The sequence below is a fragment of the Prionailurus bengalensis genome, chromosome B3 (genome assembly GCF_016509475.1).
Source record: "Prionailurus bengalensis isolate Pbe53 chromosome B3, Fcat_Pben_1.1_paternal_pri, whole genome shotgun sequence".
Classification (NCBI taxonomy): Eukaryota; Metazoa; Chordata; class Mammalia; order Carnivora; family Felidae; genus Prionailurus; species Prionailurus bengalensis.
The window spans coordinates 74,033,226-74,094,173 of NC_057355.1; the positions used below are offsets into that span (position 1 = coordinate 74,033,226).

The 60,948-nt window shown below is 46.3% G+C and overlaps 3 protein-coding genes across 5 annotated transcripts; all 3 read right to left on the reverse strand.

Annotated features, from left to right (window-relative positions):
* Positions 1-3,165: 3,165 nt before the first annotated feature.
* AJUBA (ajuba LIM protein) lies at positions 3,166-14,726 on the reverse strand. Its single transcript, XM_043555778.1, has 8 exons — positions 11,889-14,726; positions 8,992-9,093; positions 7,258-7,325; positions 7,068-7,130; positions 6,188-6,318; positions 6,053-6,104; positions 5,227-5,295; positions 3,166-4,723 (listed from the first exon to the last, which is right to left on the reverse strand). The coding sequence occupies exons 1-8, from the start codon at positions 12,922-12,924 to the stop codon at positions 4,598-4,600; spliced, it is 1,647 nt and encodes a 548-aa protein (XP_043411713.1). The 5' UTR covers positions 12,925-14,726; the 3' UTR covers positions 3,166-4,597.
* A 1,636-nt stretch (positions 14,727-16,362) lies between these two features.
* Positions 16,363-37,762, reverse strand: CB3H14orf93 (chromosome B3 C14orf93 homolog). Of its 3 annotated transcripts, XM_043555780.1 has the most exons (8): positions 37,673-37,762; positions 26,136-26,283; positions 25,237-25,997; positions 22,725-23,045; positions 19,279-19,340; positions 18,950-19,053; positions 17,665-17,777; positions 16,363-17,414 (listed from the first exon to the last, which is right to left on the reverse strand). In XM_043555780.1, exons 3-8 carry the CDS (start codon positions 25,834-25,836, stop codon positions 16,995-16,997), a joined length of 1,620 nt encoding a protein of 539 aa, XP_043411715.1. In that variant the 5' UTR covers positions 25,837-25,997; positions 26,136-26,283; positions 37,673-37,762; the 3' UTR covers positions 16,363-16,994. The 3 variants fall into 3 exon arrangements, with proteins under 3 accessions (XP_043411715.1, XP_043411714.1, XP_043411716.1); XM_043555779.1 differs by having other exon boundaries at positions 25,237-26,283; XM_043555781.1 differs by lacking the exon at positions 22,725-23,045 and having other exon boundaries at positions 25,237-26,283.
* Positions 37,763-51,783: 14,021 nt separating this feature from the next.
* On the reverse strand, positions 51,784-58,361 carry PSMB5 (proteasome 20S subunit beta 5). Its single transcript, XM_043555782.1, has 3 exons — positions 58,101-58,361; positions 57,073-57,379; positions 51,784-52,289 (listed from the first exon to the last, which is right to left on the reverse strand). The coding sequence occupies exons 1-3, from the start codon at positions 58,296-58,298 to the stop codon at positions 52,003-52,005; spliced, it is 792 nt and encodes a 263-aa protein (XP_043411717.1). The 5' UTR covers positions 58,299-58,361; the 3' UTR covers positions 51,784-52,002.
* Between the last annotated feature and the right edge of the window lie 2,587 nt (positions 58,362-60,948).

Sequence of the window (60,948 nt, forward strand, 5' to 3'; positions counted from 1 at the left end):
TTACTTTCTCACAGCACTTCCTGTAAACCTCAAGCTACATGTCCTACTTCTCCGGTGGGTGGGGAACAGGTGGACTCTACACTAGGCTGGGTTATGTATTTGCCTCACACCAGAACCGGTCAACTGGCTGGTGATACTAAGACCCATTCCAGGAAATGAGTGATGACAAGACCATAAGCTGGTAGGTTACTTGGCACTGTATCATATATATATGTATATATATATATATATATATATATATATATATGTATATGTATATATATATACATATATATATATATATATATACACACACACACATACTATGTCCAGTTGTCCACCAATCATTTCACTTATAGCTTTCACTCTACTTAATAATTTGGCCCGAATCAATTATTTTATTCGGGTTCACAAAATGCTGTTTTTCCAATTCTATCATTCTTTCTACATTTACTATCTGGCATTTTCCTCTCCTCAGTGAAGGTTCAAAATAATATAAAAAATAACTCCCACTCCCAGTGGCCAAAGAATGCATTTGGGGACAGGATTTGTCTATGGGCCGCCACATTCTGATCTACAATCGAAGTCCAACAAAGTCTCCCCCCTGTCATCTGTACCCTGCAGCATTAGGTCTTTTGTTTGTAACACTCAATTACTTTGCACTTGGTGACATGTTGCTTGTAATCTTCTCAAGGCATTTTATGTGTGTATTTGTCTCCCTGGCTAGACTGTGACCTCCTCAAGGGCAGGGACTCTCCTGCAGTGTATTTCTTTTGCTTCTTCTAATGTGCTTTTAAAGATACTTTGGCTACTGCTAGTTCAAGTTAGCAAAAAAACCAACCAACCAACCAACCAAAAAACAAAAACATTAGTAAGAAGCACAAGTTTTCATTATTGTCTCTTATATTCCCTAGCTTTCCCACTAAAACTTTCCCTAATTATCCATCATAATGAAGGGCTGATCTAATTTACAGTTTACTTGTGCTGTGGGAGTCCCTGCAATGGGGATGAAGGTTCGGGTGGGAGGGAAGAGGGGAAATAAACTCTTTATTAGTCTTCAAAAGTTGGAACCTCATTTTCCAGCTGCATGACCTTAGGTAAGTGCCTTTATCCCTCCACTTCTATTTCTTCATTTGGTAAAACGAGGTCACAGAGTTCCAAAATCACACCCTGCTTGGCTCTAACCCTCCCTCTAGGATACAAGCCTAACCTACACCTTTCAGCAGATGTTTCTTGTAACCTGTGTCTCCCTGCTTGGATCGCTCCTTGGCTCCCTTCACAAGGGGCAGTGCTATCCTTTCTAAGCATAGGTGGACAGAATCTGCCTCTGACTACTCTCCGAACACATTAGACTGCTCTAATCCATATGTCCCAGTGACAGTTTGCTCGTTTCCAAGGTCAAACCTCAGTCCTTCACAACCAGGGCCAAGTGTGGATATTCCAAGGTCTCTACACCAGTAACGGGCAGCAAGGCAGAGGCCGTCTTAGGTTCTGCTTTGCTGTGAGGGAGAAGGGAGAGGACAGAGATTGTCTTTGTTGTGGAACCCTCTAACATTAGGGCTCCAAATGACCTGGCTCGAGTCTGGATCCTTCTAAAACAACAAAATGCTTTTGCTCACTGGTTTTTCCAATCCTTTTGTCTCAATCCTATCAGTCTCCTTTCTCTCTCATTATCCCTCTTGTTATATGTACAATCTCAAGGACCTTATCCAGCTGGCTTTATGTGCCTAGAAATAGCTTTCTCTACTTCCTCAACTGAGGACAGTCTCCGGCCTGATTGCAAATGGAATCTTACCAATTCCCTGGCCTAGGAAAGGGGGAAGGGAGAAACAGGTCTTGAAGGAGTGAGGCAGAGGGAGAACCACCACCAACCATATTCTTCATAAACCAAACCACATTCAGGCCTGTAGTGAACGGAGCTTACCAGAGCAAACAGCCAGTCTGCTGTGAAAGCCTGACCCCCGTACTGTGACTCTCATCTAGAGACACCAAAAAGATCCAAGACTCTCCCATTTCCCCCTTGTCCCATCTCAGGCCTAGTGGCTATTGATGAAAACCAGGCAGTAAGCTGGCCAAACAAGGTCTACCTGTTGCTGGGTCCTTTGCAGCACCCCACGAATCTATTAGCTGTAAATATTAAATAGAATGGGTCAGGTAGAGCTGTCTCCTGGGAAACAGGAAGAAGGGGTCTTGCAATGCAGGGAACACTTGGGAGCCTGCCAGTGACAACGTGAAGTGGCTGGGGCTGATCTTCTGCCACAGCCTGCCTTCCCTGGGCCTGTCCTCATCAGCTGTTAGCACTTGTCTTTTCTCAGGATGGAGGAAGGGAGTAGCCCCAGTGGCAAGAACAGAGTCCTGGGGAGCCTTGGGGCTGGCACAGAGGAGCACAGACCCAGAAAGGAATCAGCCAGTAAGATGGAGGCTGAAATCAGAGTAAGAAACCAAAGGTCAGAGTGGACACGACCTCCAAGAGTCAAAGAAGGGATGGGTGTAAAGGTATACATACTTGTCTGGATTTCCCAGGCCTGGAGCAGCCTGGTGAGAAAATTGCCCAGTCAGCGTCATTGTATTCACTTATTTAATAATAATAATTCAGAAGAAGCAATCCCAGCTGTAGATCAAGTAATCTATCAGAAAATTTATCCCTCCAAAAAAAGTGCATCCCCTCTGCAGTCAGGGGTATGAATGTGAGCTCTTACTCCCCCTCACACCCTCATGCACAGGCCTCTCCTCTGCAACCCCAGCTTGGCTGGCACGGTCACCTTAGAATAACCCCTAAACGCGGAATTTCTGTTCTTAGGAGTAACCATTTCTAGTATGAAACTCTAAGTGACAGGGAATGAAGACTAAGGATTAAAGATTATCAGATTAATTTGCCGAAAACCAATTCACCTACAGACAATTAGTCTAAAATAAATATTTATCAAATCTGCAGCATTTCAAAAGGATTTAGCAGATTTACCCTTTCACTTTTTACTGTTGTTGTCCACATAACCTTTAATTGTTAGTCAACTGAACATGCCACATGCCTGCTCATTTGTTTAGAATATATTGGCATTTTTAACAGCAGGAATGTAGAAATTAGGCCAAAGCATCAAAATCATATTGAGCTCTATTACATTTTCCAAGGCATCTAATTTGTAAAGGAATATTGAATTAAGAAACACAAAAAAATGATACACAAAATGTCCATACCAATTATATTTATTGCTAGAAACTTTAAACTTTTTAGAAAAGTGTTTGAAAAGTAGATAACATAGGAAAATGTCCATAAAGGTAGGAAGCAATCTCAACATTACAAAGTGCTGCAAATTTGATAAATTTATGTTGTTGACAATAATTCAGAAGTACTGTTGGATGAATAGATGTAAATCTTGAAAACACCCAAAACATAACAACGAAACACCTAAATGGCTATAAAAATACCCCAAAGGGACTGAGCTTTTGGCAAACTGGTCATTAAGTAAACTTTGGCAGCTCTTTCTGCCCATGGGTCCTATTCCCGTGCTTTCAATAAAACCACCTTTTTTGCACCCTCCCTGCCCCCCCCCAAAACAAGTAAACTTTAAGCATACAAGTCTCCCACGAATTGGCTTTAAGGGAATCTAGCTTAGGTAAACCGATTTCAGCCAAACGACTAGAACCAGATCAAAGTGTGTTGCCCCTCTGGCTCCCCAGAACCTCAGAGTTTGGGAGTTGTAGTGGTTATAATCCTAGATTCCTCTGAGAGGTGGCAGGTCTGGAGTGGTGAGTGACTATTAGGGAACTGGATAAGAGTGACCTGAGAAGAAGGGAGTGAGACAGTGTGTCTATGAATGTGCCTATGTGTGTCTACATTGGGCTGGGGGTCTCAGTGCACCTATACCTGGGCATGTGCACGGAGCGCGGTTGGCCTGACACTTCTTACATGTCTCACCTGGCACCTCCACCCCCAAGGACCCACTCATTACTTCCCCAACTGAGGAGAAGAGGAACCAAGTATGGGCACCCACCTAGCCTTCCCAGGCCCACGTGAGTCCCTGAGAAATAGGCAATACAGGCAACAGGCCCACTGAGAGCTGTCCCCCTTCCCAGCAGAGGGGTGAGCAGTGCTCCTAGTCTATAGGGAGAAGGTGGCCAAGAAAAAAACTCATTAATAAGGTCTAGTGTCCATCTCTTCATCCAGATACAAAGACACTGTAGTAAGAACCTGCTGACCCCATACCTGACCCACATGAGGGGTACAAAAGAGTGAGGAGTGCTCATGATGTCCTCTCTTCCTATAATCCAAAGCTGGAACATCACTTGACTTATGCATAATCAGACACTGGAGATACAGACCAGAATCAGAGCTTTAGAAAGTACTGGAACTCGCCTGTAGTGTGTGCCTGAGTACACGCTACAGCACAGGCTACACACATGGAAAGAAAGCCAGTCACCCCACCATGGCAATTGGAAGGTTCCTTCTCCACAATCCATTTGGAATGTCATATCTTTGGGTCTCTGGCCCTTGGGGCCTTCCCCAGAGGGCTCTTCTTCCCGGCCTGGGAGTGCGTTCCTTGCCTCGGCTGGCCTCAGAGGGGCCCTCTGGCCAGAGGAATTTGTCAATGGTGGCGAAGGCAGCAGTAGTGACTGCAGTTCAGATATAGTTGGCAGGGGGCTGTCGGGCATTAAGCCGCTGCATGTGACAGCCGTGGCAGAGCAAGTGCCCATCCAGAGGGAAGCAGCAGCAGCCTTCCTCATCACTCAGCTGCATCCGGCAGTCCTAGGGAAGAAGGACATCTAGTTTACCTCAGCCTAGGCACCTCAGACATCTTGGGAGTCTGCCTTGCTCCACACCAGACTCCTAATGACTGGAAGAAAAGAGGTGGGGTTGGAAGGGATAGACTCCCAGAGAAGAAACCTGAGAAAATACCTCAGCGGGACAGCAGGTGTCGCTGCTACAGCAGAAATAATGAGTCAGACTCTCATTTCCAGCAGTTACCAGGAGTCCCTAGTTTAGTCTTGCCTCTGGGGAAGCCAGATTCAGAAAGGACTAAACAACCAAGACCAGAGAGGGTGGCTGGAGGATGAGAGAGAGAGAGAGACAGACAGACAGACACACACACACACACACACACACACACACACACACACACACTGGAGATAGGCCAGAGCACCTTCCTGGTTTCCATGCCTTAGACCTCTCCTGCAGGCAGTTTAGGGACAAGCCTCACCCCCCAGCCCCATTCCCATTCTCCTCCAGAAGCCCTGGCTCCCAACACTCACCTCACAGTGGTAGCACTCAAAGTGATAATCCCGGTCCATGGATATCACCCTCACAATGTCCTCACAGCCCTGAAATGATGCAGACCCCCATGGGATAAGCTTAGGATGAGCACAGCATGACAACCCCAACTTTACCTTCCCTACTACGGGCCCCTCCCACACCAATGGGAAGATCATACAAAGGCCTCCAGAGAGAGCTCTCTGCAATCATCTGTGGCTTTGAGATGGTTTTTGCAGATCCTACCAGAACTTTCCCCCCACCCTTTCTTAGGGTTGCCTCCAGGAAGCATGTCCTCTCATTGTCTTCCCTCTGTCCAGCAGCTCTGGCCTTACCTACTTCTCCCAGCTTTGAGGGAAGCAGAGGGAGGGAAAGGGGGCAGGCAGCATAAGTAAAGTAAACTAAGCTGGGGACAAGGAGATCCAACAGGGTCTGATATCTCATTGGCTTTTGGCTTCTCTCCCCAGGCAAATGCTTCGCACACACAGCATAAATCATTGCTGACATCTTCCTACCAGCCCTAAGGATTCTTCCCACCTTTTTTCCAGCCCCTACCTCTGGAATCTGGTGACCCTGACCTCGAAGAAAGTCTCCTCCTCTGGACTGGGAGAGACCAGATGAAGCCTGGGCCCAGTGAGGCTGTCAGACATGTCCAGGCCCGGATGTTAGGGTCAGGGTGGTGACCCTGAGAGCAGAGTCACACGGGAATCTTCGCAGAGTACATTCCTCAGCGCCACCGCCTCCCTCGGGAAGCCAGGCCTTATGTCCCATCCCCTTCCCAGGGGCAGCGGCACTGGCTGCCCCGCAGGAGAACCCAAACATACTGACCTCTGAGGGGAGGATGGGTTGGCCGCAGGCCGCACACTTAGGAGCATAATTTCTGAAAAAGAGAGACAGAGATGAATTAAGGTTGGAGAATCCCTGAGCCCAGTTCCACACCATACCCCAAGGGGGTAGACTCACTTGTGGTAGTCAGTGACGCAGTACACCTGGTTGGAGAAGTCCACTGTGAAGGGGATGCCATCCAGGCACTTGTTGCAAACGATGCATCGGAAGCAGCCTGGGTGATAGGACTTTCCCATGGCCTGTAGGATCTGGCTCATGGAGTGGGAGGAAAATCAGTCTCCCTCCGATCTTGACTCTCCCGTTACCCAGCTACCCATGGCCCTTCCTGCTGCCCCCCAACCCCATCCAACCCCCTGCTATCCTCCCAGAACAATGCTACGTAATCTGAGGGAAGCCAGGACTCTTAAAACAGAGGCAGAAACCTTGAACAAGTTCTTAGCATCCAGGCCAGTGGTTCTCATCCGGGGCTACATATCAGGATCACCCAGGGATCTTAAAATACCCATCAATGCCTGGGTCCTACCCCAAAAGTATCCATCACAGTCTCTGATGAAGACCCAGGCACTGGTATTTTCTTTACTTCTTCCCAGGTGATCTGCTAGGCTGCTAGAGTTGAGGACCTCTGATCTAATCCTATCCCTCCTTCCTAAATTAAAAAAGAACAACTCAGTTCTAACTGATCCCAGTCAGTAGCAGGAAGGACATTAAGACCCAGCATGCCACACCCCTTGCTCAGGTGGAGGGCCTGGCTGTGCCTGCAGAATTAGGTAAAGACTAGGTTACAGAAGCCTGGGATGGCAGGATTAGGGGTCCAGACTTGACCCCACAGGCAGAGGGACGCCACTGTAAACAGTTGCTCTGGGGAAGAATGAGATGAAAGTGATTCATGTGGTGATATGGTTCCTCCCTCCACCTTTCTCAGTACCACCTATCCCCTGGCTCTACCCCTCGGCCCCTCAGGCTCATAGAGAGTCTCAGATGAAGACACCTTGCTTACCTTCTCCAAAATCAAGTGACCACAGACACAGCACTTCTCAGCTGCCTCCTGAAACCCTGAAAACTACAGAGAAGACCAAGGTAGGGTGTTACAAGTAGAGAATGACCTGATGGGTGGAACCCCAATGGACCACCAAGAAGGGAATCCCACTGTGGGAGCCAAGTCCAGGCCCAGGGGACCTCTCACTCACCAGATAATCTTCCTCACAGTACACGGAGCCATTGACGCTATAGAAAGCTTTGCAGCGCAAAGTTCGCCCTAAAAGCAGAAGACAAAGGACTGGAGGCCATCCCGGGGTCCAGGTACAGGGTTTCCCTGCCCCAGGATCACTCCTCTCCAATGTCGCATGATGTGTTTAAGTCTGGACTTTAGTGCCTATGCTCCTAACTGCTGTTTGTCCTCCCTCCCTACACGAAAGTCCCATCTGATGCAATTCCAATTTGCTTTGGTCTCATTCCTGCCAGCTTCCCCTCTCCTCTGCTCACTGCTTCTCCACTTCCTGCCTCCTCAACAGTTTTCTAGTTTCCTGGCCTCCCTAAACAAGTACATTCCCCACCAGTGCATGGGGAGCCACCAGGGAAAGCAAAGACAACTACAGGCTGGGGCACAAGGTAAAGGAACTCTGAACAAGGTGCTGGACGATGCCCACAGAGGTGGTCACACTGTCACAGGCCTCGCCCTCTGAGACTTTTCAACCTGGGGGCCTCTTTGTGGACAGCCATCTTGCTCTCCCAGCCCTGTCTTTTTCCAGGGACAGGCTGGGCAGGTCAGGACATACTGGCATTACTGCTGGGGACAAAGTGCTTCGCTTGGGACCAAAGTCAGTTCCCTTTCCCGCTGTACTGAACTGCTACCCCAAGCTTAGAGGAACCCAGGGAATCCAGGATCTTCTGTGAGCAGACAAAGCATGTGATCAATACTTAGGAACTGCTCCAGGGTGTCTAACTTGTCAGAGAGGGGGTAGGAGTGAGACCCAGGATGGAGAATGGGCAAGTTGGCCACTTCCTCTGCCCTCTTTTGATCACAATCTCCACTTCCACCTCTGTCCAGTGTTTTAGAAAAGCTGACTTAGAAACTCATGAGAGACACCAGGGGTAGAAAGAAGGAAAGAGACATACCCAGGAGAGGCCCTATAAACAGGACAGACAGATAGATGAACCTAAGAGAACCAGGCAGAGGTGGGGGGGGGGAGGATTGGGGTGGAGGGAGAGAAAAGCTGAGTGCTGGAGTCAGACAGGCAGAGATAGGAGATTAAAGGTTTAGCAAAGGAATCAAGAGTGGGCAAGCAGTGGGGAGGGGTAAAGAGGGAGGTGAGGGAAGGGCCGGGGAGTTAAGGCCACTGGGAGCACCCCCCCCCCTCCCAGGCGGGCCTCCTGAGCTAACAGCAGCGGGCATTCCTGGAGCGTGATGTCATCAGCTTGGCATGGCCCTGTGGCCTGCACTCCAGCGAGGTGGCTGAACTCTGACCAGCCAAGAGAAAACCCCTCTCTCCGCCCCCCATGGCTCCCAACTCCCCCAGCCCACCCCCACCCTTCCCACATTCCAGTCTTTCACTGTCGCCCCAGGCAACTCAGACTGCCCAGGACCAAACCCCACCAAGGAGAGGCTGAGGCCGGGCTGGAGTCCAGGCTGGGCAAGCAAGAAAGAGGGAGGAACACAGGGGAGGAAAGAGGCTGAATGGAGGAAGGGAGGACTCACTCCAGAAAGCAGACCCAACATGGGGACTAGAGAGTCAGGTAAAGCACAGAGAAGGAAAGGCGGGGCAGCAATGGACACCCAGACATATGGTGGGCACCTGACAGCTGCTGTGTGAGTAAGTGAAGAGGCAAAAGCTCTGCTTTCCCTAGGCACTTGTGAGTGTGGATGCATGTGGGGAGTGCTTGAGGCCCCAGCCCCTGCGGGAAGGCCTAGGGGATACACTCACCACAGGAGCAGCAGACAAAGCACTGGGTGTGGTAGAGGCTGTCCAGGGCCTGGCAGGCATTGCTCTGCCCATAGATGCCTTTGTTGCACTTGATACAGGTGCCTGAGGGGAGAGAAGAGGTTGTCAGCATCACACCCTATGCCCTCAGCTCAAAACCAGAGATTCAGGATCTTTCCTCACTATTCTTTCCTAATTGTGTCAGAGGACCAGGGGTCTCAGCCTCCCTTTGATGGGCTCCCTCCTGGGAAGAGAGGATAATGAGAAATGGGATGCAAAAAGGTCTTGGCTGAGCAGACCCATTCTTGTTTACGTGATTAAATCAACAGATATTTTCTGAGCATCTAGTTTGTGCCTACCAAAAATATCGTGTCCAAAACTGTGGAAGATTGGAAAAGGTCAAAGATATGGTCCTTGGCCTTCAACTAAATGCTTGCGTTCTGTCAGGAATAAAAGACTAATAGGCTAGGATATGACCCCTGTTGCACTGTGTGGGACAAGGAGTCAGATATGTCAGTCCATAATGTCCCAGCAGTGCACTCCTAGAGAAAGTAGGCCAGGTCCAGAAAGCCTCTCTGGGACCTCAGTTTCCCCATCTGTAAAATGAGCTGCTATTCAGCTACAGAATGACTTCTTACTGCTCCACACCTCCAGGCTTTCAAGGATGAAAAGAAGGATATGGCTCAGCAGAGGGCCCTGTGCAGAGGGGACCATGTGAGCATGACTCCTGTGGGGAGGTGGCTGCTAAGAATGTAGGGTGTGTTCCAGGGACTGGAAGTTGCATAGGAAGGTGGGGGAAGGGTGACAGAATTCCTAATGTCTCCCAGACATCGATCTTGGGAGGAATAGAGCTAAACTGCTCTTCTCTGACACCCCTCCCCCTAAAACACATACACCTGGCTCTGGCACCCACCTTTCCTGGGTGTGTTCTTCCCTCCCTCCACTCCCCAATTCCAGGCCCATGAGTGAGGGCTAGGGCCTGTCTTTGGGGAGCAGATCCCAACGGGCCCGCCTCACCCCGCCCCACCTCTCCCCCTCGGCACACTGCCATACTCCTTGCCTGTTGGGGCCCATCCCAGTCTTTGCCCAGGGGCTTGGGAGCCCGTGCAGCAGCTGCAGCAATTGATGGGCCCAGGCCTGTCCTGCTCCCACCCTCTGGCAGCTGGGCAAGGCTGTAGCCAAGGAAGAGGGCCCCTAACTAGGGGCCAGAGTAGGAGGGTACAGTCAGGCTGGGGATTCTGTCAGAGGAGGCAACCTGACTCTCAGGGAGAAGAGGCCCCTACCTCTAGGGTCGAAATGCCCATAAGAGTGAACATCTGCTCCAAGATTGCCATGCCAGGGGGGCCCGTCAGAACCATTTCTTTGGGAAGCCTTGAACATTATGGGAAGACTGGCACAAACTGCTCAGGCATGTCCGCCTCACCTCCTCCAACCCAGTATATCCACACTTAGGTTCTTCCTGCCATTTTATTGCACTCTGTCCAAGCTCCTTTCTTCCTTTTAACTCTGATGGCTTAGCCAAAGAGACTTCTTTCCACTCAACAGCCACTTCTCACAGGCCCCCAAAGGAAACTGCTAAAAGGATCCTGTCGCTTTGTCTCCGTTGACCAAACCATTGTCTAATCTACAGCTTTCCTCTCTCAGGATGGGAACACTGAGGGTTGAACCAGGCAGGGCCCTTCCAGACTGCAGCCCTGCTACCTCAACCTCCTCCTCAACCTTCCCTCCTTGGCTGGGTTCCTCTCCCCGGCCGCATTTCTAACCATAGAGATCTAGAGATCTAGAGCATGGGGTCCAGCGCAGGAACATGGATGGTGAGAAAGGTGAGAAGAGGCCCACAGCCCTCCATTTCTGCTCTTCCTACCATATCAGCATTTCTTCCTGCAGCGAAGTGGTGGTTGTGGGTCTTAGCTAAAAAGATCCTTTAAGACCCCAATATCCCCCGGTAGCTGTGACATATAATCAATTAAAACTTCTTAAAGGTGACCGCGTGGGGGAGAGAAACAGCGACCAGGTTTCCTTAACAGCAGCAGGAAAGAACGTGCTACTTCCAGCCTGAATTCTGAGGAGGTTGTGCCCCAAACTGAAGGCCAGGTTATTTCTGGCAGTTAACACAGGGTCGTTAACCAGCTAGGGATGCTGGTGTACGGGTGGTCATGGCTTTTGCCCTCACTTCCGGAAGATAGGGAAAATAGAAGCGGACACCACCAGATCTCCGCTTAAATGCCCACGCACGCAGGCAAGCCAGCAGGACTGGGACGAGCCAGTAGCAGGGTCCCCGCTTTTCCGTCCCGGAACGCTTCACACTCTCTCCGGGTTCCATTTGCCCGACCGCGGCCGCGGCTGCGCGCGTGTTAGCAAGCAGCACCCCCGCCCCCCACCGCACTCCACCCTCTGCCCCGCGCCGCGCCGTGCCGCGCGGCCAGCCCCGCCCGCGGGCACCTGGAGCGCCCGGGCAGGAGCCGGCACGCACGCGGCCCGCCCGCCCCGCCCCCCACCCGCGCATTCCCCGAATTCCTGCGGGCGGAGCTTGGGCCGGGGTGGGGGCGCGGCGCGCGGAAGCCTGCAGGGGCACCGCCGCCTAGGGGGGAGCAAGATGGGGGATGCTCTCACTCCCCACTTGGTCCCCTCCCTACGAGGCCTCCTACAGCGAAAAACCAAGGCTCTAAAGCTTGAAGAACTGGGACTCACGAGATCATAATCAGGGGGTTGAATGTAGCATGAATAAGGAGCCCCTGGTCCATTTGAGACCTGGTGGAAAGGGGAAGTCCCTCTTGCCTCTTCTAGCTCCGCGTCTCCGCCTCCGACTTCCCGGCGCCGGCAACTGGGGCCGTCGGGGCAGTGGGTAACCGAATGCTGTGACGGGTCCCGTCCCATCCCTAACCACTTGTCTCACTCACCGAAGTAGTCTTCTCTGGCCTCTGGTTCCCGCATCCGGGCCCGGGAGGCCTCTGGAACGAACGGACCCGGCGGCTCCTCGACACCCGACGGCTCAATCCCCGAGGGTTCCCCGCGGGTGCCGGCTTCTCGCCCACCCGTGCCCACCGTCAGGCGCAGCAATGCTGTTAGCTCATCCTGGTATCGGGCGCCCGCGGCGCAGTCCCCGTATCCGGTCACCGAGTGTCGTCCGGGTTGCGCCCCGCGTCTCTCCAAAGGCCCTGCCGCTCCCACTCCGGCCCCGGCTAGAGCCCCGGGGCTGCCTAGGGCCGGGGGATACGAGTGGCGGCTTTCCTGGCAGCCGAATCCCGACGGCCGGTGAGCGCACAGTCGGTCCAGGGCAGCGTGGAGCTCCGGGTAGGCGGACGGCACCCCTCCAGGGGAATAGCCCGCCGGAGCCCCAGCCAGGGGTGGGCCAAACAGACATGGCCCGGCGGGCAGGGGGCTGCCGTGGCGCTGGTCGTAGCCCATGCTGATGCCGCTGGTACGATTGCTGCAGGGTCGGCTACCTCCGGCTCCACCGGCCCCCGCCCCGTCCAACAGCAGGCTGCCCCGGGGACTGGACGGCTTGCTGGCATCGCTGGCTGAGCTACTGGCGAAACTGGAGCGGGGGCTTAGAGCTGGGGCCGTGGTCTCCAGCCGAAAGTCGGGGGGCAATGACTGAGGTAGAGGCAAGGCCCGGGTGGGAGGCGGCCCCCCAGGAAAGGAGCCTTCGTAGCGCTGCGCCTCAAAGGAGCCGCGCGGGTTCCGCTCAGCGTCCAGGGGGCCCTGCTCCCGGGCTGGCTCCAACGGCTCATCCCCAGGTCCCCCAGTAGCTCCACGGGGCCCTGATTTCCTAGGTCCCCCCAACCCACTCAGACGCCCCTTGCCCGCCCCGGGGGTCCCATCAGATCCAGACCGGCTAGATTCACCCTTTCTGCGGCCGAACTTGGCGCTGCCGGAGTCCGAGAGTCTTAACTTCTCCAGCAGGCGACTGGCTTTCTCCCCTAACCGCTCCATGCCCTCGGGCCTGGGGCCTCCAGCCCCCTCCCCGCCCGGCACCCTGCAGCGTCTCTGCGGCCGCTTCTCTTTCCCAGCGGCCGGACTCCGGTTCCCCGGGGGCACGGGGTAGGCACACGGGTTTAGCGGGCGGCCCGGATGCCCGGCACCGGGAATCCCGCAGCATCCCCCAGCGAGAGGGGCTGCTTCCCCCCGCGCATCAGGGGTTAAGCGGGGCTAGAAGGGCCTACGGCCGCGGCTGTCCCGTCCGCAGGTCTGTCTGTTCACGCGTCCACTCGCCCTGCCGCCCCACTCTCCTCGGCCCCCGCCCCCCTCACTCTCACACTCAGCACAGACCGAACTTCTCTCCCAAACTTTTGTCTGCCTGGCCGGATCTACTTTCCGGGAGGGGCGGAGCGCTGTGTGCAGGAGGAACGGGGGTGTCTGCGCAGGGATCTCTGGTGCGCTGAAGGGGGAGGGTGGTGCTGGTGGTAACTGTCCCGAAGGTGGAGACCCGCCGACTGGAGGCGAGAGGCGGCCGTGGGGCAGTTTGGGCAGCGCCGCTACATCTCTCAGGAATTGGGACGGGGAAAAGTGGAGGAGGGGGAGGGGAACTCTTTGTTTGCAGTTGGAATGCGCGGAGGGGCACGGTGGAATGTGACGGTCCCGGACGGGGCGACGCGAGGCATGTTCTGCGCAAACATCGTGACTTTGTTCCTACTGTGGGGACTGTGGGAGAGACGGAGAGAGACTGGCACAGAAGTAGTGAGACAGGGAGAGTTCCATAAAGAGGGGGACAGGGAAAAAGAAAGGTGGATACACAAAGAGGCTCAGAGACGCGTATGTGAAGAACCCAGAAGGGCGATGAAACCCATGTAGAGAGGTGGAAGACAGGTAGCGAAAGAAAGGGCGAGCCGGAGCAAAGGGGATCGTGGGTGGTACGGAGACCGAAAGATGAACAGACTAAGAAAAAGAAAAATTTATGCATGTCTGGACAGAATGAGAGACCTACGATAATCTGCAATAAAAAGACACCACTTTCTGAACCCAAAGCTCTGCGACGGTAGGGAGAGAAGGACCTTTAGAGGCTACGTGAAAGGAGTGGGGAAAAGGGTTGGGGCTAATCTCTACCTTCAGGGTGGGACAGATACAGGAATAGAGACACCCCCTGGTGTTGGGAAATGAGATTTTTAGCAACTATTTCAGGTGACTATGGGGATAGAAGGACTGGTTTTAGGGCTAGCGAATGCCTCCCCCTTGGTTGGCCCACAGGAGATTGGTGATAAAGAGTAAGTATTAACTTAGGAAGAAGAAGAGAAATGTCCTTTAGACGAGCTAGCAAGTGAAAATGATCAGGGTGGAAAAGGGAAAGAGGCTTCTAATATGGGCCACACTGGAAGGATCAAGAACAAGGAAAGAAGGAAAGGGGGGGCTGAAACTGAACATACCTAATTAAATACCAGTCAACTGATTTTGCCCTGACTAGCACATCAGGCGCAAGGGGTGGAGGAGGTAGAATGGAGAAGGAAAATGATTCTTTTATATTTAGATAGTAAATGAGTATGAAAATTATATGCAAACAAATCATGCATATTATTTTCATTTCAACATTTTGAACACCTTTCATAATCTTAGTGTAGCCTTAGGGAATGGTGAAGCAAAGGAGGTTAATATCTTTGGGGAAATTAATTTGGCACAAACTATTTGGCTTCTTTGTCCTAGCTGCATTGTCTCCCTGACCTCATCTCTCGGGAGAATCAGCCTCTCTGTTTCCCTATCAGGCCTACAGCTCTTCTCTGATCCAGAGGAGAGTTCACTATCAGACCAGAAGCAGGGAACACTGAAAGCGTTAGTAACAGAGGGGAGCTATCAGGTTGCATCCAAAACCTGCTGTGAGCAACATCTTCAGAATTAACCATAAGGCTCTCCCTCCTTTCTTGTCTCCATATGGAGAAGGAAAACCTGGATTCTTCCTTCCTATTACAACCAGAATATCCACAGAACCTCTCATATTTGGAAGCTTTCCCCATTTATAGTGAGGATGGGAGACTGAATCTCTTATGAAAAGTTGAGGAGCCTTTGGTGGTGGCAGCAGTGGGCACAGTTGGGATCAAGCACCTGTATTTTCAGGGGATAACAGGAAACAGAGACAAGTGAAGGGGGAGAGGGATGCACTGAGGGCATACTCCAGTAGTGCTCATGACCTCAGGGTAATCACTCTTTTGGAGCCAGGAGCTCCACCAGCCCTGTTCTCCCTTCTCAAGACTTTAATTATGAACTATGTACACAGATGGCTCCCAAATCCCTATCTGTAGCCCAGACATTTTTTTTTTTAAGGTAAGCTCTACGCCCAACATGGTGCTTGAACTCATGACTCTGAGATCAAGAATCCCATGCTCCACTGATTAAGTCAGCCAGGTGCCCCTTAGCCCAGACTATCAGACTTAAAAACTCAGCTGACTACTATCATCTCCACGTGGTTGTCTCAAAGGCATACAACCCCCTCAACTGACTTCACCTTCTCTGCCTCCTGAAATTGGCCCCTCCAGCATCCCAAGTAAACGGCGCCATTAACCACTTAGATGCTTATGCCAGAAACCTGAACGTCAACCTTATGTCCTCCTCCCTCAGCCTTAAGTCCAAGCCCTGTCAATCACCAAGTCCTTTCAGTTCGGCTTCCTAAATCTCTTTCAAATCCCCTCACCATCACTTTCTGTCTAGCCACCATCTCTTCTCTCCTGAACCACTGCAGGACATCCCCCCCTGCCCCCGCCCCGCAAGGCTTTCTCCCTGCAATCCATCTTATCCCCAGGGCAAGTGATTCTTATCACAGAACTGACCATCTCATTTCCCTGCTTACCACCTTTGAAGGATTTCTCATGGCCTTTGAACTAAAGTCTATACTCTTCAAGATACTTGACAAGGTCTCTGGGTCTCTCCAGCTTTCCTCTGCACCAACTCCTCCCCATCTTTCAGGTATTACTTTAAACACCACTCTCTAAGAAGCGTTTCCCCACCACCAGAGTAGGTGAGCCAACCCTGCTGTCTGCTGCCGCTACACCTTCTGCTCCCCCATCACCACCCTTATCACAGTTCATTTCACTGTCTACTTAACTACCTGGCTTCCTGATTAGATAATAAAACCTAATCGGCATCTAACCTGATCCACAGTGTAACCACAGCACCCAACACAGTACCTGACACCCAGTAAGCAATCAGTATTTGTTACATACTGACTGAACAGAAAGCCATTTTTACTTCACAATCCATTCGTAATGCACAAAGTTTGGGTGTGGGTGTGTACGTGTGGGTGTGCGCGTGCGCACGCACACACGCACGCACACACACACACACACACCCCTTCCTCAAAATACAGTTTGGTTGACAGGACTAATAGCTACAAAGCCTCATATACTGCTTGGTCACACAGTGGGAGAGCAGCTGCTAGTGACACATGGGAACTCTTTAAGCTTTAATTTCTTCATGTGTAAGATGGGAATAATAAAATCTGCCTTACATAATTCAATAAACAATAGCTATTATATCTGTATCCCAATTCCCAAATAGAGACACAGCCGTGTTCTGCTCAGAAGCATCAAGCCCATGGCTGAGACTGCCCACCAGGTGGCAGTATTATCCTGGACTGGTTCTGTGCGGCTTCCACTGCAGAGCCAGACCAACAGTCATGGGGAAGCAGAAGGTACAACCAGGGCTGCTTCCCCAGAGCTTTGAGTGAAACCAGAAAAAAAACCAACTCAGAGACTGGGGCAGATGTCAAGAAGGCTTCATGTTTCTTAGACCCATCCTTCTCCTTTTTTTCAGCTCAGGCTCCCCGAGGCACTATTTATGCTTAGAAATAAGCATTTTCTGGCTTGCCATTCACAGTGGGGGGCGGTTTTCCCCCTTCTAGATAAGTCTTTATCCCAGCACAGCTGCTGGCTTCCACTTCCATTGGGGACTGTGTTAAGAAGAGAGACAGATTTGCTTTCTCAGACTGCAGAGGACATCTTGTTATTCTGGGAAGCCCCGTGGCCATCCATTTCTGGGACATGGGGAGTGGCAGAAGCCAGAGTTATTCTTGGTTATAGATTTCATTCATCCTTTTCCACTTTGATTTCAATGAAGGAGTTCAAGTCAGGACAACAGGTTTTGTGGGGTTGGTCAAAAGATGGGGAGACAGGTCCATTCTCATCACCTCCCTCATCTTCCTCTTCTTGGAAATTAGGATTATAAAGTTCTGGTGGAAGGAGCTGGGCCTCAGCAGAAGGTAATCGGTCTGAGGGAGGTCCATACACACGGTTGGCTTTTGTGCCATGCTTAGAGTTGGCATCCAGGTGGTAGCAGAGTTCCGTGAGGCGCTGGGCCCGGAAACGGGGAGGCCGGGCCACCCAGACACCTGGCTCATTAAGACTGTCCTCTTCGTCTGACATCAGCTCTTCTGTCACATCTTTCCATAGGCGTTGGTCCTCAGGTCCAAAATGCCTCATGATGCTGGATCGGTTGGCAAAAAGCTAAGGTAGGAGCCCAGGATAGAGATTAGGAAGAGAGACAGACTAAGGATTAGATTTGGGGAGAGGGGTTAGGGTAGGAAAGCTGTGTAAAATCTGTGCCTGAGAGAACCTAGCCCCCTCCCTCCTCCTCTACCTGCTAACATTCCTGGCTTTCAACCCTATTCTCAGATGCCAGGTCCTCTGGCCCTTCCCACTGCAGCTCAGTAGGGTTTAGCATTTAGCATCTTGAAAGGAAGGCCTAGAAACCTACCCGGTATCTGCGACTTCGAAGCTTCTTCTCCTCTTTTTCCTTCAGGCCTTTAAAGGGGTTCAGGGAATTGCGGTACTCACGCCTCTTAGTAAGGAAGTAGGCTACACAGGCTCCTGGGAGGAGGGAGAAGGGAGGGGGCAGAGAGCAGGGTCCTCTGAACCAGGTCCTCAGCCCTTTTTTCTGCCCTAACACTGTTGGCTGGGAAGGTGAGGGTCCCTCTAGATGGTGGGCTTTCTCACAGACCCATCAGCAGGTATTTACTCCTCTTTGGTTTAGCTCTCTCTGCTCACCTCCATGTCCAGCACTGACTCCACCCATATCTCCCCCTGGGAACACAAGTCCAAGCTTCTGTAACTCCCTCCCTGGCCCTTGACTCAATTAAACCCACTCCCATTCTACTCTGCTGGTAGTAGATTCAAGTGCTTTTTCAACAGCAGCTTTCTAAATGCTTCAGGGTTAGCTACAAGCAAAAAACAGAAGAGTAAGGAAAGTAGAAAACCCAGGACATAATATTTAGGGACAAAAGGGCAGGCCTGGGGTGCCTAGGTGGCTTAGTCGGTTGAGCGTCAGACTCTTGATCTCAGCTCAGGTCATGATCTCAAGGTTCTGTCGGTGAGTTCAAGCCCTTTGTTGGGCTCTGCACTAACACGTGGAGCCTGCTTGGGATTCTCTCTCTCCCTCTCTCTCTGCCCCTCCCTCACTTGAGTGAGCGCGCACATCTTAAACTAAATAAATAAACTTAAAAAAACAGAAAGCGCAGGCCTGGATTCTGACTTCCTTTTCTTTCTTTTTTTTTAACTTTTTTTTTAACGTTTATTTATTTTTGAGACAGAGAGAGACAGAGCATGAATGGGGGAGGGTCAGAGAGAGGGAGACACAAAATCTGAAACAGGCTCCAGGCTCTGAGCTGTCAGCACAGAGCCCGACCCGGGGCTCGAACTCACGGACCACGAGATCATGACCTGAGCTGAAGTCGGCTGCCTAACCGACTGAGCCACCCAGGCGCCCCCTGACTTCCTTTTCATAACACCCTAGATTCAGGCCCTGCAGAAACATCATGCACGCTGGTTTCAGTCCTTTCCTTTTCCCATTTTCAGTTCAAGCAGGGCAGGGGAATAAAAAAGCAATTAGAAACAATTCTGTGAAGATGTGAGAATAGCCCAAAAATTTTATTTTAAGTCCACTCTTTTGAAAACCACCCAAATCATCTCCATTATGCCTCTACTCTGAACAAGAACAGTGAGTGGAAAAAGATGAGATGGGAGTTAATTCAGTTTTTTCTCACCTTTCAGCTCCTTATCAGTGTAATTGTGGGGACTGGTCACCAGCTCCTGCTTGAGCTTTTCCAGAAGGAACTTCACTACTGAAATATTCCAAGAAGACTTGATGCTGCCACAAAGATCATGAACAAGGCAGTCAGCATTTTGAAAGCCAGAAAAACAGAGATTCCTGGCATGAATCAACTGTGTGGTAAATGCCCTCACGGCCAAGGGCAGGATGCAAGGGGCAATGGTGAGAGCAAAGCCTTAGCCTCATTGTTACACTGGAACAGCCCTCTAGTTCCCTCTCCTTGGCAGAGTACCTTATGATTGTTTTCCCTCAAGGGGATCGTACCTTTCAGACCCATTGAATCTCTTGTCGTTGGTGATGTGGTTATGCACATTGTGGACCAATTTCTAGGCGAAAAAACAAACACAGATTCAAGCTGAGAGTGTATATGATGGAACCCTCCTCTGTTCCCTAGGCATTGTCTCTATGGGGTTCTCTGCCCGAATCCTTCCCATAGTCTGGGCACCATTTCTGATGATACTCTTTCTTAGCCAGAGAGCCTATCCAAGTCAGTACTTCTAATGTCCCCCCTTTTTTGGTCCTTTTCATTTAATTTGTATGGAGGCTCTAGGATCATCCCTGGTCTTACTTTTCTGTTCCTGGGGAATATGATCAGTAGAGCAAAAGGTCTCAGACATTTTCACAAACATACTCCTTACAAATAGCCAGGAGAGAGCAAACATACACCAAGACTACTGCAAGTGGACATTTCTTGAGGCCACCTATTCTTGCAAATTTTAAAGTTTTCTTTACAATATATCTGTATTTTTTTTAATCTAAAAATGTCTTCCAATCTTTTAGTACAATTGATGACCCAGGAAAATGCCCTAGGTGTATATATCCTTTTGCACATTACCACAAGTCCCAGGGGTATACACACCATGGTCTGAAAAATACAAACCTAAAATAACAGAAATGTGAAATGCAAAGGACCTTGGAGACTCTACCACCCAACCTCCCTTTCACATCATCGAACAGGCTTTCAGCTTTGCTTACACACCTTTAATAATGGGTTCTCACTAGTTTTTTGGGCCAGCTTATTTTACTGTTGAACATCTCTAATTGTTAAAAAGTTTTGCCTTAGACTCCAAAATCTGACCAGTTTTGCCTATAACGGCACCTAACATCTTTGAAGACAGGTCTCATGTACTCCCCACATCTTCTCCTATTCAGTCTAAATATCCCCAAGTCCTTCAGCCATTCCTCATGACAGTTTCCAAACATACTCTTCATGAAACCGTCAGGCTCTCTGGCTTGCCAGTGTCCCTTGGACAACATGGCACTGGGAACTGAATCTAATCCATCAGCTGGGACCTGGCCAAAGGGAGCATTACTTCCCTGAATGGAACTCTACATTTCTAGGAATGAAACCCAAGATGGTGTTACCTTTCTTAGCAACCCCACCCCTATTCCCAATGTCACAGGGTTCATTCACTGTGAGCTGTCAACTCAAGTCTACTTTTCACATGGATTCCTATCTCTGCCATTCTACAACTGCTTTGCTTTTTTAACTTTGATGCAGAATTTTACATTTCTTCCTATTAAATTTAGTTTTGCTGTTTCTGATTATATTTTTTATCTCAAGCTCCTTCAGTCAGTGGAAATTCCCAGTCCCAAACCGATGGACCCATATACTGATCTCAAGACTTCAGTTTCAATTAAGAAATCCCCATTTACCCTTCTGCTTCTATGACTGACTAACCATATCAATTTAGGAAATTTTTATGGTTAGGGTCTCTACTCTATAAAAAAGGCCTGTAATTAAACTAGCTTCTCATATTTTATATATTTTACCTCTTAGAAGTCCCAACTTAAGGAATCACAAGAGGTGGGCAAATGCTTCAAAAAAATTTGAAAGTGTTGCAAAAAAAGGAAAAAAGGGGAGTTGCACAGCTTCCAATTCAAGTGGCTTGGAAGAGATCAGCTGATAAAAATCAAACCAGGCTTGAAGTGGAAAGGGAAAATACTCCGAGACAATAATAAGTGTTAAGACTATAAAGGCAGCTGGCTCACCTACCTCCTGAGTGAGCTAAAAATAAATATATTCCCCAATGGGTAGCTGGGATTTGCAGCATTCCAAGAAGTCAGTGGTTCCGGTTTGGTCCTTTTGGATCCCTAGCAGTGACCCACAGCAGCCTGAGTGGATTGGAGAGATGCCTCCTTGATTCCTTCCCAGAGCTAAAGGCTGGAAGACTGAAGGCCTGCGGCTAGCCCTCTCCCTCTAAACCACATTTTAAACCTTCCTCTGTGATGGGCAGCAAAATTCCCTGACCGGTCCTCCAGGGCCTTTTCAAGTAATGTAACAGAGAGCATGGGGAGTGAGCGTACCCTCCTCCAAGGTCCTCAGTTTCACCAGGCTCTCCAAAGGGCAGGTGGGAGCCAGCCCTCCACACCGACCTCTCGCTGGAGGCAGTAGGCTGGAGAGGAATGGAAGTGGTCGGAAACCCTAATTTTATGCAAATTGTAATTATCATACATTTATTCATGATTTAAACACTATGCTTGAAATGCATTTCTAGATATATATGCCTCCATTTCTATCACTGGAAGCAAGAGATTCATGACAGAAAAACTAAACCCTATTCGTGATAAGTGAGATATCCCTGAACATAACCAAAATTTTAAATGAAGTCTGGAAAAAAAGATAATAAAATAAAATAAAACGAAGGTTAGAAACCAGTTGATTCGGATTATGAACGGTGTCTTCCTTCCCAGGGATGAAAAGAATCCCTCGGTGTAAAAACAAATCAAGTGAAAGGGAGAGTAAGAGTCAGGAGCCCTTAGGAAAGGGAAAAAGAAGAAAGAAGTAATGCAGATGAAGAAGGTGTGCGCGTAACCGGCTGTCTTCACCTTTACTAAGACTGTGACAGGAGGAAAGGGGCTATGCCGTGAGATTTCTTCGGATGGGTGTGAATGATGAGCTCCCCTCCTAATCAGGACTCTCCAGTTACTCTATCAGCGATAAGCCAGAGAAAGGAAATGGCTTATAGTCCATATGAACACGATCTAGCTAAGGAACACCCCCGTGGTTATCAGAAAGATGTTCTGGGGCACAGAGTTGATCCACAGGACAATGGTTACCTTAGAACAGGGTTTCTCAACCTTGGCACTATGGACATTTTAGGTCGAATAATTTTCGGGGGCTGCCCTGTGCACTGCAGGATGCTTAGTGATGTTCCTAAGGCTCCAAGCCACTCCAAGTTTCAGGCAAAACTGGTTCAACCCGGTACCTTCCCTGCCAAGATCCCCTTGGATCACTAGACTGTCCAAACCTTCATAACTGAGCTGAGTGTCTAGTGGTCCTCTGCATCCTTGGGGTTTGGGACCACCTCAGGATACCTTGGCCTTTCTGCCAATGGGTCCCTTGCTGCTTACCCTGAACACTGGTAAATGGCAGGCTGTTTCCAGTGCTAGCATTCAGTGGTCGGTCTGCTCAATCCCTTAAAGATCTTCCCACCAGGATTATTAGATCATTGGGAGGAGGTGTGATATAATTCCCTTCTCTTTAAACAGAAGATTTCAATCTATTTGGCAAAGCCTTAAAAAATTCCATGATTAGCAGGGGGACTGCCTGTCCCTAGGGCTATGGACCAGTCTGTCTCCTTCTTGCCCCTCCCTCTCCAATATGATACAGGACACCACTCAATCAATATGGGAAGTTTAAAATCAACCCACACTTCATTCTTATCTCTCCAGACTGAAGAAAAATTTATAGAATTGAGCTCACTCACGGAGAGTACCAGATCCCGCTTGCGCCTGGAGTTCTTCTGCCCACTCCCTCTGGTCCTGCATGGGGAAGCAGTAAACCCTAGAGAGTGTCTCAGCTCCCCTGTTCCCCCAGGGCCTGACTCTTCCAAGGCACCGTCCAGCGCAGCTGCAGCACTGAGCATGTCCTCAGGGCGGGGCGGTGGCAGCTTGGTTCCATTTTCTGGCCCTGTCTCTGAGGTTGCCCGCTGGATAGCCAGTTGTGTGGCTGGTGAGAGTTGCTTGGCATAAGCAGGGACCAGCACCCGCTGTACTGCACCCTCAGAGGCCACATAATCATCCACCAGCTAAGAACATAAAAAAGAATAGCCTATTAGCCATCCAGGCTTAGGGGAACCCGGTCACCCATCATTCTTTGGCCAAGGATAATGAGAGAGTGGAAAGCAGGGGGAATCCAGGACAGTCTTTAATGGCCAATAGCTTGTTTCTCTGGTACTCCTATGGGGGTGTTGGCAAATATTTCTGGGGTACCCAGGGCCTCTCATGTTGAATCGTTACCATAGGACTGATTACAAGGACAAGGCTTGTTTCTGACACTCTATTTGTGAGGAATCCTCTATGATTTGCTCTTGGGTATAAGAACCGTAGCCAGGCAAGTATTTTGTCTAAAAGGCACTGGGGGAGGAAGTGATGACAAGAAAGGAACACCGAGCAAGAAAAGAAACAAGAAAATAAAATGATAACAACAAAAGGGAGAAATAGGAGAAAATGGGAGCAAAGACGGGAGCTATAAAGTCAGAAATTTCTAGAGAGGCTGGCACCAACTGTCCCCCACCTCCCACCCCATTCCCTTTGCACCACCTGTCTGTGCCCTCACTTGATCCTGCCCTGGCTGCATCCAACCGTCGCTGCCCTGACATCTACTTGCTGCCTGTGCCCTCACTCAAGGACACACAGGGCAGGGAAAGGAAGGAAGGAGGAAGGAGACTGAGGGAAGAAAGGAGGGGGGATTTCTGCAGCCAAGAAAACAAAACAGTGAAAGTGGGGGGGGGGGTGGGAAACACAGAAAGAAGCGGGGGAGGAGGCTGAGATTTATAGACCTGTGAGCTGCTTTCTGCGCTGTGAAATCTAATTCCGTCCTGTCGGCTTGGAAGCCTTCCCTGCCTGACAGAACCACAGCTCAGGGCATCGCCTGGCCTGGTACCTGGTGCCTCCTGCCTCCTCCCACCTCCCTGCAGCCCCAAACCCCCCTTGAGTTCTGGCTGGGCAGAGGGAGGCATGAGGCAGTGACCACCACCCACCCGCATGGCTAAGCCTTCAGGGAGCAGTGACCAGCTGTAGCGTGACACTGGAGGGGGACATGGGGCTTCTACATTCGTTTCTCAGATCCAGCAGATGGGCTGGGAGTTTCCTCCCTCCCATCTCCCCTGTGTGCTCTGATCCTTTTCTCTTTCCTGGGTGTCAGGGCCTTGTCATGTGCTGGAGGAGGAAAGAGAGGGCAGGGCGGGAGCATGAGGGAGGAGGGTTGCCAGACCTCCCACTGTCTCTCAAGTGGCGACACATCTGTTACTTTCCCATCTCTATGATCTCTGTAGTTGCTCCATCTCCTTTTCATACTTCCGTGTGCCACGCTCCGCAGTTTTTACTCTACTCAGCCAGGGTTTGCCTGCTCAGATGGCCCTGAGCAGTAAAGAAACTGAAATAGCACAAGGTGCTTCTGTGTCTTTTCCTGCGCACAAAATAGGTGCGCTTGCTCCCCTCGTTCTCCCTACATGCCATTCTCTTCCGAGGAGCTCTCGACAACGACTGTCTGTCCGCTTCTTGTCCTCCTGTTACTCCCTCCCCTCTGCCTCCCTCCCACCTTCCCTCACATTCTGTGGCACGCATATATTCTCTTTCCATTTAGATACACCTTTCCTCTCTGCTTGGTTCACTTTTTCTCCTTCCTCAACCCTTCATTTCCACCTGCCTCCTTCCCTCCCTACACCTGTCTTGTGTCCTTTGTCCTCTCCGTCTCTCCTTCCTTCCCTCTCCTCCCTCTCTGTCCCCCTCTGTCCCTCTCCTCTCCAGCTCTCCCTTCCTCTCCACCTCTGCATCTCCCCCCTCCACATTCCCATCTCTCTCTGTACTGAATTCCTCTTGGCAAGCAGAGGGCCCATGATAAAATATGAATGAGCCGTCTGTGCACGGCAGGCCTTCTCGCCAGGAGAGGCAGAGCCCCTGGAGCAGCTGAGCCAGCTGTGGAGGAGAAGGTGGCACACAGAGCTCCTGAGAGGGAGGGAAGGGCACGACCATCACCACGCACACCAGCAATGACCTGCCGAAGAGGTTGAGGCTCAGAAGAAAACAGATGAGTGCCGACTATCCCTGCCGGCTAAGGAGACTTGGTGCTGTCCTGTTTTTAGCACAAGTAAAACCAAAAGAAAGGCTTACGGCTGGAAAGAAACTAGAGGGAGGGGGAAGGAGGAGAGAAAGGCCAGGAGAAGCAGTCAGGAGCTACCACACGACACTAGCGTCCTGCTCTGAGGCCATACTCACGGGATTGAGCATCGGGGCCGCCTCGCTGGCAGCCAGGGTGCATCCGGAGAGCCGCGTGTCTCTCTGGCCGGCCGGGAAGCCCAAAGGCCCGGGACCCACAGCCGACGCGGCTCCCACCTGCCACAGCTCCTCAATCACCACCTGCATGCCGCTGCCCACGCTGTCACACTCCTCCTCTGCAGCAGATGCGGCCTTGCAGGCTTCCCCGGGGCTCTCTTTGAGAGGCCCAGCCTCCTCGGGTGGGGAGCCCTGGGCCCTGCCGTCCCCATCTTCCTCAGGGGCGGAGGCTTTCCCCTGCCTCAGCTCACCCACCTCCTCCTGGAGACATTTTAGTAATTCGTTGTTGGCCCTGGCGAGCCCCAGAGCAGCCTCAGCCAGGCCCACTGCCTTCTCCACGCGCTGGTAGATAATGTGAAGGAGCTGCTCTGAACTCTGAACCGCCAGGCCATGTCCGGTCACTGTGATAGGGGTGCTGGGAGGAGGGTTCCCGCCCTGAGAGCTTGTGCTGCCCCCACTAGTCTCGCTCTTACAGGCGCAGCAGCAACATCTGGCCTCACTGCCACCAGGAGGGGAGAAGAGAATGGTGGCACTGAAGGACATGGTTGACCGCAGTGGGAACAACTTCGGTCACACTGCCGGACTGCTCCAAAAGGCGTCCCCAGTCACTGGACTCCAGTCGGTAGGAAGCTCTGGCCTCTTTGCATTCACTTTCCTTTGTCATGGAGGGTGACCAGAGGAGCCTGGGCACCAGGCGGTGGATTCTGTGAAGGAGGAGCAGGCAAGCCGTGAGGGAGCACACAGTCCATGGCTACCTGTCCTTGGCCTGGGGAGGAGAGATGCCTTCTTCTACCTGCAGATCCTGTGCTCTCCTAGCACAACTCGCTGGGTGTCCCACTCACCCGTGGCCAAAAGCGTGGTGCCTACACAGGCCTTCCTGATGAACAGAGTTTCATGGAGTAGAAGGCATTCTTCCTGCACCCAAGCATGGAACCCGCCACCACTCCGACCTAAGGAACAGAGCAGGGACTCAAAAGGACCCACAAGATTCTGGAAAGATTAGAAGATTAAGGAAGAAAATGCAGATCTGTCTTCTCCTCACTATCTTTGCCCTAATAACAGTCATTGCATTTTGTCTCCTTGACATCATTCCTGAAGGAGTTCAGAACACTCCTTGCAGGTTATCTCATTCACACAGCAGCTCTAGGAAACACATATTACCCCAGGTCCACAGAAGAGACATGTAGAGAAGTGATATATCTTTTCAAGGTCATAGGGAGACAGCAGAATCCAGTTATTGCTACTTTCAATCTAGCATTTATTTTTTTTTAACTGAGACCACTTTCTGTTGACATAAAGAATCATGATTCTACCCTCTCTATAATTTTCTTACAGATGCATTCAGAGTAAGACTCCTAAATAAGGAATATGCCGATCACTGCAGCCCTCAACATGTCACCAACCCCACACTATTATATCCCTGATGCTTTGGGGATGGGGCAGGGAAAGGAAGGGAAAAGCTGGATCAGAGAATCAAGCTGTGGTGACCTGGGGCTGCACAGCCCCCTTGCTCTCACGCTTGTGCATCTGGGCCTCCAGCCCCTGAAAAGAAGTCCAGCTGTTCTGAATCCTACAGCTGGTAGCCCAGAGAAATCACCTCCTGGGCCCCTTACCTCCACTTCTCAAGCTCCTTGAGGGAGCGGCAAAGCTCAACAGGCACAAAGCTCAACAGGCACGTTTACATAGCTAAGCCACTTTGCCCACATGACCAGCCCCATTAAAGAAGAAACCAGAGGGGCACCTGGGTGGCTCAGTCGGTTAGGCGTCTGACTTCAGCTCAGGTCATGATCTCACGGTCCGTGAGTTCAAGCCCCACGTCAGGCTCTGGGCTGATGGCTCAGAGCCTGGAGCCTGCTTCCGATTCTGTGTCTCCCTCTCTCTCTGCCCCTCCCCTGTTCATGCTGTGTCTCTCTGTCTCAAAAATAAATAAAACGTTAAAAATAAAAAAAAAAAAAAGAAGAAACCAGAAAACCAATGATAAGCCAAACTGCCTTACTTTTGAATCACCCTAGTTAAGCAACTAAACCATTCGAGAAGAAAAAGAAGAAAAGGTGTGGGAGGGTTGGATTGTACCACCGAGAACACTTCAAGGAACTTCAAATTGTCTTTTCTAAATACTTGATTATAGAAAAAAGAATCCTTCTTCCTGAAGCTCCCTAAGTGACAAAGTCTTGAGTATGTTTATAATTTGCACAAGAGATACATTTCCATCTTACCCTTTAAATTATATCATAACATCACAATTAAAAAAAGAGGCGGTTAAGAAAATTTTCTATATATTGAGATTTGGGGGCTTTTTTCTGCATCAGCAATCTCATTTCAGAAACAGGTAATATCAGTGCCTCTGAGGTACTAAAATGTAAATCTCACAATGCATTTTAATTACATTTGGTTATTAAAGAATAGTCTTTAATTTGCTCTTTCCACCTTATATATCGAAAAAACGGTTTCCGTGCCAGGTATTCGCTTTTTGTAAGAACTGAACTCAAATCCATTTGCAGCTTCTCTGTCATTAGAGTCACCGGAAGGCACAGCTAAATCTAAAACTAAAGGTTAGAGGAAAGCACTAAGCAATTCTTATGTCAACTTATGGATGTGTCATTTATGTATCCTTTCTCTTCTTAAATAAGGGACTTCACTGTTCTCGCAGGGTCTTTAACCAACATTATGCAAGGAGTTTAATGTGAAACGTGGCTGTTGTGAGAAAAAGACAGTTATGTAGAGGATAACATACAGATAGTGGCCAGTTGGGTTCAGCATTTGTGAAATCAGAAACTAAGATGCATCAGGTTGGGATACTGGGTAGGTACCCCTTCTGGTACCAAATTGACAACAACCACATTCTTACCCAGAACACTTACTCTTTCTTGCAAGAGGCCTTTACCCCTGACACTGTTGTGCCTGCCTTGAGCCCTTCCCTCCACCTCGACTGGTCTTCTACTCCAAACAGCACAGAACTGGAAGTAAAAAAAATATATATTTGGGGTTCTCATCCTGCTGCACTACTTAGCAGCTGTGTGAAATTGGGCAAATTATTCCCTTTTTTGAGCCCCAGTGTTCTCATCTCTGCCTACTTTGAGAGTTTTTGTGATGACTATACATAATGTATGTAAGGCACCTACAGAGTGCTGGCATATGGTCAGTGCTCCACAAATAGCAGCTGAATGATATTATGATTGTTCCTGAAATATTTTGTGTTCCCATCCTGGACCCCCATCCTGATTTTCCAATCTCAAAAAAAAAAAAAATGCTGTGGCTTGGAATGGAACTTGGATGATTTTTCCCCTACATTTCCCCCCCCTAAATTTAATAACAAATTTCTAAGAAACAATAAATTCAAGTCTACAAAGATGCATGTAAACATACTAAAGCTTCTATGATGTACATTAGAAAGGTAATTAAGAAAACAGAGTATTTGCAATTTACTTACTCTCATGAGCTGGCTTTAGACTAAGGGTAATATTCAATTCTGCCAGCTTTTAATGATAAATATTATTTTCATATTTGTGTTGACATAAAAAAATCATGATTCTACCCTCTCTATAATTTTGTTCCTCAACTTATTTCTGCTTTTCTCCTTTGTGTATTACCTAACTATGTCCGCTTTAGAATGTCACATTCAGAGCAACAAATAGGTATTTTTTTAAATTAACCTGTCTATATAAACCTGGTACAGTGCAGTGCAGCACAATGGGTATTCAAATACAGTAAAACCTTGTATTGTGAGTAACTTGTTCTGCGAGTGATCTTCAAGATGAGCAAACATTTCTAATAAATTTTAACTTGATAAAGGAGTGATGTCTTGCAATACGAGTAGTATGTGACACTAAAAGTCACATAATTACAGCTGAGCCAGTGGTTCTTGAAATTCCCTTTAATATAGAAGTGCTTTGGATTATAAGCATGTTTCCAGAATGAATTATGCTCACAAACCAAGGTTTTATTTTACCTCTTTTTTAGTTTCTATGGACATTCCTGCTGACTTCATTTCCGTGGCTCCCCTAGCCACTTAAGCTCAAAGACAGTGAAATGAAAAGGATAAGGAAAGAGGGGCATCTGGGTGGCTCAGTCAGTTAAGCATCCAAATCTTGATTTCAGCTCAGGTCATGATCTCATGGTTCATGAGTTCGAGCTCATGTTGGGCTCTGTGCTGATGGTGCCTCCTTCTCTCCCTGCCCCTCCCCTACTTGTGCGCTCTCTCTCTCTCTCAAAATAAATAAATAAAACTTAAAAAAAAAAAAAGGACAAGGAAAGAAATAAGGGCCATCAGGTAATAAAAGAATCTTTCACATTATAATATTTACTAACCAGATAACAACTTAAATGTTGGATAAGTTGGATTAAAAGCAAAACAAACACTAATTCGTTAGTTACATATACCCCCATTAGAGAAAAAGAACACGTTAGAAAAAAAAAAAAAAGTTGTTTCTAAAAACTCTCAGTATGCAAGGCCATGCTGAAGGATGAGTCACCAAAATGGATTGCCACCTCTAAGTACTCAAATGAAGGGAAGACAAAGTCCTTACATGCAAGGAGATTACAGCATATGTGAGAATGAAATGTTCAAATGACAAAACAAAATACATACAAGTGCCTAAAAATATGGTGCAGACAAAAATTCTTAATTAGTTAGTTCAAAATAATGGAAAGATGAACAGAATGAAATCATGAGGAAGGGGTCTTACAGAGGAAAAACCTCCAACAGGGCAATGTATAGAATGAACAGGGAGGGTGGGAAGACGATATGAGAGATGAGAGAAAAAACAAACATTACAGGAATTAACAGGGTACATGTGTGAGGTCAGAGTAAAGGGGCTTATATAGAAAGGTACGGAACACTGATCCAGGATTTTGAAAACCAAGTTAAGGAAATTCTTAGAGTAGGGGTCAGCAAAACTTTTTCTGTAAAGGACCAGACAGTAAGTAATATTGGCTTTGCAAGTCATGTGGTTGCTATCACAACTACTCAACTCTGCCACTGTAGCACAAAGCAGCCACAGGAAATACATAAACAATGAGCACAACTATGTTCCAATAAAACTTTATTTATGGACAAAGAAATGTCATAAAATATTATATTTAATTAAAAAATGTAAAAGCCATTCTTAGCTCATGGGCCATACAAAAACAGATGGTAGGCCAGAAATGTCCTATGTATGGGCTGTAGTTTGCTGAACCCTGTCTTAGACACCTAAAGTGGAAGAGTTAGAGATTAGGAGACTGTTTAATCCTGAAGTGAGGTGAGAATGAGGATTGTGGATATGAAGGTTCAACATCCTGGAGGAAGATCTGATAATATTTCTTTATTAGACAACTTCAAGATTATCAATCTGAGAGTCAGAAGATGGTACATTGACAGATGATAGAAATGAGGATGCTGAGAGGAGGCACCATCATGTTAAAGAAGACGTGTATTTTTATTGATTGATTGATTGATTGATTGTTTTTTAGGGAGCTCTACACCCAACTTGGGTCTGGAACTCATGAGTCAAGAGTCACATAATCTACCAACTGAGCCAGCCAGGCACCCCAGATGAGTGTTTACTTAACAAGTTAAATTTCAAACTGATAGCAACATCTTTATTTTTTTAATATTTATTTATTTTTGAGAGAGACAGAGCATGGACAGGGGAGGAGCAGAGAGATAGGAAGACAGAATCAGAAGCAGGTTCCAGGCCCCGAGCTACCAGCACAGAGCCCGATGTGGGGCTCAAACCCACAAGTCACGAGATCGTGACCTGAGCTGAAGTTGGACGCTCAACCGACAGAGCCACCCAGGCGCCCCAGCAACATTTTTAAATGTATGTCCTGATAGCAACTGACTAGGACTGGAAAACAAAACAAAACAAAACAAAACAAAACAAAACAAAACAACAAGAGGAAGGTCAGAGCTGGGATGCAGATTTAGAATCTTTGCAGGAGGGAAGTAGCTAAACCTGAGAAAGTGCATGCACTCTCCAAGAAGTAAAGATGAAGTGTGAAATGCAAAGGCCAAGGACAGCGCTTCAAGCCAATTTGTGGAAGAGGCTTCATTAAAAGAGAAGTATGGTCAGTGAGGTGGGAGAAAAAGAGTGTTATGAAAGCCAAAGTAGAAAGAATGTCAAGAAAGTGGATCTAATCCACTGTGACAGGTGCAGCAGAATGGCTAAAAAAGATGAAAATTAGGGAGATATATTTTATTTGTCTGTGATGGTCACTGGTGATGACCAGAAAGGTAAATCCTGTAATGAAAGTAAAACTATGCAATAGATTAAAGAGGAATGATGGAGAGAAAATGGAAGCAAGACATGAAATCAAGTCTTCTAGAATTTAGTTATGAAAGGAAGGAAGGAAATGTGAAGTCAGAAGGGGCCCTAGAGCTTTGGTATATTTACAAAGCAGAAAGAAAAAGGCCAGTGATTTTTCTGACATTAGCCATAGCAACATTTTTCTAGACATGTCTCCTGAGGCAGCGGAAACAAAAGCAAAAATAAACCATTGGGACTGCATCAAAACAAAGACTCTTGATTTTGGCTCAGGTCATGATCTCACAGTTTGTGTCTTTGAATCCCGCATTGGGGTCTGTGCTGACAGCCCGGGGCCTGCTTGGGATTCTTTCCTTCTCTCTCTCTCTCTTTCTCTCTCTCTCTCTCCCCCTCTCTCCCTGCCCCTCCCCAGCTTGTTCTTTCTCTCTCCTTTTCTCTCTCTCTCTCTCTCAAAATAAAGACAAACTTAAAAAATAAAAGAAAGAAAAAGAAAGAAAATTTTTAAAAAAGGGTGGTTGTGGTTCCTGGCTGGCTCAGTCGATAGAGTATGTGACTTGATCTCAGGGGTCGTGATTTCAAGTCCCAGGTTGGGTGTGGAGCCTACTTAAAAAAAAAAAAAAAAGACTTAAAAGAAAGTAAAAGCCCATGAAAAAGTAAAGGATGAAGCTATTAGAAAATAATTTAATTTTCTTTTGGGAAGGCTCTTCCCAATGTAAGAAAGAAGGAAGGGTAACTGTTGCCTGAGACTGCAGAGAAGAAAAAACGGATACAGAGCAAAGATTCGTTGAGGTGGAGAGAGGAAGACAAAGATACACTACTGAGACTCTCTTTTTTACTTAGAGGCAGATTTTTCTTGGCATGAATAATTCAAATTGATAACAGAACTTTATTATAAACAGTGCTATATTATCTGTTGTTACAACCTGTTAAATCCTTTTCTAACACTCCCAGACTAACATAATTAATTATTCTTGCTTTTTTCCAACACTGACTTATGGTTCTAGAGCCCATTTAACTCTGCCAACACTATTAAGGAACAAAAAATTTATTCTGATATCTTTATTATATTTCTCAAAATGTATAACTGTTTAATTCAATAACCCATGAAGCAATCCATGAAGTGCTTGGCAAAGCAATGGTTAACTGTAGTAAATTATCTGGGCAGTGTCGGTACCATCATTATTAAACATTTTAATACTGTCAGCTTTTGCAATTTCAGATTGCTAATTTACTTTATCATTTTTGCAATGTTTATTTATTTTGAGTGAAAGAGAGCACACGTGCATGGCAGGAATGGGCAGAGAGAGAATTCCAAAGAGGCTGTTCGCTGTCAGCAAGGAGCTGGACTAGGGGTTTGAGGTCAGGAACCATGAGACCATGACCTGAGCTGAAATCAAAAGTCAGACCCTTAACCAACTGAGCCACCCAGGCACACCTCAGATTGCTAATTTATCTTAAAGCCAAGAATTCATATTTTTGTTCAAGAGAGGAAAAAAAGGAATAAACTAAGGTTGACCACCACAGAAAAACATACAGACCTTTTACCAAATGCTATCAACTTTTAGAGCTGAGTGTTAAGAAAAAGATTTTTAAGGGAACCTGGCTGGCTCAGTCCATAGAGCACGCAACTCTTGATTTAGGGGTTGTAGGTTTGGGCCCCCATAGTGGGTATAGAACTTACTTTAAAAAGATAAAAGTTAAAAAAGAAAGAAAGAAAAAGATCTATAATCTTTTGATGAGTTGCCAACACAAAGTAACAACAGTTGTCAAACTTAAGTTTGCATAAAATATGTTTGAGGTTCATTCCGTATTTGTCTAATTTTAATACATGTGAAAGGAGCCCAGAAAGTGCATTTTTCAATAATTCTGATATTTTCTTCATAAATATTTAGATAAAAAAGAAAGAAAAGTCATCTTCTTCAGACAGATGAGATTGTCTGAGGCTGTCTCAGGGTGAGACTGTCCATAATCTTAACTACCCCTTTCCTCCCAAGTCACACGTATTTTTGTTAGAACTAAATATATCATACTCTTGGCAGCTCCCTTGCTTGCTTTCAACCCATTCTGAGCTTGAATTTTCTGCATGACTGAATTCGCCTCCAAACTATGAAAAATAAAAGTTTCCTCACTTTTAATAGATGTCTATGATATGGTATCACTCTAATGATATATGTCTTTATAATGGGCCCTTGACTCATTCAGGGTCACGCTAGCAACGGAACTCCTTAAATGTGATTACGGAAAGCACAGCAATGCATACCATAATTTTCATTTTAAGAAATAAAAAAAGGAAAACGGCCACTTAAAGCTCCTGCTGTGCTGGTCAGCCCTGCTCCTCCACTTGGATGTGCAATATGGCTCACCTGTTGGAAGGTACTCTCAGAACCTATTTCTTTCTTTTCTTTTAATGTTTACTTATTTTTGAGAGAGAGTGAGTGTGGGAGAGGGGCATAGAGAGAGGGGGAAAGAGGATCTGAAGCAGGCTCTGTGCTGACAGCAGCCAGCCAGATGGAGGGGGGTGGGGGGGACTGGAACACAGGAACCATGAGGTCATGACCTGAGCCAAAGTCTGACACTTACAACTGACTGAGCCACCCAGGCGACCCTCAGAACTTATTTCTATCAAAAAAGAGCTCTTTTATCACACAAGAGCAGAGAAACAAATACCACAAAATATTACTTTCCTATGTTTTGAAAGACTGACCCATCTCACGATCTGCAGACTATCTAAAACCTCATTTTCAGGGTTTAAAAAAACAAGAGATGTAGACCTAGGGGGAGAATGAGATCCTAAGAAAAGGATTCCATTCGCCTGAAATTTTCATGTACACTTGTATGGTGGTACAAGGGTTTTTAGCCTAGTGTAGCGGTCTTTTTCATTTACATTTGTTAAAATGTAACTTGGTAAGATTAAAATCCTGGTTTAAGATTTTCCGAGAAATGTGCCTGACATAAAGGGCAAGTCCTGCATTGCTGGATCAAGTGAAAAATGAACCACCAGCTCCTAAAGCTATATCATGTGCCCTGTGAGCCCTCGATAAATGTTAGTTGATTAAATATTAGTCAGAGATGACAAGGTGGGCACCAGAGACAGAAGAACCATTTCCGAAGGAGCGTGGTTCAGCTACAAGCAGGACGACCGGCAGCGACGCAGGAGGAACAGAGCTCGAGCACAGCCCTCGAGGCCGCAGGGGTCATGGCGACTCGCCACTGAGCCCAACCTCAGAGAATACCCAGGGGGTTCCGGGGAATGGGGTGTAGCGGCAAATAACCGAGAGGCCCAAGGCGCTGGGATCTCGCCGCCTCACCGTGGGTACACTACGTGGCTACAAAAGCTCTGAGGACTCGGTCTGGGAACAGCCCGGAAGTTCCTGCGGCGGTCCTGCTCTGGCAGCCCTACAGGTGTTCCATCACGGGTGTTCCACCGCGTGTGCCGCGCGCCACCGCGGCCAGCTGACTCAGCTACAACTACACGAGCTCGCGGGCTGGGGAGAGAGACCGCGGCGCCGGCCCGTGTACCCGGCCAGCGCGCGCACGCGGCGAGGCACCGCCCCGCCTGTCCTCTGGCTCCCGGTGATTGGCGATTGAACGACGAAGGGAGCAGGGCCAGGGACGTTATTGGTTGCATTCCACAATCACTCAACGAGCCAGGGAGGGGAGGGGCCTCTTCAGGGCGGGACACGACTGCTAGGCTCTTTCAGGGCCGTTAGGCGCCATCTTTAGCTTGTTTTGTTTTGTTTACTCGGTTCTGTCTTCTGCTGCTTACAAGGCTGCGTGTACACGATTATAAACTCAGTGGCCACAAAAAGGTCTCATACATTTGGTGGTGGAAAGCTTTTAATTCCTGTCGGCCTTGGTTACAGACCTTTCAGATCCCACTAGCAAGGGGGCAGTTCCCCTTAGTTCAAAGTTTTCATCTCTACGAACCCCAAAGTCAACTGAGTTCAGCTGTGCTTTGGTGGGAAGGCCAAGCCAACGATATATTCGTGGGACTCAACGCAGGGACCTTGGACATGAACCTAGGTTCCTAGTAAAAATCAAATGGCTTAGCAAGTGTACTGCTCTACAAGAGCTCTCTCACGAGAAGTTAAAAAGTGATGCCCTGCAGTGATGTGAGAAAGAATTAGAAAGAGCAAACTCCATTAAAATTCCCAGCACCGCGGCCATCACAAAATCACCGTAATCTGACTAGATTTCAGAGATATGCATGCAGGTCTAAACTTGTGAAATGATCCGTATTTGAGGCAGTATTTATTAAGTACTGATCTGACTTGCATTGTTGTTAGTTAATAAAAATACACCCAGTACAGGTAAGTAACCTAGAGTGCCCACAGAGGGCGACTTTCATCATGAATTTCAAGACTGTACAAATAATTTTAAAGCTGTTGTTGAGGCGTCCCAAATGCTACTTGACACTGAGTAGGACGTTAACTGAGGAATAGAACTGTGTTACCATCACCACACAGAGGCTCTGTTGTAATGAAATTTGAACTCTACAGTAGATCCTTTTATATCCCGGTTGCTACTTCACTGGTGACATTCCAGTTTCTCCCTCATCACCCCATATACTTCCTATGCTTTCACTCCAATCTGCGAATGCAGATTTTAATATATTTTCCGTATAACTCCTAATAGAAGACACTGGTTCTGTAACAGAATGAAGGGAGAATATGGCTCATATAACAGGAGGTCCTGCTCTAAGCTTGTTTTGTCCTCATGCTTATCCTTTTCTGTGACTCTTCCACACGGGGAGAAGGCTTCCCATTCCAAAAATGCAACATGATAACCAAAATGCATTTCTTATCCCTCCTTTGTATTATTTGCCTTTGCCCCCTCTGGCCCCTCCCCCATCACAACCATCATGAACAGTTTTTGAGAATTGGACTTGACTGGATTATTTTCCTGACACTTTGCCAGCTGTGGAGCTTTTCAAACAAATCCCAACCTATAAACGACCATTTTTGTCAAAAAGCCAAGGGAGACCTTCCCTTCAGAACACACCAACGAAACCACACATAAAGGCCAAAATATACACAGCTGTACATTTATGAACGTGAGACAATAAAAAGCAAAACCACTTAGGCAAAACAATCACTAAAGAAGGCTTTGAACCACAGATTCAATAAATTGCCTACCCTCGTTTGCCACATGGACTATATACTCCCTGGCAATTATTTAATTATTCACTGATACTTTAGAAGAGTAGTAGAAAAATACAGTAAATGCACATAAAATGAAAGTGCCTAAGTATGCTAAGAACAGGATTTCTTCTAAACTCTAATTTGCACACGAAATCCTGTTTTTAATCACTTTTGGGAACACAACAGAAAAAAAAATCACATCCTAAGGGCTACTTTGCACACATAAAACCAAAGGTAATCTTTTTTTGAAAACAAAATCTGATATGGCACATATACACACACTGTACGTATACACAAAGCACAAAACCCCAAGATAAATCTTTATGATATCATTTGCTCACACACACACACACACACACACATACACTGTCTTCATGAAAATGTAAGACACATTTGTAAGAAGGGCTTTGCCCACCTCCCCAGGGAAATGAGTGTCTCAATTATAATATCCAAACATTTTTAACCTATTGGCCTTGGACAATTGCCACATTCAAGCCACTTGGTTTTGATTCTGGGGGAGGGTGTGTAAAACGCACGCAAACAGCTTTGTGAGAGTCTCAAATCTCCGCTTCTTTCGACGTTGCCCTTGACGTTGCCCGTGGCAGAAATTTACATTATCCCTTCAGCCCGCCTAAAAAGAAGAAGACGAAGAAGAAAGAAAGAAATCTATACTTCCCAAGCGTCTAATTTTTTTTAAATCCCTCGACCATAAAAATTTACCAGTTTTCTTTTATGATAACAAAAAGAAAAAGAATCTCTACAAATTTGGCTGTTAACAGTTGTACACGGCCATCCTGCTTCTCAACTTCTTGGTATATTTAAAACCTTGACCAGGAAAAAGAAAGAGGAAGAGAGACAGAAAAAGAAATGGGGGAAAGCGCAAATTCCCCTTAGCAACAGTTTCCTCACCCCAGCACTGCCACAGATCTCTATTTTTAAAAATTTTGAAAACACACACAAGATTAAGGAGGAAAAAAAATGGAAAAAGGATACCCGAAGGTCGTATGGCTCTTTGTATTCGTGTGTGTGCAAAAAGGAGGACTCGCGGCGCCCGAGCCGGTAAGCTCCGCCCCTCCCCGGACGCCCTCCCGGATTGGTCGCCGCCGGCGGCGGGGCGCCCCGCCCGCGAGCACACGCGCCGCACCCCGGGCCGGGTCCCCAGGGGGCCCCTGAGGGCAGCCCGACCCCCGACCCAGACCCCCTGCCATCTGGACCCTAGCGGTTGGCTGGCATCTATCCTTTTCCCCGCCTCTGTCCCTTTCCTTTCACTTTCTCACCCTCCTCACCCTTTCCCACCGTCTTTTCTCAGCGAAACGAGGCCCTCGGCATCAATATGAGTAACAGTCCAGTGAGCGAGCTCCTTCGGACATTGCTAAACTTGGTTAGCTACTCAGTGAAATTCTAGACTTGGATTAAGCATCAAGGACTTGGTGCGTGGGCCTGAGCTCGTGACTTCCAGGTAGAACGTCTCTGGGTCGTGGCTGTTGCTTGACACTCCCACCTTTACGTGAACGAACATTTCAAGCAAGTATGTGACATCCCTCAGGTGAAAGACAAATAGTCTTGGACTTTCGGCGATGCTTTTGCTCAGCCTGAGTCTCCAGTTTTTCTCTACCCGGCTAAGATAATATTCTCAATAACCGAAAATGGCTCCCCTTTACCTCCTGCATGAGGACCTAGTTGCTTGTACTTCAGAGTTAGACCACACATAATCCGGTCCCACGCTATTGTTTGTTCTTAGTTCCCACTGCCCTCACCTTTTTAACCCGAATTATTCCTTTGCTCAAGTGCTCTCCTCTGCCTGGAATAATGCCTGTTTCCTTTTCTCTGACTAGTCAGTTTTTATCCATTCTTCAGCTATTTCAGTCAACACAGACCACTTCCTTCTCTCCTATCAGAATGAACTTCATGCTTTCTCAGGTTAGCAGCACTTAACTCTACCTTGATTGTTTCACCTATTTTAGTGATTTCACACTAGTAAGCTGTTTGAGATCACAGATCATGTCTTAAACTTATTTTTCCATTCAGGAACCCCCCCCCCCTTTTTTTAATTCTGACTTCAGCAGCTGGCATAATTGTAGACAACAGTAAGCACTGGAAAAAACATCATTTATAATTAAGTGAGTGGATTTTTTTTCTACAAAATTTGAAACTCCCACAAGAATGTGCCTTCTATAGTAACAGTTCATGAGCACTTACTGTGCAGGGACTGTTCTGAAAACTTCACGAATATTACATGTATTTAATCTCCACAGTAATGAAGAGGTACCATGATTATCCCCATTTTATATTAGAGATTCGAGTACAGAGGTACACAGATCTATCTCAACTTACAGTGGGGTTACCTCCTGATGAACCTATCCTAAGTTGAAAATGTTAAGTTGGAAGTATATTTTATATACCTAACCTACTGAACCTCATAGTTTAGTCTAGCCTACTTTAAAAGTGCCTAGAACATTTACATTAGCCTACATTTGGGCAAAATCATCTAACACAAGCCTATTTTATAATAAGGAGTTGACTATCACATGTAATTTATTGAATGCCGTACCATAAGTGAAAAACCAAATGGTTATAAATGTATTGGTTTATCCTTGTGATGGTGTGGCTGCCTGTGAGTTGCGGCTCACTGCTTCTGCCCAGCATCATGAGAAAGTATCCTACTGCATATCACTAACCCCGGAAAGAGCAAAATTCAAAATTCCAAGTATGGTTTCTACTAAGTGTGTATCACTTTCACTCCATTGTAAAAAAAAAAAAAAAAAAAATCCTAAGTCAGGGACCATCTATAATAATGTGACTAAGTTTATATATATAATAAAAGATAGACCTGGGATTTGAACCCAGAAAATCTAGCTCCAGAGTCATAGTTCCTAACCATATGCCTCACAAGCTCCACAGTGCAGCTTTTAAAAACATTGTTATCTAATTGGAAAAAATTAGATACACAACATTCCACAAAATAAATGGCCTGAAAGCTTTCAAAATATCATGTCTTGAAGCCACACACAAAGGTAGGAGGACTGTTCTGAATTAAAGGACAATATAGAGACATAACAACTAAATGCAAAATATGACCCTTAATTGGATCTGAATCAGAAAAAAATGAGTTACAATGGACATTACTAGAAAACAACTGGGGAAAATTGAATATGATAAATGGAATTAAATACTATGGGTCAGTATTAAACTGGCAGGTTACTGGCATCCCCATTTTACAAGAAATCAAGTATCAGAGCTTACTACAAAGTCTCATAGCTAACAGGTGGCAGACCTGAACCCCCAAGCCAACTGTTCTATTTACAGCCCCGCACTCCCCGTACACCCCTGTTTCAGTGATTTCCTGGCTGGCAGTCAAACCTTCTCCATACAATTGTTGGTTCTCAAAGCCCAGGACGTTCTTGGTAGAATCTGGTTCTCAGCAGAAAGGCCTGTTGCCTCCAGCATCGTTTTCATCCAGACAGCACCCTTGCTTCTGTGGCAACCCAGCTTTGCCTTTTATCTGAAAATGAGATGGCAGTGTTTATATTCTTGAGGGTTATAGATTTTCTATTTATTTTCCCACAATTTTTTCATTAAAAATTTTTTAAACATTTTTTTTGTTTAATTTTTTTAATGTTTATTCAGTTTTGAGAGATGGAGAGCAAGCAGGGGTGGAGCAGAGGGAGAGGGAGACACAGAATCTGAAGCAGGCTCCAGGCTCTGAGCTGTCAGCACAGAGACAGACGTGGGGCTCGAACTCACAAACTGCGAGATCATGATCTGAGCTGAAGTCAAACACCTAACTGACTGAGCCACCCAGGCGCCCCTCCATTAAAAAAAAATTTAATAATACAAGCAAGCCAGGAAATCACTAGGAAAACATGGATTTTGGATAGGAATATACTACGACATTTCATATCCTCAAACGTACAGGTGGTCGTTTTCAAAATGTTAGGATGAAGGAAAAATAGAATTGTTAACAACGATTATTATAATTGAAATTTATTGGGGTGCCTGGGTGGCTCAGTCGGTTGAGGATCTGACTTGATTTCAGCTCAGGTCATGATTCTAGGGTTGGGGGATCAAGCGTTGTGTTGGGCTCTGCTTCAGATTCTCTCCCTCTCTCCCTCTGCCCCTCTCCCCAACTTGTGCTCTAAAAAAAAAATATATATATATTTTTATATACATATATAAATATATGTATATATTTTATATATGTATATATTTACATATGTATATAAATATATATATATAATATATATATTACATATATTTATATATATGTATATATGTATATGTATATATGTATATATGTATATATATATGTAATATAATATATATTACATATATATTACATATATTTATATATACATATATATGTATATAAAATAAATATATATTTATTATATATATGTATATATTTGACATCCATTGAGGGTCTCCTTGGGCCAGGTACTCTTCCATTTAATCAATCTATAAGTACTATTATACTGTCTCTTTATTTTATTTTTTCATAATGTAATTTTATTTATTTTTTGAAGTTTATTTATTTTTGAGAGAGAGAGCATGAGCAGGGGAGGAAGAGTGTCAGAGAGAGGGAGACAGAGAATCTCAAGCAGGCTCCTCCACACTGTCAGCGAAGAGCCCGATGCAGGGCTCGAATTCATGAACTATGAGATCGTGACCTAAGCCAAAATCAAGAGTCAGACACTTAACCCACAGAGCCACCCAATGCCCCTACTGTTTCTTTTACTGATGAGAAAACAGACTCAGAGAGGGAAGGTAAATCTCAAAGTCACCGAGCTCATTAAATGGTGGAGTCAGAACTTGAATTCAGGCCTCCAGACTTCAGAACCTGTGCTCTTGACCAATCATGAGTCTCTGACTAAATTGACAACATGCTCTCAGCCTTGCTGTGTTACCCTCTTTTGGTCTCTTACTTGGAGTCTATGAAAAATAAGCTGTCTTCCCTCTGAGAATCAACAGAATGTTCATGCCTGCCCCTCACCCACCCACCAATGTCTCCTGGGATATATTTTAAATTATGAGTCCATTTCTACAAATGTCAGAGTTAAGTTGGAAAAGCCATTTCTTTTTAAGTTTCTTTTTCCCCCCTGTGGTTATAAAGGAATCTTTGGTAGAAAGTTTGAGTAAAGCATTTTTGTGCTATTAGGTAATGAGAATAGAAAGAAAATGCACCTTTTTCACCTAAAAAAAAATCACAATTTTAAACTCTAAAGCATTTGAGATTTCAAATGTTAAACTTTACAGATGACTTGTCGATTGAAGAAAAGCTGCTCATTTGGCTTTGACTCAAGCAGATCTCTTTATTTTAAGCTGTTTCTGTTCAGTGAGATCCCATGGGAGCCCCCACATACAGTGAAATCTGACCTGCCCTGGAGTGAGGCTGGGGAGCTGATTCTGACAGTCATTCATTAACACACCCGAGAACATTTTAGAACAGTAGTGGAAGGAAATCCCAGAGCCAGCTGGGAGGGTGTCCTTAGAGGCACTGGAGAGGGAAGTGTGAGTTGTCTGAGAGAGTTGAAGTTTGGAGACATGAAAGAGGTTATAGAAAGGTGGAAGGTAATGCAAAGGAAAAGAGAAAGGAAGACAGACAGGCAGCCGAGAACAGTACTCAATGAATAGTAAGCAAAAGAGTTTATGTTGTAGCAGGAGTGAAGGCAGATTAGATTTTAAGATAAAAATTTCTGAATCAGACAGATTATTAAATGCAAAGGAAATTGTGTAAATAGCTGGGAAGTCTTTCTTAAAGACCAGTAAAAAATAAATACCAAAAAAAGTTAAAGTGCCAAGAAAATTAAATACAGATAAATGTGAAAAACGAGGAGGATGAGGAAGAGGAGAAGAAGAAGAAAGATAAATGCCAGCTAATGTATTTGCAAGAAATGACAGCAATCGAAAAAATAATGTTTGCCAACCACCAAAGCAAAAATTATTTCAGGAAGGATAATCAGTAGTTGCTAAATCCACTGGGTGCAAGACTGCAGGAGAACAGGATATTCACATGATCTCAAATAATCACTCTACCTATTATTAGTTTACTAAGTAATTACAAAGGGCAAACATGTCTTTACAATGGAGAAATCTAGCAGACAAACTTCACATCACCAATAACGTAACAAACTGACATGTGTCTCCATATGCAGTACAATGGAAAATACACAATACCACCTAGGTAATATTCTTGCTACCAATGTTTAACCCGAGTCTAATCAGGAGGAAACAATCAGACAAATCCAGTTTGCTCGTGGCAAATGATGGCCTGGACTCTTTAAAGTACAAATGTCATGGGGCGCCTGGGTGGCTCAGTCGGTTAAGTGTCCAACTTTGGCTCAGGTCATGATCTCATGGTTTGTGGGTTTGAGCCCTGCATTGGGCTCTGTGCTGACAGCTCAGAGCCTGGAGCCTGCTTCCAATTCTGTCTCCTCTCTCTGCCCCTCCGCTGCTCATGCTCTCTCTCTCAAAAATTAATAAATGTTAAAAAAATTTTTTTAAGTACAAATGTCATAAAAGACACATAGACAAATATGGGAGCCTTTTTTAAATTAAAGGAAACTAAAAAGATATGACAATTAAATGTGATATGTGAGCCTGGGGCTGCCTGGGTGGCTCAGTCGGTTGAGAGACCGACTTCAGCTCAGGTCATGATCTCACACTCCATGAGTTCGAGCCCCGCGTCAGGCTCTGTGCTGACAGCTCAGAGCCTGGGTCCTGCTTCTGATTCTGTGTCTCCCTCTGCCCCTCCCCCATTCATGCTCTGTCTCTCTCTGTCTCAGAAATAAGTAAACATTAAAAAAAAATTTTTTTAATGTGATGTGTGAGCCTTGATTGACTTCTGGATCAAGAAAAGAGAAAACATTATGGACGTAATTTGGACAAATGAGGAATTTGAATATGGACTAGATATCAGATAATATAATTATATCAATGCTACATTTCTTGGTGTGGTAATACAGTTTTATAGGAGAATACCTTAGTTCTTGGGAGACATATTTAGGGATAAAATGCCATGAATCCTTAACCTACTTTCAAATGATTAAGTCAAATACATACTAACAAATAGATATATACTTAGAGATAAAACAAATGTGGCAAATTTGTTATCAAATTTGATATCAATTAGTGGACCTATAGGAAGGGTATATGGGTATTTGTTGTACTATTCTTTCAACTTTTCTGGTCTTGAAACATTTCAAAAAATTTTTAAAAAGTAGATAATGTTTTTGCTTTAGATATTTAGATTCAGCCTTTACTTGAGACAAGGAAATAGTCCCATGGACTCTGGAATTCTCTGATTTATTTTAGGACTCTGTTACAATGCTTCAGAAAATGCCAAAGTGTGTGTTAATCTAGAATGTCAAAGAATGTGTTTTTGTTTTAATTTTTAAAAAGGTATTTATTTTGAGGGGCACCTGAGTGGCTCAGTCAGTTAAGCATTTGACTTGGTTTCTGCTCAGGTCATGATCTCATGGTTCATGAAATCAAGCCCCGAATGGGGCTCTCTGCTGATGGTGCTGAGCCTGCTTGGGATTCTCTCTCTCTCTCTCTCTCTCTCTCTCTCTCTCTCTCTCCCCCTCCTGTGTCTCTTTCTCAAAATAAATAAATAAATTGGCATGCCCAGGTGGCTCAGTCCATTAAACGTCTGACTCTTAGATTCAGCTTAGGACATGATCTCATGGCTCAGGAATTCTAGCCCTGCATCAGGCTCCTGCTGACAGTGAGGAGCCTGCTTGAGATTCTCTCTCTCTCTCCCTCTCTGTCTACCTCTCTCCCACTCTCTCTCTCAAAATAAATAAACTTAAAAATATTATAAATAAACAAACTTTTAAAAAAGTCATTAAAATTTATTTGTTTTTTTTTTAATTTTTTTTTAACATTTTATTTATTTTTGAGACAGAGAGACACAGAGTATGAACGGGGGAGGGGCAGAGAGAGAGGGAGACACAGAATCGGAAGCAGGCTCCAGGCTCTGAGCCATCAGCCCAGAGCCTGACGCGGGGCTCGAACTCACGGACCGCGAGATCGTGACCTGGCTGAAGTCGGACACTTAACCGACTGAGCCACCCAGACGCCCCAAAATTTATTTGTTTTGATAGAGAGAGAGAGAGAGAGCACACAGGGGAGAAGCAGAGAGAGAGAGAGAGAGAATCCCAAGCAGGCCCCTCACTGTCAGCACAGAGGTGGATGCAGGGTTCAGTCCCAAAAATCAGGAGATCATGCCCTGAGCTGAAACCGAGAACTGGATGCTTAACCAACTGAGCCACCCAGACCCCCACAAAGAATGTTTTTAAACAGGTAGAAGAAGAACAAGTGGCAACAATTCTAGATTGTGGAAAAAAAAAAAAAAAAAAAACAACCCAATGAAAAATGGCTTTTGTTTTTAAGGTGTGGGGGTTGGTGATGCATGAACCTCATTTTCACCATCGATTAGTCCTTCCCTTGTAAAGAGCAACTCACTCACGCACCTGACATCCAGGGACCAGTCTTGAGTATTGGCTAAGCCCCTACCCATCGATCTAACAGAAAACAAAACAAAACAGCACAATAAGACAGACACTCTACAGAGCTACCTTGAAACTCAATTCTTCAGGGCCTGACCATATTGTGTGTGAGACTAATCCTATCATTTGGAGAGAAAGATTACAGAACTGCAGAATCTGGGCAAGGTGGGATGGCAGGACTGCTCCTTAAAACTGCTTTTTATGGGGTGTCTGGCTGGCTCAGTCTGTGGAACATGCGACTCTTGATCTTGGGGTTTTGAGTTTGAGCCCCAGGTTGGGTGTAGGGATTACTTCAAAATAAAATCTTAGGGGCTCCTGGCTGGCTCAGTCGGTGGTGCTTGCAACTCTTGATCTTGGGGCTGTGGGTTCGAGCCCCATATTGGGTGCAGAGGTTGCTTAAAAATAAAATCTTAGGGGCGCCTGGGTGGCTCAGTCGGTTGGGCGTTCGACTCTTGATTTCGGCTCAGGTTGTGATCTCGCAGTTCCGTGGGTTCGAGCCCTGCGTCAAGCTCTGTGTGCTGGCCTCCAGGAGCCTGCTTGGGATTCTCTGTCTCCTTCTCTCTCTCTGCCCCTCTCCTGGTCACACTCTGTCTATCTCTCTCAAAATAAATTAAAAAATAAAATAAAATTGTAATAAAATAAAATAATGTAAAATAAAATCTTAAAAAATAATAAAATAAAAAAACTTACTTTTTATTACACCTAGCTGTCTTCATTTATAAGTAGGGGATGGCATAACACTTTAAAAATATGCTCAAAGCAAGTAATTTTTTCTTAATTAAAAAAATTAATATACGCTTCAGAGTATGCTTAAGAGCAGCAAACAGCATCTTAAAATTCAACAATTATAGGGAGTCACAGTTCTGAGAAGGGTAAGAAAGAATCACTGGCATAAGGGCACATAGAAGTCCTTCATTCATTCATTTATTCATTAAGATACATGTATTATATAATCTCTACTGAGTAGCCTACACTATGCTAGTCACAAGGGGACAAAGAGTAAGTATAGTAAGTGTTTGACTGAAAAGGATGACAGACATATCACAAAATAATCAGAGACCCTACAGAGATGTTCTTCAAAGTGGCACATGCCTCGGATGGTTTAAAATATTTAAGTTACTTTACTTATTTTGAGAGAGCGAGTGTGCAGGAGGGGCAGAGAGAGAAAGAGATGGGATCCCAAGCAGGCTCTGCACTGTCAGTGCAGAGCCCAACGCCGGGCTTGAACTCACGAACCATGAGATCATGACCTGAGCTGAAATCAAAGATGCTTAACTGAGCCACCCGGATGCCCTGCCTAAAACTATTTAAATGAGACAGGGGAACACTGCTACCCCTAGCCAAGAACCGCATTCAGTCTCTATTGACTCAAGGCTGAGCTTCCCTTATGCACATTTTGCTTCTTTGGGAGGTACCATGAGACTGTGCTTAATCTGTTGCTCTGGTTTAAAATGCTCCACTGTTTTCTTTTCTAGAGATTAAGCTGGGGGTACAGCCCCAAGATTCAAGAGACACAGGGTGAGTATGACCCCTCCCCCAGAACCCTGGTACTTGGTGGATTCCCTCTGATCAGGTGACATTGCACAGCACCCCTGGAGAAGAGCTACCATGAAAGAAGAGCCTGTGTATTCTATGAAACTCTGTATGCATGGGGAAGCTTAGAATATATGTCCCTGGGCCAACAATGGTATGTATTGAGGCTAAGCTGGGTAAAAGGCTGCAGTAGTTGCAAAAATATCCCCTTGACCTTGGTCCCTTCTGATCTGCACACATTCCTACTTAGAGCTACTTATTTCCTTCCCACTGGAAGCACCTGCTATTCTGGTCTTCCTGGGAGTTTGTGGCCTTCCTGGGAGTCTCCCCAGCCTTGGCCCTGACCTGTGGGCATTACAGAAAAACAGGGATGAGTTATGCATATGTGAGGTATGTGGCCAGGGGGTATGAAGCAGAAGGAAGAAGGGATCTCTTCACGAACCTAAAAGTAAAAATGTAAAAGGTACTGAATCTGTGATCCTGCCTCACTTACCCTGTTCCTCTTATGAGACAGATTTCTACTTTTCTGTCTTTGGCCTGGCTGAGGTGGTTCTGAGCACTCAAAGCTTTTTCCCAACCTTGCACAAGCAGGGTAGTCATGGAGAGTTTCTTGCGGAATGTAAGTGACTGTGACAGTACAGGGGCAACACACAGGGAGGCACGTGTTCATTATGTATGGCTGGAGAAATTATCTGTCTCCAGGGGGACATGTTTCATTGTGCATTAGCTTCTAGCCGCTTCCTTCCTCCTGGTTTCTCTGCCCACTCTGTCGATCACTGTCCTTCGGAGTCTCCTTCCCACCCCCCACCTGTCCCTCTTCCACAGCGCCGCTCTGCCCATCACTGTCTCCTGCCACATCCACGTCTCGCTCTCCACTTTGCTCACTCTCTCCCTTGCTGCCCAGGACTTTGCTTTTCCATTTCTGTCATTTGTCTCTTGTTTTCCCTAGCTCGCATTCTCTCATTCCATCTGTGTTTCTCTCTGCAGTACCAGCATTTTGGGTACCCCGAAGCTAGTGATAACCTTTTCTTGTTACATTAAAGTCCATAGCAGCACTTGGTTTATTGATTGATTGGTTTTTATTTTAATTCTGTGGAGGAAAGAAAAGGGAATTCTTACAAAGTGAGAGAACAGAGAGAAAGCATGAAATCAAGCAGAGGGAGAATAGAGAGACAGGGCAGCCTGAGAGGATGGGGTCAGGGCCAGAGAGGAAGGCATCAGAAGAGGTGGAATCCATGGTGTCTAATTTCCCTTCAAATAAACTAGGTCAGATATTCATGGCTGATGACAGCTGAATCTGGATTATAAAGGGTTAAGTATTAAGTTAGGCTTGGCACCTAACTCAGAGGGAAAAGCTTCAGGGAGAAATGAGTTGGGTTAAATAAACCCAAGAAGCTGATGTGGGTAGAATTTCTTCTGCCTGACCCACTAACAACTGCGAACAGGACATTTTGGAAATGGTTTTTATTGAAATGCTTCAGTGGGGCATAGCCCCTGGAAGCAAGAACTTGGCTCAGAGGCCAGGCCTGGGGAGCACTGCAGGAATGTGGACAGTCAGTTGACCGGAGGGAGGGGGTGGGGAAGGAGGGGCGGCCAGGGTCAGGCAGGAGGTGGCAGCAGCTGCTGATCAGGGCAGTTCTGATGCTGTGTGTGCTCCCTCCTCTTGCCTGCTATAATTAAAGCTTTCCCAATATGATTCTGGCCTCCTGAAGGGAAACTAGAATTTTGAAAACAAACAAGAAACAAACAAAAAAACCAGCAGAGATGCTTGGTTGCAATATATGCATATTTTAATCAGAAAGCACTTAATCATGTCCCGAGGTCACTGCCGCTGGTCAGTTTCACAGTACCTCATCTCCTGCTATAGCCCTGGCAGGAGGGGCTCTTCTAGGAAAACAAACAAAAATACCAACATGAAAAACCCTAACTGTACGCACAGGATTAGATATGCTCATGTAAATCCTTCACTGACCCCATCCTCTTCCTTCCGTTCTGACACAAGGGAAATGCTGCCCCCAGAGTGTTCCTCCACACTTTTTTACCTTACTCCCTTTTCCTCCCACCTCTTGTTCCTCTCCCACAACGGACCACACAGAATCCATGGACCAGAATAAATCCGTTGTTTTATTTTCCCTCAAAGGATGTAACCTTCCACTCCCCAAATGGCTTTGACAGTTTTCTCATTTGCTAGCTGAGGAGGATATCAAGAGACATTGACCTTCTGGTTTTGCCTAAAGAGGGAACACTCAAGAACTATTATGCTCCTGTCCCTGATTTCCTTTCATTGTGCCCTTCCTCCCCCTCCCCCATGTCCTTGCCTACCTTTTCCCTTTCCCTCCTGAACATTCTGCTCTCCCCACAGCCCTCCCTCGCCTGGTGTGGAGATGCTATGGGGCTCGTCTGCCTTCAATCCCACAGCATTCCCTGCTACCAAGAGAAAGCACAGGGCCTCGAGGAGTGCTTGCTCCCTATTTAATCAGATTAGTCCCATTACCTACCCTGAGGAGTCAGATTCTGGTGTCACTGAGCTATCTCTGGAAGGAGGAGAAATTGTCAGACATCACTTAAAGAGCCCTGTCCTGTGGACGCCTGGGAACTGCCGAGAGAAATTAATCTTCCAGCTATTTAAGGCAATTTCTTTTCCATCATCCTTTGTCAAGAGGACTGCACTGGGAAATGAATCTGATGGGAGTCCCTGAACTGGTCCACTCCACTCAACAGAATCTCTCCAGCACTGTGCGGCATCCATCATCCCCACACAAGCGGAGACATACAACATCACTGCAAAGCCAGCTCCCCACCAGCACTTGGCAGCAAGAAGTCACAATTGCACAGGGTGGGCCTGACTGGGCCTAGTCACTTGCAATTTTCCTCTACCTCTGCTCTACTTTCTCTCCAGAAAACCTACCAAAAATCGATCTCTTCCATTAATCGAATCTTTCTTTTATCTAAGATCCAGGAAGGCAGCGAAAGGGACATCTGCAGAACAGAACATGGGACTGATGGTTGTGCATTTTCTTGCCTGAACATAAGGATCCAGTCAGTGCCGGGGTGCCTGGCTGACTCAGCTGGTTCAGCGTCCAACTTTGGCTCAGGTCATAATCTCACGGGTCCATGGGTTTGAGCCCTGCTTCGGGCTCTCTGCTGTCAGCGCAGAGTCTGCTTCCGATCCTCCACCCCACCCCCTGCCCCTTCCCGGCTCGCTTTCACTCTCTTAAAGATAAACAATTATTAGGAAAAAAAAAAAAAAAAGATTCAGTGTAGAATAGGTGCTTACATTAAACAGCTAGACCACTACCAAAGCCAGGTGTGAAACAGAAACAGGGCAAGGGTAGCATTGCTTCAAGACCATCTCTTCTCTCCAGACTATTTTCTTTCATGGGCTAGGGGGGGCCTATGTTCATGTAAAAAAATTCCAATCTTCAACTCTCTTTCCACCCTCTCAAGGTTATTCCCCAGGGCGGCAATTTTCAAACTGTGTTCCTTGGGGTTCCAAGAAGTGCCGGGGAGTATGTGTCTATAAGGGTGTGTTGGTAGGGAGGTGATGTTGTGGACAGTGGCTCCATGGAGGAGGAAGCTCAGTGGTTAAGGCTCTGGACCCCTCAACTCTATCTCAACCTGAGTTGATTTCTTTCAGGTGTTAGAATTTCTCCTAAGAGGTTGTTTTTAGGTTTTAATTTTTATTTTTTTAAGTAAGCTCTACACCCAATGTGGGGCTCAAACTCATGACCCCAAGATCAAGAGTTGCATGCTCTACTCACTAAGCCAGCCAGGTACCCCTAAGGTTCTAATTTTGAACAAAGATCTCCAAACTAGTGTCCTGAGACGTCGATGACTGTACCTGTGTCTCTCATTCAGCTGACCATGGGCTGATGGCCTCAGAGAAGGGAGGTGCAGCATGGCTCCCGCCCCTTCTAATGGCTCCTAATGCTGAGTAGGCCCAGGTCCCCACTAGCAGCTCCCTGACTCCAGGGGCTCCCAAGGCACTTTTCAGCAAAATGAATCTCCTTAGGCACCAGTCATTTGTTTTCCAAACTCCCTTCTCCAATCTCACTAATTCCCAATTTCCCTGCATTTGACAAATGCAATTAACAAGCCTCGATCAGTTCCTGGCCGACAGCCCTCATCAATCAATATGCGACTGCATGAGGCTGAGGGGGAAGGGAAGGTACAAGAAGGGAAGGTATCCGCAGTCCAGGCAGAAGAGGCCTTACCCCCTCTATTGCTCAAACCCCTCTGCCGCAAAATGGGATGCTGGGTTGTCACCCTCACCAACCACTTTCCCCTTCCTGCTAACTATAAAAACAAAGCAGTATTGTTTTATACCCTCTCCCATCTTTTAAAGGTTTTTGCCATCAACCTCCTCTATCTCCCCTATGCTTATGTCTTCTCTTTAACAGAAGGCCTTGCCATCTGCTGACACCATAGCTTGGGAAGCCCCTCAGTGCTGGGTGTGATAAATCAGCCATTTTTCTGCTCTCAGAAGGGCCTCTTCTCCACCCACACGTCCCAATGACAATTTTGTGCTGCTTCCTGTCCAGAAGGCTCTAAGCCCACCACCAACCGCTCTGTCCCCCACACCTACACACACTGGAGCGCCAAAAGGACAAGGATCACCAACCTTGGGGTCACTACCGCTTTCACACTCACCTCTGTGTCCTCTTTTCCCAGGGTCCAAAACTTCCCTTCCCAATTGGTTCAAGATGCAAGATTCACCCTCTTCACCTTTCTGCTCTGCATGTAGCACTAGCCTCCCCTCCCCCACCACAAAGTGAAAGCTTTTTCCTCCGCAGCTCTGGCTCATACAGCCCTGTGCATCTTTCCACCTCATCAACTTTTCATCTCTTTGCAAACAGAATCGGGAAGTCTCTCCCTCCTCCCTTGCCTCTCTCTCCTTCTCCTTTGTTATTAGCTTCATGAGTGGGGATGCTAATGTATTCACTAGACAATGTCTTCACACCACTGTTTCCTGTAATTACAGTCAGTGCCCTCCCACTGTCCTGGCTTATTTGGCTGTAAAGTGCTTGGAGGAGGGACAGTGTGGACAAAAGACACAACACAGACTGTGGTCAAGTAGTGTAATGTTAACATCCAAGAAAGTAAAACAATCACCTCTGCAGCAGCAGGTCATTAACAACTGGTAACATAGAGAGGTCAACGGCACCAGAGCTTAAAAAAATTATCAATACAATTGAGGACCACTCCACTATAGGATGGGGAGCTGTGTCCACATTACCAACAATAGTCACCCCAAGAAATGCAAGCAGCCACATCTGCCCTCTTTCAGGGGGTAGATCCACTATATTTGTCATGTAGATCAGCTACATTGTCACTGGAGACTCGGATCCAGCCATCCTCTCGGACATGGTAGAGGTTGACTGCACCTCCTGAGTAGGCATCTCTATAGGTGGCTTGGTAGATGGCTCGACGGGCCAGGTCATAGGCCTGTTCCACCTCTAGGTCATAGGAGTAACCCCGATCCATGACCCCATAAGCATACACAGAGCCAGAACCTACAGAGAAGGTGGCCCCTGAGATCCGGTTTCCTTCACTGTCCACATAGTAGAGGCCTGGAAAGAGAGGTGAGGTTAGCAGGACAAAAAGAAAAAAAAAATGACCACCCCTTCTGACATCTAATTCATTTTCCAAGAACAGTTCTTCAGCTCTTTTGAAACCCAGGGGAGACCAACAGATATATGTAAGAAAATAGCACTTTGGTGCCTTGATGGCTCAGTCAGTTAAGCATCTGACTCTTGGCTCAGGTCATGATCTCATGGTTCATGGGTGTGAGCCCCACGTCAGGCTCAGCACTGACAGCACGGAGCCTGCTTAGGATTCTCGCTCTCAAAATAAATAAAGACTCCAGGATCCTACAATATACCATCTCATCTAACCTCACATTACAGTAACTCCTTTCTTGTCCTTGCTGTATAAGCAAAAAGTATAATCCAAATGACTTAGGTTTCAAACACAGAACTTCAGGCACTGTGGGAGATGTGTAACACGATTCTAGCCCTCAAACTTCAGACTATCTGAAGGACAAGACATACATCATACAGTAGGAGAAAGCCTGGAGTTTTGAATCATATTGCAAAGACCTGCACTGTCCAGTATGGGAGCCACTAGACATGTGACTACTGAGCATTTGAAATGAAGCTGGTACCACATGCTGACATGATAACACTTTGGATCCATTTGGATCCACGAAATAAAATATATTATTAAAATTAATTTCCATTAATTTTTTTTTTAACGTTTATTCATTATTGAGAGACAGAGCGTGAGCAGGGGAAGGGCAGAGGGAGAGGGAGACACAGAATCTGAAGCAGGTTCCAGCTGTCAGCACAGGGCCCGACGCGGGGCTCGAACTCACAAACCACAAAATCATGACCTGAGCCAAAGTCGGACACTTAACTGACTGAGCCACCCAATGGCCCCAAATTAATTTCCATTTTTAATTTTTAGGATGTAGCTATTACAAAATTTAAAAATACACATGTATTACTCACATTTTATTTCTATTGGACAGTGTTGCCTGTTTTCGTAAACAAAGTTTTACTGCAACACTGCCATACCCATTTGTGTACATAGGGTCTATGACTGCTTTTGTGCTAAAACAGGAGAGTTAAGCAGTTGAGACAAAGACCGGATGGCCTGCAATCCTAAGTTATTTACTATTTGGCCCTTTATGAAGAAGTTAGCTGATTTTTAGTATATATGAAAATTTAGACAAAGATTTCAATAAAATTTTTATCAATCCCAAATGCCTGCTGGACCTTTCCAACAGAATGCCCTTCTCATCAAGTTCAGATTCAAACTTCCTATCTTCAAATACTTTCAGTGGCCCTCCATTACCAACCAAAGTCATCTCTCATGTGCTGCACCAGCCCGCATTGTCAATGGCATCGTTAATCTTTTTCCTACTTCAGTGGTTCCCATCTCTCACTATGTATCAGAATCCTCTAAGGAAGCTTTTTAAAAAGATGCCCAGGACCTACCCCAGGTATTCTTTTTCAATTGGTTTGGGGTGGGGAGTAAGTATGGAGCTTGTGTTTTGAGTTCTTCAGGTGATTCTAAAGCAAGATTCTAAAGTTCTCTACTGAGAACCACAACTCATCTCAGCTTTTGGGTTTGAAGGATTCCAATGTCTACCCCCAACTAGCCCCTTCCGGGTCCCACAGCCACCGCCTTGCCTAGCTGGCTCACTAGCTGGTTCCAGATTACCTCTCTGGCTTTATGGATCCCTAACTCCTCTTCATACAACCTTAGTTGCAATTAAAGTGGGCTTTCAGGGGCGCCTGGGTGGCACAGTCGGTTAAGCGTCCGACTTCAGCCAGGTCACGATCTCGCGGTCCGTGAGTTCGAGCCCCGCGTCGGGCTCTGGGCTGATGGCTCGGAGCCTGGAGCCTGTTTCCGATTCTGTGTCTCCCTCTCTCTCTGCCCCTCCCCCGTTCATGCTCTCTCTCTGTCCCAAAAATAAATAAACGTTGAAAAAAAAAAAAATTAAAAAAAAAAAAAAAAGTGGGCTTTCAGTTACTCCCCCAAAACCGCATGCTTGTTTCCTCCCTTCCTTTGTTCACTAGCCTTCCCCTCTCTGATTTGTACATCTTGGACAAATGCCACCTACCCATGAAGTCTTTCCAAGTTCCTCCCATCAAAAGTAATCCCCTCCTTCTCAAAATTCCCTCAGCATCATATTGGTTCTTTTAAAAACAGCACTCATCTCATTTAGCCTTGTACTAAGTAATCTGTGATCCTTTCTCAATCTTTTTTGAAAAAAAAATTTTTTTTAAGTTTGAGAGAGACAGAGATAGTGCGAGTGGGGGAGGGGCAGAAGAGAAGGAGAGAGAGTCCCAAGTAGGCTCTGCACTGTCAGCATGGAGCCCGACTCGGGGCTCAAACTCTTGAAACCCTGAGATCATGATGTGAGCTGAAACCAAGAGTCAGATGCTGAACCGACTGAGCCACCCAGGTGCCCCTCTCAGTCTCTGCTTCTTGGAGAAAGGGGCTGACTCATCCTGAATGGGACAGGTTGTCAGGAAGGCTTTTTTTTTTTTTTTTTTTTTTTAAGGTAGGCTCCATGCCTTGTGTGGAGCCCAATGCAGGGCTTAAACTCATGACCCTGAGATCAAGACCTGAGCTGAGATCAAGAGTTGAATGCATGCGGCACTTGCATGGCTCAGTCGGTTAAGCAACTGACTCTTGATTTTGGCTCAGGTTATGATGTCACGGGTTCGTGAGTTCGAGCCCCACACTGGGCTCTATGGTGACAGTGCAGAGTCTGCTTGGGATTCTCTTTCTCTTTCTCTCTCTCTCTCTCTCTCTCTCTCTCTCTCCCCCCCTCCCCCGCAATAAATAAATAAACTTAAAGTCCTGGGTATCCTACAGTTGTTTGATAGAGGAAAACTAGGCACCCAGTAAGCAGGCGAACGAATGAAGCAAAAAAAGGAAGAGGAAAGAATAAACTATCTTCAAGCATTGAGGGGGAAAATGACACAGAAAGTGACTGGCTGTATTCCAGCTTGACTAGAGAAACAGACATTCAAATCTGGTTAAAAAACTGGGTTCCTCGCTGGCTCAGTCAGAGGAGCATGTAACTCCTGATCTTGGGGTCATGGGTTTGAACCCCATGTTGGGTGCAGAGATTACTCAAATACATAAAACTTAAAAACAAACAACTGGTTGAAAAGGAAGAGACATTAGATACAAGGTTAAACTTCCTGGCAAGGTCTCTATATACTAGAAAGAGAAAAAAGGCTAAGGAATTTATTTTCAGAGATGACAGAACAGGACCTAGGATCCTAGGGTATTATATCAAGCAAGGAGAGGGTGAGTCCCAAAAGCCCCTTCTAGGTCAAAGACTCTCTAAAGGGAAAAAGGGAAGAGAAATAACTAAGTTTACAGTAGCTACTTGTATAGTAGAATTTCACTGTCCAACACAGTGGTCACCAGCAACATATGGCTATTGAACACTTGAAAGGGGGCTAACGCACATGCAAAAATGTTACTATTTTAGGTATTTTGTATTAAATAAATAGTTAAAATTAATTTCCCAATCTTTTTTGCTTTTTAAATATATCCATTAGACAATCTTTAAAAATTTTAATTATTATTAAAAAAAATTTTTTAATGTTTATTTTTGAGAGATAGAAAGAGAGAGAGCATGAGCAAGGGAGGGGCAGAGAGAGAGAGGGAGACATAGAATCTAAAGCAGGGTCCAGGCTCCAAGCTGTCAGCACAGAGCCTGACGCAGTGTTCAAACTCACAAATAGTGAGATCATGACCTGAGCCGAAGCCGGATGCTTAACCAACTGTGCCACCCAGGCACCCCAGTTATTATTTTTTAAGTAAGCTCTAAACCCAACATAGGGCTTGAACTCATGACCCTGAGAACAGGAATTGCATTCTCTGTTGACTAAGCCTGCCAGGTGCCCCTCCATTAGACAATTTTACTAAAAAAAAAAAAAAAAAAAAATGTTAATGTTTATTTTTGAGACAGAGAGAGACAGAGCATGAATGGGGGAGGTTCAGAGAGAGGGAGACACAGAATCTGAAGCAGGCTACAGGCTCTGAGCTGTCAACACAGAGCCCAACGTGGGGCTCGAACTCATGGACTGTGAGATCATGACCTGAGGTGAAGTCGGATGCTTAACTGACTGAACCACCTAGGCGCCCCTAGACAATTTTAAATGACATATGCAGCTCACATATTTTTATTAGAAAGCACTGACTGGTTCTTAATGTCTATTATCCAATTTCACTCTCAAATACACTCTTCATAGGTATTATTATTATTATTATTTTAAAGTTTATTTATTTATTTTGAGAGAGAGAGAAAAAGTGCGAGAGCAGGGGAGGGGCAGAGAGAGAGGAGAGAGAGAATCCCAAGCAGGATCCATGCCATCAGGGCAGGACCCGAAGCAGGGCTTGATCCCTTGAACTTTGAGATAATGACCTAACCCGAAACCAAGAGTCAGATGCTCAGCCCAATGAGCCACGCAGATGCCCCTGTAGATCTTATTATTTTACCGGAGAGAGAATAGAAGGAAAAACATTATGTGCCAAACACTACATGCTTTACGTGTATTACTTCATTTAACCACTGCAACAGATGATGAAACTAACTGGGAAAATGAGCGACCTGTGTAAGGTCACATGGGTAGTCAATGACACAGCTAATCTAAGCTCCATGCCCTCTCCTACACTGTAGTGCCTTCCTTGAACATAGAGAAGAGCCAAAACCTAATAAACACATCCTCAGTACTGACACAAAGCCCTTTCATTCACCTGTTCATCCAACCCCTCCTCTCTGTAGTGTCAGCCCAAGAATCATGTGGTTGCAGCTTAACTCACCAGGGCCTCTCTTATCCCAGCCACAGATCATGGTGCCCATGGACAGCCCCATGCCTTTATACTGATACACCATGTTGGCAAGCAGCTTGGAGGCAGCTGCTACAGAGATGCGTTCCTTGTTTCGAAGCTCATAGATTCGACATTGACGAGCCAATAGGCGCTCCCAGAAGCTGCAATCCGCTGCGCCCCCAGCCATGGTGCCCAGCAGGTAGGGATTGATCTCTATCACCTTCTTTACTGTCTGGGAGGCTATATAGGCACCCGCTGTGGCGCGAGAGTCCGCTGCAACAATGACTCCATGTTGAAACTGTTAAGATCAGAGGAAAACACAAAGCAGGCCACATCAGACCACAGAAACATCTTGACATTTCTTTTTGCATCAATGGAAACTCAGAACATCTTTTTCTCTATCGTTTTACACTTCACAATATGCTTTCCACATATTACTATCAACTAAACTTCCCATCAATCCCTCGATGGGATATAACCGGTATTAACTTCCAATTTCATTTTATAGATCAGGAAACAGGTTCAATGAGATCGAATGACTTGCCCAAGATCCTAGAGCTAGTTATTGCAAAGCTGGATCAGGAATCCCAATTGTCTGGCTCCCACTACAGTGCTCCCTCCCACCAACCTTCCCTCTCAAAAGACGCAGCTTTTCGGTTACCCTCGCCTAGCGGGGACCCAGTTTCCAAAACCTTTGGTTAATGGTTACAATACCCCACCCCCTGTCAGTGTTCATTGCTGCTGCGGCCTCCCCTTTCCTGGCCACCTGGGGTTGCCTAGGAATCAACCCAAACAGCCTCGGTTTCTTCTTCCACTTAACCCCGGCCACACGGTCCTGCGGCGCGAGAATCAAGGTCTCCCGGGGCAATGAGACAGCGAAACCATCGGGACCGGGACGAGAGGACCGAGGCTCCCACTAGGCTTCGTGGTCGCGGCCCCCGCGGGCTCCGGTCCAGCTGAGAGGCTAGGAAGGGCGCGGGCGCGCGGGACTAAGCCCGGCGCGGCGGCTGGGTCCGCACCTTGAAGGCCAGGGTGGTGGTTCCATGAAGCATTTCGATTCTCGGCTCCTCTGGGACACCCCGGTGGGGTGCGGCCAGGCTCAGCCCATCGCTGGGACTCCCTGGACCCAGATCCAGCAGATCCGCACGACCCCCGAGTCCGAAAAACCCGAGCCCGTTCACCGGTAGCGGCCTCTCCAACACGCTGGCCAGCGCCATGTCTAGTAAGGGCACAAGGAACGCCCGGCGAGAACGCCTACCAGAGAGCAGTAGGGCAACGCTTCGCCGTCACAGCTTCACTTCCTATTAAAGCTATCCCAGGGAGGAACCATTTTAACTCCTGGCAACCACGCCTCCCAAAACAAGATCCAGACACGAGGGACTATATTAACGGAAGGGTAAAAAAATAAATGGATTAATTTATTCTAAATTTAAAGGGACGCTGTTGTCATCTTGACTTTAGTCATGCAAGCAGTACTGGATTGAGTTACCCTACAGTTCATAGGAAATTGTCCATGTTGCGTGAGGGAAGTGAGGCCGGCCATCTTTGAGACGGGCGTGACTAGTTGAAAATCCTTTCCGAACCCTTAACGCTAAGTCGTCCCCGCCCTGCCGGGTGTCTGAGCGATACTTTACATCTTTGCGGCTTTAGCATCCTATTAATTCGACTGACGTTGCCATTTTGTTTAAGGGCACCCTCTAATACTAGGTAAAATAATGATCTACTCTGAGGCCATTTTCTTGTGAAGTTAGTTAAACCACAGTACTTTGTGGTAAAAATCGCAGCAAAATAAAAGTGCTATACCTCTTGTTGTCTGGTAACATTAATCACCACACTACCCACATTCTGTAACCAATTTTTAAGATTTAATATTCTCTTTACTCCCACCCTGTGGTGGAAATGCTAATAAGTAATGTATCGCCAAAGATGAAAAATAAAGAAGGAAAAGTACGGGACTCAGTTAATCCACAACTAGATTCTCAATTCAGCTGCGAATAACTGAGTCAATAGTCATTTACCATTTCAGAGCCTGGAGGAGGGTTGACGCTCTATAAAGATGTTCCAAGAGATTCTCTAACTTAAGCTTGCTAAGACGAGCTCTTTATTAATACAGGAATGTGGTATTTATCATTGTCTCTCCTTCTCTCCACCCACCTCCATTTTTCAACCCTTTTGGGACCCATAACAAACAAGGAAGTGGGCAAAGGTATGAAATGTTGCCTCCTGCTTTATGGTTCTATGAAGTCAGTGTCTGGCCTTTCTTGTTGGATTCCAGCAGCAACATCCATCAATATCTAAATTCCACTTTCCTCTGATGCCCAACTCAGCCCCTCCTCTTCCCCAGTAGACTCTGCATATGTTGTATTTTTAATGCTGAAATTTGGCAACCCTTTCCAAGCCCAACCATCAGAATGTAATGAAGCAGAAGATCTTTATCTGCGTCTCACACTTGGATGGTGTCGAAAATGCGGAGTGCCTCTGTTTATAGATCAGGTATTATTTTGCGGTCCCCCCTGCAATGCAACTAGTCCTCTTTCTGACTTTTCCCTGTGGTTCCTTCACACTGCCACTAATAGCATTTGTTCGTCTCTGAAGACACTTTTGCATTTTACCTGGCTGTTAAGTGTACATTTATCTCCTAATTGATTGTGAGTTTCTAAAGACAGGTATTTCTGCACTATTCATCTCAGCGCCCACTGTATGCCTAGGTAATGCTTGCCAAATGAATACATGAGAGCATGACAACAATGTTCTTCCAGTCACAGAGGCTTGAAGCCCCGGCTCATCTCTGACAACTCCTCTTCCTTTCCTTCACATTCAGTAAGTTGTCAAATCCTGTTGATTTTTCCTCTACGATGCTTCTCATGTCCTTTTTCATTGCAACTGATATCACCTTATTTGCTCGCCTCTGATTACTGAAATAGTCTCCCACCTGATTTTCGGGGCCCAAACTGTACTCTCTAATTCATTTTGCACAGCATCAGATTGATTTTCCTAAAATATTCTCTTAATCTTTTTTTTTCCTAATTTTTGTTTGTTTGTTTATTTATTTATTTTGAGAGAGAGGGCACATGGGGTAGGGGCAGAGAGAGAGGGAGACAGACCTCCAAGCAGGCTCCACACTGACACACTGCAGAGCCTCATGTGCGGCTCAAACTCACAAACCATGAGATCATGAGCCAAAATCAAGAGTCAGACCCTTAACCAACTAAGCCACCCAGGTGACTCATTCTCTTAATCTTATCACTTGCCTGCTTAAATATGTTCTGTAAAATTCAACAGCTCAGCATGGCATTCAAGGCCTTCTGTAATCTGTTTCCAGCTTACCTTATATTGGTTCAATAGATAGATAGATGGATAGATAGACAGACATAGATATATGTATATCATCTGTCTCTATATCTATCTGTATCTATATATAGAGAGATATATGTCACACAGAGAAAGACAAACACTGTATGATCTCACTTATATGATGAATTTAACAAAGCCAAACTCATAGAAACAGAGAATAGATTGGTGGTTACGGGGGGTTGTGTGGTAGGGGAAAGGGGGAGATGTTGGTCAAAGGGTACACACTTCCAGTTATGAGAAGATTAAGTTCTGGGAATCAAATGTACAGCATTGTGACTATAGTTAACGATGCTGCACTGCATTATATACTTATAAGTTGCTAAGAGAGTAGATTTTTTTTAATGTTTATTTATTATTATTTTTTTGAGAGAGAGAGAGAGAGAGAGAGAGTGTGCGAATGGGGTAGGTGCAGAGAGAGAGGGGGACACAGAATCCAAAACAGGCTCCAGGCTCCGAGCTGTCAGCACAGAGCCCAACGCGGGGCTGGAACAAACCATGAGATCCTGACCTGAG

Excerpts from the sequence above, each read along its gene's own strand:
- AJUBA (XM_043555778.1), bottom strand. The coding sequence starts at position 12,924 with ATGGAGCGGTTAGGGGAGAAAGCCAGTCGCCTGCTGGAGAAGTTAAGA. Across the intron at positions 9,094-11,888 it reads GGCCAGAGAAGACTACTTCG|GCACCTGTATCAAGTGCAAC; the intron begins GTGAGTGAGACA and ends CTCTCCCCTCAG. Across the intron at positions 5,296-6,052 it reads AACCCATCCTCCCCTCAGAG|GGCTGTGAGGACATTGTGAG; the intron begins GTCAGTATGTTT and ends GCATCATTTCAG.
- PSMB5 (XM_043555782.1), bottom strand. The coding sequence starts at position 58,298 with ATGGCGCTGGCCAGCGTGTTGGAGAGGCCGCTACCGGTGAACGGGCTC. Across the intron at positions 57,380-58,100 it reads CCACCACCCTGGCCTTCAAG|TTTCAACATGGAGTCATTGT; the intron begins GTGCGGACCCAG and ends TGATCTTAACAG. Across the intron at positions 52,290-57,072 it reads CTGGGATAAGAGAGGCCCTG|GCCTCTACTATGTGGACAGT; the intron begins GTGAGTTAAGCT and ends CTCTCTTTCCAG.
- CB3H14orf93 (XM_043555780.1), bottom strand. The coding sequence starts at position 25,836 with ATGTCCTTCAGTGCCACCATTCTCTTCTCCCCTCCTGGTGGCAGTGAG. Across the intron at positions 23,046-25,236 it reads CGGCCCCGATGCTCAATCCC|CTGGTGGATGATTATGTGGC; the intron begins GTGAGTATGGCC and ends TTATGTTCTTAG. Across the intron at positions 19,341-22,724 it reads AGCGGGATCTGGTACTCTCC|AAATTGGTCCACAATGTGCA; the intron begins GTGAGTGAGCTC and ends TTTTTCGCCTAG.